Here is a 70,974-nt window from a genome sequence, read left to right as displayed (position 1 = left end):
GGGCTGATCCCCTACGACTCGGCGCGGCTTTCGGGGAAGGAATCCGAGCCGCAACCCCGGGAGGGTGAGCGCGTTCTTCTTGCCACCCACGTCGACCGTGGGTTTTCCTTGCCTCCTCATCCTTTCTTCCGAGGGTTTCTGAACTTCTTTGGGGCTCAACTCCACCATTTTACCCCCAACTCAATAGTTTATCTTGCCGCGTTCATTTCCTTGTGTGAGAACTTCTTGGGTTGTCGACCTCACTGGGGTCTTTTCAAGCATATTTTCACTTGTCGCTCCCAGACAGTGAAAAAGGCTAATCCGAGTGACGAGAGGACCCAAGTGATCTAGATGTGTAGGAGTCTTGGCATCCAGACGAGGGGAAAAAGCTCCTTTCCGGCCATGATTCTTCCCGATTCAGTTCGCGGATGGTAGTCGACCTGGTTCTACTGCAAAGACCAATCAACGCCAGGGCAATCGACTGGCCTCCCTCCCTTTACCATGGACTGAGTGGAAAAACCCTCCCCTTTGAAGGTGCTCCCAGAGGAGAAGGCGCACGTGAAGGTGTTGGTCAACCGAGTGGTCCAGCTCATTCGTGACGGGGTCACTGGTATGGATCTCTTGGAGGTCTTCCTTCAGCGGCGCATCCAGCCTCTCCAAGCCCGAGACCACCCGATGTGGATGTATTCGGGTCTAGAAGACACCACTCGGATCTACCCGGAGGAGGTCGATGACGACACGCTGGAGAAGTGGCTGTCGAGCATTACCGGGAACAAGGACAATCCCAGAGGAGCCAGGAGAGTTCTCCCATTCGACCAGTCGCATGCACCAGAGCAGGTCTGATTCTGAGTTTTTGCTTGTAATCCGAATTCACTCGCGCAGCTGTCTGTATTGCGTCGACTGACTTTGTTCTCCCTGCTTTCTTTCAGGCCATTACTGAAATGTATTCGATGCCCAACGGGGAGCAAGAGCAAGCTCAGGAAGGCGAGGCGAGTGGTGGCGAAAGTGGCGAGTGGACTTCTGATGGTGAAGGGGATGGTGGAAGTGACGACTCAAGTGATGGAGAAGAAGTCGAGTCGCCTCCTCGCATAGAGAGACGATCCAAGCTTGACCAAGAACGGCCGAGTGCCCGCGACAAGGCTGAAAGGGCATTTCCCTACTTTATGTTTTGGATGATGATGACAACCCTTTGCGGTCTAAACGTGTGCTATATGTTTCAGGTTCTCGATGCTTAGGCTTACATCGGATTGCTATTACCTCTCGAAGGAAAAGATCGAAGACGTGTCCTCTACGTTTTTATTTTCTTTGGTCGTAGAGTACCCATACTATCAAGAGGGATTACTCATTAGGAAGCTCTAGGGGAATCAGTTCACGTACATTTTTCTCACCCTCTCTTTGCCTTCCTCAGATGTGTGAGAGTGAGAGTTTTCCTTGTCTCTTCCCCTCTTTCCTGCTCATTGTTTCTGCCCAGCGGTTGTACCGCTCTCTGGAGCGGTTGTACCGCTGGGTCTTGTCGCTCACCAGCTTTTGCTCGAGCAATTGTACCGCTGCCTCCGGGCGGTGGTACCGCCACCATGCTCTGCAACAGCTAGGGCGGTGGTTCCGTCCATGTACCGCTCTCGCCTCTGGTTTGATGCTGTTCTTGGGCGGTAGTGGCCCGGTTGGTCCGGTCGTTCCTCGATGACCGGTACCACCGGTGGTCCGAGCGGTTCTTCCGCTCAGAACTTAGCCGCCCAAGAGCTCAAGGCCATGCGGTTGTTCTGGCCAGGCACCGCCCAAGTACCAGTCAAGCCCCTGTTTTGATGCGGTGGTTGTGCGGTAGCCAGGCGGTTAGTCCGGTTATCTTTCTTAGCCGGTACTACCGCCCGCCTGTCCGGTTGTACCGCTTGGTAGGGTTCTGTTGTTACACCGTGAGTCCCGGTTGTACCGGGACGAGGACCGGTTGTACCGCTGCAGTGCAAAAACGCAGTAACGGTTGGATTTGTGGGGAGACTACTTAAGGGGGCTTCTCCCACCTACCACTTCTACCTTTGACCTCTCTCACTCCACCATTGATGCCCTTCAAGCTCTCTTGCCCGATCTCTCTCTCTAGCCACTCAAACTTGTTGATTTGCTAGGGATTGAAGGAGGAGACCTAGATCTACACTTCCACCAAAGGATATTTGGTTCCCCCATACTTTCTTGTGTGGATTTTGTTACTCTTGGGTGTTTGAGCACCCTAGACGGTTGAGGTCACCTCGGAGCCATATTCCATTGTGGTGAAGCTTCGTGGTTTTGTTGGGAGCCTCCAATTAAGTTGTGGAGAGAGCCCCAACCTTGTTTGTAAAGGTTCGGTAGCCGCCTTCAAGGGCACCAATAGTGGAATCACGGCATCTCGCATTGTGTGAGGGCGTGAGGAGAATACGGTGGCCCTAGTGGCTTCTTGGGGAGCATTGTGCCTCCACACCGCTCCAACGGAGACGTACTTCCTCTCAAAGGGAAGGAACTTCGGCAACACATCCTCGTCTCCACCGTCTCCACTCTTGGTTATCTCGTGCCTTTATTTAAGCAAGCTTACTTGTTTTATATCTCTTGCTTGCTTGTGTACCTATCCTCGTTGCATCATATAGGTTGCTCACCTAGTTGCATTTCTAGACAACCTATTTTGATGCAAAGTTTAACTTGTTAAAGAAAAGCTAAAAATTGTTAGTTGCCTATTCACCCCCCCTCTAGTCAACCATATCTATCCTTTCAATTGGTATCAGAGCCTCATCTCTTTATTAAGGACTTTACCGTCCAAAGAGTATGGTTGATACCGTAGACGGTGTGGAGGAACACTCCGGTGTGAATCCGATCTCGTCTACGGGAGATGGGGGAACTTCGGTCTCTCTCGAGGAGTTCAATGTGGCCTTGGAGACATTGAAAACCTCCATGATGACCGAAGTCGAAAGCATGTTTACTAAATTTCTTGAGGGGCTTAAACTATCCACCGCACCGTTGAAAGTGGGTGATCCCGCCAACAAGGTGACGGATGCTATCCCCGACAAGGGGGAAGCTAGTAGTGAAAAGGCTCCTTATTCTAGTGGAAAGAATGGTACCGGCATCTTTGCCCATGTGGAACCACCACTTTTTTATGGTGGACCGGTTCCTTCCACTCATTTGAATCATGCCTGTCCCCCCCTAAGATTGTGAAAAATGAGGATTTTGATTCTTGGGTTTACCGCTTTAAACGTCATTTAAATCATGTGAACACTAACCTTTGGAGAATCATTGAAGAAGGTTTCTATCCACATGATCCAAGCAACTTCACTCCTCGAGAAGCCGCGGACAATCAATTCAATGAGAATGCTCTCTTCATCATTCAAGATGCTATTCCACCCGAAGACCTACCTCATCTTCGTCCTTTCGCCTTGGCCAAAGATGCATGGCATTGTGTCGTGTCTCTCTACCGGGGAAGCGCAAGCATTCAACGCTCCAACTATGAAGTGGTACAAGATGAGGCCGATGAGTTTGCAATGAAGGAAGATGAAGAACCTCGTGAGCTCTATCGAAGAGTAACCAAACTCGCGGTCTCACTACGAGATCACGGGAGCAAGGACACGGATGACAATTGGATCAAGCGCAAATTCCTCAAGGCAATGATGCCCTATCACAAGGCCATGTCCTCCGTCATTTGCCAAAGACCGGACTTCCACACTTTGACCTCAAGCGAAGTGTTGGATGAGTTTGTGGCCATGAACATTTTGGACAAGACCGCTGACAATGCGGTGCTCCGTTCTCAATGGGCAAAGAAGCCTAACCTTGCATTGAAGGCCAAGCTCAAAGTGGAAGACGAAGAAGAGGAAGAAGAGGAGAGCAACCCCGAAGATACGAAGTATGCATATCATGAACACATGGCACTTGCTTCAAGGCAATTTTGGAGCAAGAAAAACTCAAGGCCAAACTTTAGCAAAAACAACTCGAGTGGTACAAGGGGCAAGCAACGTGTAAGGACTTGCTACAATTGCGGCAATGTGAGTCATTTCGTTGCAGAATGCCCGTATGAGAAGAGGGAAGACAATGGTGGCAAACTCATCCGAAAGGACAAGGCCAAGTCGTTCCCCAACAAGAACAACTTCACCAAGAAGACTCATCCCAAGGCTTTGGTTGTGCAAGAAGAGTATAATGAGGACGATGACGATGATGAAGATGATGAGTCGGTTGCCATGGCCTCCGTTGCCATTGCAACAACGTCACGGGTGTCTCTCTTCGACTCACCCAACGAGAGCATCACCGCCAAGTGTCTCATGGCTAAAGCCACCAACAAGGTAACCTCCAACATCAAAACTACCATCATTAATCATCCTTCCCAAACGGATAGCATTAATGAATTTGAGGGAGCTAATGTGGAGGCTAACGAGTTTGAGGCCTTTATGGGCAAACTCAAGGGAAAATCCAAGAAGCACTTTATTGCTCTCTTGGAACAACTTGGTGAGGCCAATGACATGATCGAGGCTCACAAAGACACCATCTCTAAGATGGAAGGACATAGTCGTGACTATGCCGATGAGATTTCGGATCTTTCCAATGCTCTTGAGGAAGAGCGTGGTCTTCGTTTGGCTCTTGAGGAGTCACACAACGTAGATCATGCTAAGTTAGAGAAAGATTATGATCATGCCCTTGTTGTTTCTCGTGTGCTAAATTCCGAGAAGGCCAAACTCAGGGTTGATCTTGCTAGACTCAAAGAGGAGTTTGATATACTTGACAAGGCCCACAAGGCCTTGAAGGGTATTCACGCTAGTCTCAAGGAGTCTCATGATCAACTCCAAGTGAAGCTAACTAAGGAGAAAGCAACTTTTCCTCATATGGTTTTAATTGATAATGCAAATGCTACTAACCCGTGTTGTGAGCATATACATTTTGTTGAGGAAAATGCTAAGTTGAAGGAGCAACTTGAGAGAGGTCTTGCGACTTGCATACAAGGCAAGAAGAACCTCAACGATCTCTTGACCAACCAAAAGGGAGGTGTGGCCAAGGAAGGGGTTGGGTACGTCCCCGACTTCAAGAACAAGAAGAAGAATGACAAGACCAAACGGCCTCCTCCTCTCATGCAAACCTTTGTGAGGGAGGGAGAGAGTGCCCCCGAGGAGAAGAAGAAGAATAATGTCAAGAAGGGCAATGTCACCCCTCCCAACAAAGTCGGCGATTTTAATCCTTCTTATGTGTTATGCCGTGCTAGTGATGGGCATGTTTATGCCAAATTTGTTGGTTCTCTTCATGAATACATTGAATGGTCTATTTGGGTTCCTAAGACCCTTGTTACTAACATCAAAGGACCCATTACAAAATGGGTACCTAAAACCAAGCATTGATCTCTTGTAGGTGTTTGCTTCCGGTGGTGGATCATGGTTGCTTGATAGCGGAGCTACAAATCATATGACCGGAAGCAAGGACTTGGTGGTGGACGTGCACAAGGTTCCATCTATGCCCACCAATGTCGAGTGGGGTGACGCCTCATCTTCTAAGGTATTGGGACTTGGCAAGGTGGTCATCTCTCATGATCTCACGATCGAGAAGGTCATGCTTGTTGAGTCCCTTGCATACAATTTACTTTCCGTTCGTTAACTTTCAATCATGGGCTTTGCCACTTTCTTTGATATCGATACCGTGGCCCTCTTGTGGAGCAAGACTCTTAAAGTAGCCTTTGTTGGGCATGTCGAGAACGGTCTATATGTGATTAACTTTTCGGAGCGACCCACTAAGACCGCGACATGCCTAATGGCTAAAGTTGATGTGGGATGGCTTTGGCATCGCCGTTTAGCCCATGTCAATATGAGATCTTTGCAAAGTCTCCTCAAGGGGGACCATGTCCGTGGACTAACGAATGTTAGTTTTGCTAAAGATCGTGCTTGCAGTGCCTGTATCGAAGGAAAGCTACATGAGAAGGCTCACCCTCCCACGACTATCATTTATTCAAAGAGGCCTTTGGAGCTCCTTCACATGGATCTCTTTGGGCCTCCATCCTTCGATAGTCTTGGAGGTAGGAAGTATTGCTTGGTGATTGTGGATGACTACTCAAGGTACACGTGGGTGTATTTCTTCAAGAGGAAGAGCGAGACCCAACAAACCCGTCATTGACTTTGCAAATGAAGCACAACGTCAACACAATGCAAAGATCTTGACAATAAGAAGTGATAACGATACTGAGTTAAAGAACTACACCTTGGATGAATTTCTTAGTGATGAGGGAATCAAGCATCAATATTCCGCACCATACACCCCTCAACAAAACGGTGTTGCGGAAAGGAAGAACCGGACGTTGATGGATGCGGCAAGGACCATGATGGCGGAGTTCAAGTCTCCGTACAACTTTTGGGCCGAAGCCATCAACACCGCGTGTCATGCATCCAATCGGCTCTACCTCCGCAAGGGCTTGAACAAGACTCCATATGAGATACTCACCGGTAACAAGCCCAACCTCAAGTACTTCCGGGTGTTCGGGTGTAAGTGTTTCATTCTCAAGAAAGGTGTTCGGTTGTCTAAATTTGAGGCTAGAGCTCATGAGGGCATATTTGTTGGTTATGCTACAAACTCTCATGCTTACCATGTCCTCAATAAATCCACGGGACTTATTGAGGAGACGTGTAACGTGGAGTTTGATGAGAATAACGGCTCCCAAGTGGAGCAAAGTGGCACTTGTGATGTAGGTGATGAAATTCCTCCTCAAGCCATAAGAAGAATGGGTGTTGGTTTTATCCTACACATTGAGGAATCCCTTGTGGCCGAAGGAGAAGGACAATGCTCCACTCAAGTGGATCCATCACCAACCCAAGGCCCACACGCTTCCAAAGAACAAAGTGAAGGCCCTCAACCTCATGAACAAGACCAAGGGCAAGATCATACTCAAGACGGTGTTGACACACCAAGTGATGCCCAAGGTCAAGTTCTCTCCCCCGAGCAAGTTCAAGATCAAGACCAAGTTCATGATGGCGCTCAAGATGATCAAGTAACCGCTCCTCAACTCACCACCGAGGAGGAATTAGAGCGTCGTGCCGCCAAGATTGCATCCAAGCTCTCCACCAAGGATCATCTCATGACGAATGTGCTTGGAAGCTTAAGAAAGGGGGTAAGCACTCGTAGACAATTAGCAAATTATTGTGAGCATCACGCGTTTGTCTCTTGTGTGGAACCCCACAAGGTCTATGAGGCGCTAGAAGATCCGGATTGGCTCAATGCCATGCATGACGAACTCAACAACTTCGAGCGCAACAAAGTGTGGAGATTGGTGCCAAGGCCAACGGGGAACCACAATGTCATTGGAACCAAGTGGATATTCAAGAACAAGCAAGATGCCCATGGGATTATCATTCGCAACAAGGCTCGTTTGGTAGCACAAGGCTACTCCCAAGTTGAGGGTATCGGCTACGGTGAAACCTTTGCTCCCGTTGCTCGTCTTGAATCCATTCGCTTGTTAATTGCATATGCTTCTCATCATAATTTTAAGTTACAACAAATGGATGTGAAGAGTGCTTTTCTTAATGGTCCCATTAATGAATTGGTTTACGTCAAGCAACTCCCCGGGTTCGAGGATCCCTACTTTCCCGATCATGTGTATCAACTCGATAAGGCGCTCTATGGCCTTAAACAAGCCCCACGTGCATGGTATGACCACCTTACCGAGTTGTTACAAGACCGTGGTTTTGAAGTTGGGCTAATCGACCCCACTCTTTTTACTAAGAAGGTCAAAGGGGAGTTGTTTGTGTGCCAATTATATGTTGATGATATTATCTTTGGTTCTCCTAACAAAGCTTTCAATGAGGAATTTGCCGCTCTCATGACCTCAAAGTTCGAGATGTCCTCCATGGGAGAGTTGAAGTTCTTTCTAGGGTTCGAAGTGAAGCAAAGAAGAGAAGGAACCTTCATCAATCAATCCAAATACACTCAAGACATGCTCAAGAGATTCAAGCTAAGTGACGTCAAGCCGGCTTCCACTCCAATGCCCACCAAGTGCCAACTTGACTTAGATCCCAATGGTAAAGTGGTGGATCAAAAGGTATATCGTTCCATGATTGGATCCTTGCTTTACCTTTGTGCTCTAGACCGGACATCATGTTGAGTGTGGGAATTTGTGCACGGTTTCAAGCCGCACCTAAGGAAAGTCACTATGTGGCGGTCAAACGAATCTTTCGATACTTGGCTCATACCCCAAACTTTGGCCTATGGTACCCTAGAGGATAAAACTTCAAGCTTCTAGGGTACTCGGATTTCGATTGGGCGGGAGACAAAGTGGATAGGAAGTCCACTTCCGGAGGGTGCCAATTTCTTGGTTGCTCTTTGGTAAGTTGGTCTTCCAAAAAGCAAAGTTGTGTGTCTCTCTCGTCCACTGAGGCGGAGTATGTTGCCGCCGTTAGTTGTTGTGCTCAACTCCTATGGATGAGGCAAACTTTAAAGGATTACGGTGTCACTTGTGACAAAGTGCCTCTTTGGTGTGACAATGAAAGTGCCATCAAGATCTCTCTCAATCCGGTACAACATTTCAAGACGAAGCATATTGAGATCCGGTATCACTTCATCCGGGATCACATTAGACGAGGAGAGATCGAGCTCAACTATATCAACACTCATGACAACCTTGCAGATATTTTCACGAAGCCCTTAGATGAAGCAAGATTTCGCGAGTTAAGGCATGAGCTAAATATCATTGATTCGAGCAATGTGGCTTGAACCCTTGCACACCCTACCATGCTCAACTTGTTGTCTAGTTTAGGTGCAGGCATGGACATAGGGGGAGTGTTGTTCTCTCAATGAACTCTCCCTCCCCCCATTATGCATAAATTGATTGTGTCTTTCATATTAGCCATATTTGATGGTACTTGTGCTTCAAAGACGAGTTTTGGTCATGGACCCAAGGATAATTCTTCGCGGTGCCATACCAATTGACTCAAACATAGGTGGCCTCGGCCACCGTCCTCTCTTCGGGGAGTTGGAGTTAGCCTTGCTGCTCTCGTGTTGTTTTCTCTCTTTCTCTCTTTGCTCTTTGTGTTAGGTTCTCCTAGGGTGTTGTTTCTCTCCTGTTTTTGTGCCCCTTCTTCCTCCCTTCGGATTGCACTCATTTGATCTTGGCTTGGGCTTAGGTGGTCGGGCGGTACAACCGGTGCCACGAGCGGTTCTACCACTGGTACCGGGTTGTGTTGTCCCAAGGGTTTCCGTTCGGTGCCTGGGCGGTTCCACCGCACAATCCCACGGTAACCCACGTCCGGTACTACTGGTTGTTGCCGTGCGGTACTACCGCTGCCTTCCAGGCACCGGAAGTACCGCCTCCATCCACCGCTCTGTACCAGACGAGCGGTACAACCGCTCCCCTAAGCGGTTCTACCGGGGCGTGCGTACGGGCCTATATATACTCGACGGGGTTGAAGGGCTGTCTTTTTTCCCTTCGTCCTCGTTCCTCTTTTTCTTGCCCTAGCCGCCGGCCATCTCTACCCCTGCCCCGGAGTGCGTCTCGCGCTTCGGATCCTTGGCTCTCCGTGGATTCTCTCCGTGGAGGCCTTCCGATCTCTTCCCATGGATGGTGGTAATGCCTCGTGTTCTTTGCCTCTAGATTTGTGTTTAGGGTTATTCCTTGCCTAGGGCTTTACCCATCTTTCCGCGTTTAGTGTTCGATCTATGGCTTAGAAGAGTTCTTTGTTAGCCTCCTGTCTTGTTTGCAGCACTTAGAATTCGGAATATTACTTGTGTGATTCGTATGCCTCGGTTAGATCTATCTTCCCTGGTAGTGCCACTGTCAGCGGTTCTACCGCCCCTATGGGCGGTACTACCGCCCCTACGGGCGGTACAACCGCTGGAGCGGTACTACCGGCGGAAGATCTGGTACAACCGGAGTATATCAACCACTAAGCACTGTTCTATCTTCTCTGTTGTTGCAACTTGTTCCTTTTCTGCTAGTGGGTGCAATCCTCTTATCCTTGTTGGGTTTTGTGTGTGCTTTTCATGTGTGTGTTCAGGTGGCTCTAGTTCTCGCTCTGCTCCTCGCAAGGCCAAGAAGAGGGCACGAAGGACCTTGCGCCCGGTTGTGTCAGATGATGAAGAAGTTGTGATTCCCACCAAGCCCACTCGCCGTGAAAAGTCTGCAGCTGCTAAGCAACGTGTTGTCATGCCGTTGCATCGTTGGAAAGCCAAGGATTGGGAAGCCTACCGCTCAAAGAATCCGTATGAGGTTCCCATTGCTCCCCATTGGACCACTGTTCAGTTCCGGAATGAGATGCAAGTGCGGATTGTTCATGAACTCTTTGAGCACAACAAGAATAGATATGCCAAGCAGTGGACGATTGATTTTGATCATTGGAGGAACAACATGGAGTATTTTGGTGAGGCGTTAGCTCTCTGCGAGGAGTTTGATCTTGTCAAGATCATGTCAGTCAACTGTGACTTTGATGTTCAACTCATCCATCAGTTCTATGCCACGGTTCATTTTGGGGAAGATGATGCGCGCACTCTCACCTTCATGTGTCGCGATGAATTGTTTCACGTTCCCTGGAGGGCTTTCTGCAATGCTATTGGGTACGAGGATACCGGTCTGCAAGCAAGGGGTGGCATTCGCCCTCATGATTTTCCTGAGTCCATGCCTAAGGAGAAGCTTGCCCCTCTGTACATTCGGGGCCGTGGGATTATTGGAGAATCCAAGGATTTGGAGAAGGTCTATGACATCATGCACCGAGTGTTCTGCAATGTGCTCTTGCCCAAGGTGGGCAATCAAGATGAAATTCATGGCTATCTGGTTGATTTGATGGTTGCTATGAAGACCATGGTGGGGATAGGGGCAATGTTTGATGTGTCAAATTGGCTGTGGCATGAGATGTACAACATGGTCATCTACTGTAAAGTCCCAATCTACGCTCCGTTTTTCATGTGCTTTCTGAACTCTGTGTGGGCTGTTCGTCATCCTGGAGAGCTCCTCACTTCTCCAGACAACCTCACTGTTCATGAGGTCAAGCTCCTTAAGAAGAAGAAGCATGCCGAGTCTCGCTTCCCTGAACATGCTCCTGAGGATGTCTATGCTACTTCTGACGATGAGGACTTTGAGCTGGAGCCAGGGGCCAAGCCTTCGTGGGTGGCCAAACTTACTGCCAAGGTAAAGAAGACCTTTTGTCTCCAGGCTGACATCCAGAAGAAGATGTATGAGGCACATGTCAATGAGAAGCTCGCACGGCGTCGCCAAATTGCAATGATGAAGCACCTCAACATGCAGGTTCAGAGTGGCTCTGAGAAGAGCATCACCCCAGAGGAGCGTTGGATCTCTACCCATAGCACCTGGACTGATGATGAAGCCCCTCCCCAGCCATCATCCTCGTTTGCAGCAGCTGACAATGCCATGGGAGTATCTGATCACGACGACGATGATGACTCTGATGATGAAGATCCAGATGCGACTGAGGAGTCAGAGGAGGACGCCTGAGCTTTGGGTCGCTAGCTTCGCTCTTTTCCTTTTTGGTGTCTTGATGCCAAAGGGGGAGAGGGTTCTATAGGTCTCGGGGATTTGCTTGGGTTGTTTTCTCTTGTTCTCGTGTTTTTGTGTTTGTTCGTGGACTCCGTGCTGTGTGTGGGTCTTGCTAGACTTGCTACTCCGTTTATTCGTAGGTCTTTATCTTATTATTGCCTCTAAGTATTATATTGTCTATCCTTTTGAGCTCAGAGTGATGAGTCTATAAAATCTAGGGGGAGTCTAGTCCTGAAAGTATGCCCATGCTTTCTAAAAAAAGCTAGTACTTGTTGGGGCACACATTCAGGGGGAGTTCTGTCTAGATTTCATTGACTTATCTCTTGCAAATCGTGTTGTTTTCATCATCCACCAAAAAGGGGGAGATTGAAAGGGCATTTCCCTACTTTATGTTTTGGATGATGATGACAACCCTTTGTGGTCTAAACGTGTGCTATATGTTTCAGGTTCTCGATGCTTAGGCTTACATCGGATTGCTATTACCTCTCGAAGGAAAAGATCGAAGACGTGTCCTCTACGTTTTTATTTTCTTTGGTCGTAGAGTACCCGTACTATCAAGAGGGATTACTCATTAGGAAGCTCTGGGGGAATTAGTTCACGTACACTTTTCTCACCCTCTCTTTGCCTTCCTCAGATGTGTGAGAGTGAGAGTTTTCCTTGTCTCTTCCCCTCTTTCCTGCTCACTGTTTCTGCCCAGTGGTTGTACCGCTCTCTGGAGCGGTTGTACCGCTGGGTCTTGTCGCTCACCAGCTTTTTCTCGAGCGGTTGTACCGCTGCCTCCGGGCGGTGGTACCGCCACCATGCTCTGCAACAGCTAGGGCGGTGGTTCCGTCCATGTACCGCTCTCGCCTCTGGTTTGATGCTGTTCTTGGGCGGTAGTGGCCCGGTTGGTCCGGTCGTTCCTCGATGACCGGTACCACCGGTGGTCCGAGCGGTTCTTCCGCTCAGAACTTAGCCGCCCAAGAGCTCAAGGCCATGCGGTTGTTCCGGCCAGGCACCGCCCAAGTACCGGTCAAGCCCCTGTTTTGATGTGGTGGTTGTGCGGTAGCCAGGCGGTTAGTCCAGTTATCTTTCTTAGCCGGTACTACCACCCGCCTGTCCGTTTGTACCGCTTGGTAGGGTTCTGTTGTTACACCGTGAGTCACGGTTGTACCGGGACGAGGACCGGTTGTACCGCTGCAGTGCAAAAACGCAGTAACGGTTGGATTTGTGGGGAGACTACTTAAGGGGGCTTCTCCCACCTACCACTTCTACCTTTGACCTCTCTCACTCCACCATTGATGCCCTTCAAGCTCTCTTGCCCAATCTCTCTCTCTAGCCACTCAAACTTGTTGATTTGCTAGGGATTGAAGGAGGAGACCTAGATCTACACTTCCACCAAAGGATATTTGGTTCCCCCATACTTTCTTGTGTGGATTTTATTACTCTTGGGTGTTTGAGCACCCTAGACGGTTGAGGTCACCTCGGAGCCATATTCCATTGTGGTGAAGCTTCGTGGTTTTGTTGGGAGCCTCCAATTAAGTTGTGGAGAGAGCCCCAACCTTGTTTGTAAAGGTTCGGTAGCCGCCTTCAAGGGCACCAATAGTGGAATCACGGCATCTCGCATTGTGTGAGGGCGTGAGGAGAATACGGTGGCCCTAGTGGCTTCTTGGGGAGCATTGTGCCTCCACACCGCTCCAACGGAGACGTACTTCCTCTCAAAGGGAAGGAACTTCGGCAACACATCCTCGTCTCCACCGTCTCCACTCTTGGTTATCTCGTGCCTTTATTTAAGCAAGCTTACTTGTTTTATATCTCTTGCTTGCTTGTGTACCTATCCTCGTTGCATCATATAGGTTGCTCACCTAGTTGCATTTCTAGACAACCTATTTTGATGCAAAGTTTAACTTGTTAAAGAAAAGCTAAAAATTGTTAGTTGCCTATTCACCCCCCTCTAGTCAACCATATCGATCCTTTCAAAGGCAACTGCTCAGGCTGGCCAGTCTTCGAAGCGTCCTCGGGTCTCTTCACCAACCCCGACTGAGAAGGCGCCAAAGCACCCCAAAGTTGCAGAGCCGAAGACTCGGAAGGCGCTGCCAAAGATCAAGATCGATATCCCTGTCGCCTCCGCGTGAGTGCCTCTCCTTGTATTCACTCGACACTCCGCGCTGTTTGTTTTTCTTGTTTTAACTGGACGAACTTTGGAATTGTTAGCGCTGCCACTTCCAGGACCTCAGCTTACAGGGATGATGATGAGGTGATGGAGGATGCGGTCACTTCTAATCCAGGTATGATTTCCGCCATACTATCTTTCTTTGGTCGATTGAACTACATCGTGCACCACTGGGTGACGTGATTTTGGCAATTTGAACTTTGCACAGCTCCCAACATTATTGACCTCCCTGATGATGATGAAGAGCCCGAGAGGTCTTCGACGAGGAAGAGTAGGCGAGCTCCTGCAAGTGAGGCGCTACAATCGACGCTGAGGGCGGAACCAGTCGTTCAGGACACTGGTGACGTCAATCGGGGTTCTGTTACCTTCGCGGAGCCCCTGTCGAGTGCCTTGCCTTCTTCTTCGACTGCTCAGGCCCCTGTCGACCCGCCTTCAGTTTTTGCGACCCATCATGTCCCAGAGGACGAGGTGAATGCTGCTAGGGAAGCCATACGTCAGGCGGGCATTATGATGGAGAAGATGAAGATGGTGCGGGACGCCAGCCAAGCCGCCTATGATGCCAGCTCGGCTCTCCAGAGCAACATTCAGGTTAGTCGGCTATCTGAAGATTCTTTCCGAAAGTCTTTGCGTCTGTACACCCACTGGGTGCGTCGATTGAAGTTTTGGACTAGTGGAGACTACGGTGGACTGCTGGCAGTCGACTGTAGTCTTTGTATTTTGCCGAATGTATAAACCAAACTAGTAGTTCGTCTCTTCCACTCGACTCCGGCGGGCCGGTCGAGTGGGATCAGAACCGGTGGGGGCACGCTAAGTGCACCCACTGGGTGTAGTCCCCGAGACTATGGTGGACTGCTGGCAGTCGACTTTAGTCTGATTTCTACTTTCTTTCTCTCTCTTTTTTTTTGAACTCGACTTCGGCGGGCCGGTCGAGTGGGATCAGAACTAGTGGGGGCACGCTAAGTGCACCCACTGGGTGTAGTCCCCGAGACTATGGTGGACTGCTGGCAGTCGACCGCAGTCTTAGTATTTATTGCCTTTGTTGTTTTTTTTGCTGTAACGATAACTTCTCCCCTTTGATTTCAGAAATCTTGCGATCTTGGAGCTCGCTTTGCTGACTTGGAGAAGTAGCAGATTCAACTGAACCTTGATCTGGAGCTGGCCAGGACAGAGCCGCAAAAGGTCAGAGACGGCGCCGCAGGTAAGACGATTTTGTCGACTGGTTAGTTTTTAGGCTTGAGTACCCTTCTGCTATTTCCGAATCAATCATCATTTCTTTGCAGAAAAACTAAGAGAAGCTCTGGCGAAGAAGGATCAGGACTTGGCTGCTGCCCGTAAGGAGGCTGACGACAAGACCGCTCTGGCCGAACAGAAGCTGGCTTCGGTCGGCCAGTTAGAAGAAGAGAATACCAGGCTGAAGACCGCTCTGAATGAAGCCAATAGGGAGTGTACACGTTGGAAGAAGGATAACCTCAACCTAAACGAAAAGATGGAAGGCATCGCTCGCAGGAGGGACGATCTGGAGAGCTACTTGAGGAGCCTCGCCAAGAAGTTGTACATCAAGCTTGAAGGTGCACATTCAATTCCGACCGGTGTTTTTTTTGTGTCGACCCAGTGTATGAAAATTGACTTATCCTTGGATCGTGAATGCAGAGTTTTGCCAGAACTTTGAAGAGGAGACTGGGCGGATCGAATCAGGTTTGGATCCAATCAACTCTCCCGTGAAAGATGAAACTGCCATGAATCTGCTCCGACTGGAATCTCGCATCGATGGTGCCGTGGACTACTTGGCTCGACTGAAGGTCGCCATGTCACGGATCGACCCGGCACTTTGGCCAGAGGCTACGCTCCAAAACGATCTCGAGTCTCTGATGACTCGACTTAACGGAATCCCTGACCGAGTGCAGGAGTGGAAGAAGTCTTCTGCTCGGTGTGGCGCTGATGTGGCTCTGTCCTTGGTTCGTGTCCACTGCAAGGAGGTGCGACAAGACAAGCTGGCAGTAATCAAGGTCGCCAACACCCAGAAGCATGACTTCCGAACCTTTATGGAGACTTTCATCGCTGCAGCCACTCGGATAGCCGACGGCGTCGACCTGGATGAGTTCGTCGAGCCTGCCAGCCCTCCTCCCGCGGAGTGAACAAACTCTTGTGTCCCACCTTAAATTTGCCTCAGAATGCCGAGTGGTTTTTGTAACCGTTAAACTTTTTTAGGCTGCATGCCCGAGTACTTCGATCTGTTGTCTGGAACCTTTGGATCTTATCTGAACTTGATTTATCGTTGAATATCTTCATGAATTATCTGTCGAGTGGAACTTGTTCTTCACTCGAAATAACTTTGTATTTGTGGTGCAGCTCCGAAGGAGAAGGTAGCAGTCGATTTGCACCTCGTCGTCCTTGCGGGTTGGGATGTGTTCCGTACTTAGGCGAGCACTGGGCTGCAGCTAAGCCCCCGAGTGGAAGGTCTGCTCTCCACTCGGTAGGATTTTTAAAAACTTAGGTGAGTATTGGACTGCAGCTAAGCCCCCGAGTGGGAGGTCTGCTCTTCACTCGGTAGGATTTTTTCAAACTTAGGCGAGTACTGGACTGCAGTTAAGCCCCCGAGTGGGAGGTCTGCTCTCCGCTCGGTAGGATTTTTAAACACTTAGGCGAGCACTGGGCTGCAGCTAAGCCTCCGAGTGGGAGTCTGCTCTCCGCTCGGTAGGATTTTTAAACACTTAGGCGAGCACTGGGCTGCAGCTAAGCCTCCAAGCGGGAGTCTAGCTCACCCTTCGGTAGGATTTTTAAACACTTAGGCGAGCACTGGGCTGCAGCTAAGCCTCCGAGTGGGAGGTCTGCTCTCCACTCGGTAGGATTTTTAAATACTTGGGCGAGCACTGGGCTGCAGCTAAGCCTTCGAGTGGGAGTCTGGCTCACCACTCGGTAGGATTTTTAAACACTTAGGAGAGCACTGGGCTGCAGCTAAGCCTCCGAGTGGGAGTCTGGCTCGCCACTCGGTAGGATTTTTAAACACTTAGGCGAGCACTGGGCTGCAGCTAAGCCTCCGAGTGGGAGTCTGGCTCACCACTCGGTAGGATTTTTAAACACTTAGGCGAGCACTGGGCTGCAGCTAAGCCTCCGAGTGGGAGTCTGGCTCGCCACTCGGTAGGATTTTTAAACACTTAGGCGAGCACTGGGCTGCAGCTAAGCCTCCGAGTGGGAGTCTGGATCACCACTCAGTAGGATTTTTAAACACTTAGGCGAGCACTGGGCTGCAGCTAAGCCTCCGAGTGGGAGGTCTGCTCTTCACTCGGTAGGATTTTTTCAAACTTAGGCGAGTACTGGACTGCAGCTAAGCCCCCGAGTGGGAGGTCTGCTCACCACTCGGTAGGATTTTTAAACACTTATGCGAGCACTGGGCTGCGGCTAAGCCTCCGAGTGGGAGTCTGGCTCACCACTCGGTAGTATTTTTAAACACTTAGGCGAGCACTGGGCTGCAGCTAAGCCTCCGAGTGGGAGTCTGGCTCGCCACTCGGTAGGATTTTTACAAACTTAGGCGAAACGGATTCGCAGCTAAGCCACTCACTAGGGGATTTCACACGCAAACAAAAGCAACAACAATTATAGGAAAATTTGTAACACTCTTGTCTTTGATAAACAGACTACAGAAGTTTTTCTTATTACATCTCATCCGAGTGAGAATTCAAGTGTGAAAGGGGCGGAGCAGTTCTGCATTCCAAGCTCGTGGCTCATCGTTCTGGCGATCAACATTGTAAAGGTGATACGCTCCATTGTGGAGGACTGGTGACGATGAAGGGACCTTCCCAAGTAGGAGCGAGCTTGTGTGGTTTCTGTTGATCCACTCGGAGGACCAAATCTCCTTCTTGGAAGGCTCGACTCTTCACATTTCTGGCATGGAATCGACGCAAGTCTTGCTGATAAATGGTCGATCGGATCATAGCCATTTCTCTTTCTTCTTCCAGGAGGTCGACTGCGTCTTGCCGGGCTTGTTCTGCTTCATCTTCGGTATAAAGCTCGACTCGGGGTGCATTGTGAAGTAGATCACTCGGCAGGACTGCTTCCGCTCCATAAACCAGAAAGAATGGAGTTCTTCCAGTCGACCGATTCGGGGTAGTCCTCAATCCCCACAGAACCGACGGAAGCTCGTCGACCCAAGCGCCTGCCGCGTGCTTGAGATCACGCATCAGCCGAGGCTTTAGTCCTTTGAGAATCAGACCATTTGCCCTTTCTGCTTGTCCATTCGACTGGGGGTGGGCGACCGATGCGTAGTCGACTCGTGTGCCTTGAGAGGCGCAAAAAGCTCTGAACTTGTCTGAATCAAAGTTTGACCCATTGTCGGTGATGATGCTATGCGGGACTCCATATCTGAATGTTAACTCTCTGACGAAACTGATAGCAGTGCAAGCATCAAGATTCTTGATAGGCTTAGCTTCAATCCATGTGGTAAACTTGTCGACTGCCACAAGCACATGTGTGAAACCGCTCCTGCCTATTCTCAATGGGCCAACCATGTCCAGTCCCCAAACAGCGAAGGGCCAGACGAGTGGAATGGTCTTCAGGGCTGACGCAGGCTTGTGCGACATGTTGGAGTAGAACTGGCACCCTTCACACTTGTCAACTATCTCTTTTGCCATTTCATTCGCTCTTGGCCAGTAAAATCCCGCTCGGTATGCTTTAGCCACAATGGTCCGAGAGGACGCATGATGACCACAGGTCCCCGAGTGGATATCATCAAGGATCATCTGACCTTCTTCTGGTGTTATACACTTCTGACCGACTCCAGTCGCGCTTTCTCTATACAACTGTCCCTTTATGACTGTAAAGGCCTTGGATCGACGGACGATCTGTCGAGCCTCTTCTTCGTCCTCCGGGAGTTCCTTTCTCAGGATATACGCGATGTATGGTATCATCCAGTCATGGGTGATTGCCAAAACTTCCATGATTAGGTCGACCACTGCCAGAATTTCAACTTCAGTCAGATCTGTGGCACTCTTTGGCTGCGGGGCTTCATCTGTAAAAGGATCTTCTTGGACTGATGGCGAGTGGATGTGTTCCAAAAACACATTGCTGGGGATGGCTTCTCTCTTGGAGCCTATCTTTGCCAAATCATCAGCCGCTTGATTTTTCAGTCGGGGGATGTGATGAAGCTCTAACCCCTCGAATTTCTTCTCTAACTTTCTCACTACATTGCAATAACCAGTCATAGCTGGACTTCTGACGTCCCATTCTTTCATCACCTGATTAACCACCAAATCTGAGTCGCCATAGACCATGAGGCGACGGACGCCGAGTGAAATGGCCATGCGCAACCCATACAAAAGTGCTTCATATTCTGCTTCGTTATTGGAGGAATCGAAGTGAATCTGGAGAACATATCTGTGCTTATCTCCTCGGGGGGAAACCAATACTACCCCAGCACCAGAACCATTCAGCATCTTAGATCCATCGAAGAACATGGTCCAGTGCTCCGAGTGAACTTGAGTCGGAAGTTGCTGTTCGATCCACTCAGCGACGAAATCTGCAATTGCTTGGGACTTGATAGCTTTCTTTGCCTCAAACTTGATATCTAGGGGAAGAAGTTCAATCGCCCATTTGGCCACTCGACCAGTTGCATCTCTGTTGTGCAAAATCTCTGATAGTGGAGCGTCGCTGACGACTGTAATGGAATGATCAGAGAAGTAATGTGCAACCTTCTTCATGGTCATATAAATCCCATATACAAGCTTCTGGTAATGAGGATATCTTTGCTTTGAAGGAGTCAAAACTTCAGAAACATAATATACTGGGCGCTGAACTTTGAAGACCTTTCCTTCTTCTTCCCGCTCGACCGTAAGTACTGTACTGACAACTTGTCCTGTGGCTGCAATGTAAATCAGCAAAGGCTCCTTGCTGATTGGGGCAGCAAGCACCGGCTGTGTGGAGAGCAGAGCTTTGAGCTCTGTAAACGCTGCATCAGCTTCTGGAGTCCACTCAAACTTGTCAGACTTCTTCATCAGTCGGTAAAGAGGCAATGCCTTTTCACCGAGGCGAGAGATGAATCGATTTAAAGCGGCCAAGCATCCTGTAAGCTTCTGGACGTCATGCACACGCACAGGACGTTTCATCCGGAGTATAGTACCAATTTTTTCAGGATTGGCGTCGATTCCCCATTCGGAAACGAGAAAACCGAGTAACTTCCCACCTGGAACTCCGAACGTGCACTTTGACAGATTGAGCTTGATATCATACCTCCTGAGGTTGGCAAAGGTTCCGGCAAGGTCAGTCAGCAGGTCGGAACCCTTCCGTGACTTGACCACAATATCATCCATGTATGCCTCCACATTCCGACTGACTTGAGTGAGCAAACACTTCTGAATCATCCTCATGAACGTGGCTCCGGCATTCTTGAGGCCGAACGGCATGGTGACATAACAGAAGCACCCGAATGGAGTGATGAAAGCTGTTTTGATCTCGTCGGGCCCGTACAGACGGATCTGATGGTACCCGGAATAGGCGTCTAGGAAAGACAAACGCTCACATCCCGCAGTCGAGTCGACTATCTGGTCGATGCGGGGGAGAGGAAAATGATCTTTTGGGCAGGCCCGATTGATATGCTTGAAATTGATGCACATGCGAAGTGACTTGTCCTTCTTGGGTACCATGACAACATTGGCGAGCCACTCGGAGTGGTAAATTTCTCGGATGAACTCCGCTGCTAAGAGCCGAGCCACCTCCTTGCCAATGGCCTTCCTCTTCTGGACGGCGGACCGTCGAAGATGTTCTTTCACAGGTTTAAATTTTGGGTCGACTCGTAGGCGGTGCTCAGCCAGCCCCCTGGGAACTCCAGGCATGTCAGCAGGCTTCCATGCGAAGATGTCCCAGTTCTCACGGAGGAACTGGATGAGCGCTTCTTCCTATTTGGAGTCGACCGTCGTTGAGATGTGAGTCGGAGCAGCGTTTGGATCGGTCGGGTGAATGTGAACTGCCTTCATTTCACTGGATGACTGAAAAGCTGATTCTGAAGCAGGCTTCTTAGCTCGTAGCAACTCACTCGGATCTGCAGTCTTCTGATACTCTTGCAGCTCGACCACCGCCATCTGAGCGTCAGCAATCTTTGAGCCTTTCTGAAAACACTCTTCTGCTTTCTTCCGATTGCCTGTAATAGTGATCACACCTTTGGGACCAGGCATCTTCAATTTGAGATACACATAACATGGTCGAGCCATGAAGCGTGCATAAGCTGGCCTGCCCAAAATAGCGTGATAAGCACTTTGGAAATCCACAACTTCGAATGTCAACTTTTCCTTGCGGTAATTCTTGGAATCACCGAAAACCACATCAAGAGCAATTTGGCCGAGTGACTCGGCTTTCTTCCCAGGAATGACTCCATGGAAACTCATGTTACTGGTGCTGAGCCTGGACATCGGAATGCCCATCCCTTTCAATGTTTCTGCATACAGTATGTTCAAACCGCTGCCTCCATCCATCAGGACTTTGGTCAGTCGAGTGCCTTCGACAACTGGGTCGACCACCAGAGCTTGCCTCCCAGGGGTAGCAATGTGCGTAGGGTGATCAGACTGGTCGAATGTGATGGCAGTCTGGGACCACTTCAGATAATTGGGTGTTGCCGGAGCAACCATATTTACCTCATGGTTAATAACCTTCAGTCGACTTTTGCTCTCAACATCAGCAAAAATCATCAGGGTGGAATTGACCTGGGGGTACCCATCGTCACTATCTTCCTTGTCCTCAACTTTGTCCGACTCCTTTTCCTTATCTTTGGACTGCTTGCCCTGAAACTGTTGGATCAGAAGCCTACACTTTCGAGTGGTATGCTTTGGGTAAATGAGTTTACCCTCTTCATCTTTCTTGGTGTGGATCTGACACGGTAGATCCAAAACATCGTTTCCATCTTGGTCTTTAACTTTCTTGGGGTTCCAAGGTCCTTTGGGTTTTCCCTTAAATTTTCCCTGGGTTATGGCCAGGGCCTCCCCAGGAGCGGCTGGCTCGGCTTTCTGCTTCTGTTTCTGACTGGAATTTCCTCCGGTTTTCTGGGCGACTGCTTTATGCTTGCCACTCCGGAGTCGATCCTCATCTTCACCATTAGCGTATTTGGTGGCAATCTCCATCATCCGATTCAGAGACATCTCTCCGGTTCGACCGAACTTCAGATTCAATTCTCTGTACTTAACGCCTTCTTTAAAGGCACAAACTGCTTGATGATCTGGTACATTTTAACTGTGTGATGCAATGTGATCCACCTCTGGATGTAATCCCTCAGAGTTTCATTCGGTTTCTGCACGCAAGATCGCAATTCCGTAAGGCCTGCAGGTCGCTTGCATGTTCCTTCAAATGTGGTGACAAACACTTGGGAGAGATCCTCCCAAGTGTAAATGCTGCCGGATGCTAACTGATTCAGCCACGCTCTGGCCGAGCCTTCTAACATGAGAGGCAGGTGCTTCATGGCTACCTCATCGTTCCCACCGCCAATCTAGACAGCCACTCGGTAATCTTCGAGCCAAGTATCGGGCTTGGACTCACCGGTGAACTTACTAACTTCAGTCGCCAACCTGAAGTTGGGAGGAATTACAGCGGCTCTGATGGCTCGACTGAAACACTCCGACCCTGAAACATGTACTCTGCTACTGGTAAGCGCATCTCTGTCGTGGCCTTCTCGGTGAGCTCTATTCCTGTCGACCAAACCTTGAACGAGAATGGATCTCGCATCAAAGCCTGGTTCCCTGGGGTCGACTGGAATCCTCCGCCCAACACTATGAGGGCGTCTGTCCGCCTGTTGTCGAGGCACATATGATCCACTCCTCGGGGGAGGGGTTGGCACTCGACGTCGATCATCACGATCGAATCGGTGATCATACTGCTCATTCCTTCTGTACTGATCATGCCGGTCTCCACGTCCCTCACGCCTCGGAGGCGATCTTGGGCTGTGAGCCGACTGGACTGTATCTGCTGCAACGGATCGACTGTGGATCCTGTTCCGCGACTGAGAAACAGCGGAATTCTGGTCTCCCGCTGCCCGGAGCAACGCTCTGATTTGCAACAAGCCTCTGCCAGCCTCTGACTGGGAGGGCTGAATCGACTCTGCTATACGGGCCGCATCCGCCAAATTCTGAATCGGAGTACGATATACCTACGGGGGCGGAAAGAGTTGACATCGACTGGATTCTGGAGTCCGTTGACGCGCTCGCCCGTCGAGTATTCGCTGGAGATTCTCCAGTCGAGTGCGCTCGGCCAAGTTAGCCAAGCGCGCGTCCTCTAAGGCTCGGGCCTCGGGGGTTTCTCCAACGATAGGAGTGTGGAGTGCATCCATGTTCCGGCGGCAAAGTTCCTCCCGCTGCAACGACGCGAGAGGCTCGGGGAGATACTCCTCGTGAGGACGCGACGGGTCGCCCCCATCCGCGACTCCGTCAGCGCGGGGGAAACCGGGAGGACTGTGTGGCCCATCGATCACCAGAACCTCTGCAGCTGGGTCACTGCTGTCGCATTCAGATGCGGTCTCTGCAGAGCCAGTCGACAGGTCGAACAGGCCATAGAGGGATTCGTCGGGCTCGATTGTCGCGACTTGTGGGGTGGCCGACTGGCGGGCCACCGCATGCCTCACCCACCTCTGAAGCCTCGACCGACCGGAGCGCTTGCGCCGGCGAGAAACAGGGCGGGGAGATGCCATGGGAGCCGACCGATACTGGGTCGACGGCTGCCGCAGGAGGACACCACGGACGCATGCGCGAAAGTGTGTCGCCCCGCGAACGGGGAGCGCGTTGATGTCGAGTGGAGCCTCCTGAAGCCAAGCGGAGTCGTCGGTGATGAACGCGAGCGCGCCGAGACGGATCTCGCGGCCCTCCACCAAAGCTCCGCCTGAAACCATGATCAAGGAGATCGGAAAAAATCGCAACTTTCTCAAACTAGGCGCTAAGACTCCTAGCCCCACGGTGGGCGCCAACTGTCATGGTTCTAACTCTGACAGTGATGTAGGGGGGTAAGTATGGAGAGGTGAGGTCTTAGCTATGGAGAGGTTGTAAGGACGCAAGGTTTACGAGTTCAGGCCCTTCTCGGAGGAAGTAACAGCCCTACGTCTCGGTGCCCGGAGGCGGTCGACTGGATTATGTGTGTATGAGTTACAGAGGTGCGAACCCTTGTCTCGGAGGAGGGGGGTGGCTTATATAGAGTGCGCCAGGACCCTGGCCAGCCCAGGTTACGAAGGGTTCAATGTACATTAAGGTAGGGCGTTACTGATAACGCTAGTAATAAAGTGCTATGATGACCATAAAAACTACTTAATGACCGACCGTTAGCGTGCGGAGTGACTTTAGGTCTCCTGGCCGTCGAGTGGTTGGATCTTGGTCGAGTAATTGCTTCTTGGTCGAATGTCTTCGAGTCTGTCGAGTGGAACACCTCCAAGTCGATTGAAAGATGATTTATTCTAGAAGTGTCCTTGGGTAGGGCAGTTAGGACAGGTCCGTAATCCTACCCTAGATACATAGCTTCATCAGTGACCACGGTGACTATGTCTGCTACCTCTCTCCTCGTGGGCATGCGTAATGTTTTTGTTGTGTGTCATATCATCATGTTTGTTCGGGTTTTCGTCCAATTTTTCATAATTGACTGGCCAACTCTTTAATTAATGAATTGAGCCCCAAGAAACCGGCAAGAGTTTCGGTTTTAAAAGAAAAAAAAACTGAACCGGCAAGTTTGGCTAGCTATATAACCCTGGAAAGCATCATGATTAGGTGATCAGATTAAGTCATTGTTTCAAGTCCATCCGTGGATGCTCGCAACACTTTTGCTGTCCTCCTTTGGACATGGCGCTCCTCCAGGTACGTATGCAAGACAATTCTCGAAGCTTGGGTACAAAGTTTTGCGGCCTGGACGCAGTCGTTTCCTTCAGTCTCGTGGCGTCGCTTGATACGGCTACTGCTACACGCACCCAGTGAACCTGTAACGATCTTCCCACTTTTGTGGCGCTTGAATGAAAGTTTTTCAGGTGGCCTTTGCCGTTGCATCTAAACTTGATGAAAAAAGGGGGTTTTTCTGTTTTATATATAAAGCAATCATCACTTACATTCAAGCAACCGATACAAACGCACGCCACATACACACAAAATTAGATACAAGGATGCCGGACATCGACACACCACCACAACGACTACTAAGCACTTACAAGATGTGCAAAATAGAACCGCTTAGAGCCAACTGAGACTACCACCAAGATGACCGATCGTCTGAGCAGAAGTGCGACGGACCACGCCGGACCGAGGACTCGACGATGTCTCCAAGAAGGGCACGACTACTGAATGTCGCAAACATTCTATCTGAAGATCAAGTTTTCACGCGGAGCTAGATGGAAGGAGTGGGAGCACCAGGAACACGACGTCCGCGGACGCTATCACCGCCGGCTAGTGCACGGACTGGGCAAGTGATGTACCCCGGTGCTTCACCCCCTCTGTCACCACCCCGCTCCGCGAACCACCCGCAGCCATGTCGTCGGAGCGGCCATGGTTGCCTGCCTGCATCCGAGCCGCGCAATCCGCCCACGACCAACACGCCTCCCGCGGCCAGGACCGCCGCCCTGCCACCAAACCACCTTGAAAACTACCAAAGGACACGACTTTGACCAGATCCACACTCCCAACCGCCTCCAAAACCGTCGGCGGTCACCCAGCCTCGAGAAGAACCGCGACCCAACGCCGGCTGGGGGAAGAGGGAGGGGAAGGAGTGGCACATGGCCAAGCCCGGCACCCCTGTGCCGAAAACAAGGCGCACGGCGGTGCACCCGTCCCTCCTACAAGCCTTCCCCGAAACCACATGTTTCGCCCTCGAAGCCAAAGGTCCGGACTAGTCGGAGAGCACCGACCGTCGCCCAATGTTGAAGAGTAGGGATGGCAGATCCGCCACCGCCACAACCATGGGAGACCACCAGGGAGGTCCTCCCGGGCCGAGCGTTGCCGTCCAGTCGCAAGGGCCCGACTGGACGGGGCCGCCCACCTCCACCGCTGCCCCTCCCCCCTTCCCAGAGAGCCACGGGAAGAGATGCCGCCGGCGACCTGCAACGCCGGAAGCGGCTCCGAGGTGCTGCCGTGAAGCAGCCGCCACCGTCACCATCCGCCGGCCTGCACCACGCCATGCCGCCCATCGCCATGCCTCCGTCGCTGGCCCACGTCGGAGCGCCGCCATGCCCAACATCGAGCGTCGCATCCCGGCACGCAAGATATGGCCTGCGCCACACCCCCTCGCACGAGGAGAAGAAGGGGCCTCGCCGCCGCCGGCGACAACCGAAGCTGAAGTTGGACCTGCTACGCCTAATTTGTGGATAACGAGTCCAAGAACAGATGAATCAAACAAAGATTCAACGCAGTACAATGACATTACTTATTCAACCTGGCATCAAAATTCAAATGTATGATCAGCAAATAACGTGCATCATCTTGCAGGTCAAGTGGTAATCAAGCTAATAAAGAGTAGATGGCACCGGCGGTCAGAGAACTTGCATCATGGGTGCACTTCAGTCCCAGTACTTGCAAACCGGAAAAACCCATGGCAGAACTTGCGTTGCGGGTGCAGTTAAATCACATGGCCATTTGAACCGGCCAACCACCCGGTTTTCTCTGTTATGCGGTCACGCACGACGCACATGAGGTCGGTGGGGTTGGTAATTTTGTAGAAAAGACCTTACTGTTTTCCCCTGTTGCAAATTGACCTCTCAAGCCCTAGTTTGGCCTCCAGGCACCGGCTGGTTCCACAGTCATCTGTGGCGGCACAGAGACAGGAACAACATCACGAACTCGTCAAGGTCCGCGACTCGCCAACAATTTTCCTCCCATGCTGAAGACACCGGAGGAGCCCCCAGCGACGCACGCGTACGTCACGGAACCCAACTCACCGGTGGAGACGGGGGACCGTGACCAGGAACCCGAGCGAGAACAAGTTCAGGAGCAAACCGACCACCACAACAGGCTGCAATTCAGTGTAAGTTAGCGGATGATTTTGGTCTTGATCGACAGTTAAGGGATTTGTCGTAGATGGCATGTGTTTTCATTGCGGGGATAAGTATAGCAAGGAGTATCTATGTAAGAAGCTGATGCAATCACTCACAATTCAGGTGTGCGAATATGGTGAAGTGTTAACTGAAGATGCAGTGCAGGCTCTTGAATTATTAACTGAACCGGTTGCAGCAGAGTGTTTTCAGTTATCCTTACACATGCACTGGCTGGTGCTGAATCTGGTGAAACAATCAAACTGCAAACATTAGTTGGGGTCAGACCATGCTCACACTGATCGTCTCCGGTAGTAGTCAGTTCGAGCCGGTGTTCCAGTAACTCTGAAGGGCATTTGTGCACTTGAACAAGTGGCACTTCAGACCATATCCATGGAACAACTGAATCAGACTAATGGGCAATGCCATCGGGGTAATGACCATTGTCAATTTCACTACAGAGGCATCACCAACAACCTCACCAATTGCCATCCCAGAACTGACTCAACTTCTGACATACTCCAGTTCAGTGACGTATTTGAACAACCCAATAGTCTGCCTCCTGATTGGGCGTATGACTATGCCCATGCTAATAAACGAGGGATCTGTTATCTTTAAAAGAGAAAGTAGAAAACTTCACTGGCAATTCACTAATCAACACAAAAGCACTATGATATCACCATCAGTAGCGATTCATCAATCAACAACAAAAGCACTAGCATCAACATGAAAAGCATTACCAGTCTACCTCCGAGACAGGGAATTCGGCAACATGGCATCTCGATAAATGAAAGCATCCAAATTTAACAGCCATGAAGGGCCGGGTTCCACTATCATCATCACGATAACGAAATAAACTGCAACCACAAAGGCAGCATCCATAGGTGCAGAAAGGGAACTAAAAGCAGCTAAACCACAACTAGTGGAGTTCCAGGCCACGTGCACGGCTAGCCTGCTAAGAAAACAAAGAAAATACGGAGCAAGATCGAGCACCAGGGTAGTTTAAACTTTCTACTACAATGTAACCAAGGCCTTATGATCGATAGGATCGCTCGTTTTCCAGAGAGCGCAAAAACAGCAGCTACGCTTGGTTCAGAGTCTTCAGACACCAGACTTTTTCCTTGGGCAATCAGGCACCATCAAGGGCAACAACATCTTCTTCCATAGCTTCAGTTTTAACTCCATGCGCATGATGAGCAGGAGCCCCTCCCTGGAAAGCCGCTTCCTGGTCACTATCATTCTGGAGACCTGCCCGATAATTGGCATCGTTTGCACGGATGATGTAGACCTCCATGGTTCTACTCTGAATGCTCAACAGTTTAAAGAGGCAGATATCACCAATCTTCAGCTTGTGGTCTTCTACAAACTGTCTCCATCCCCTCCTGAGATTTTTACAGTCATTGTTTTCACTAAACCACACATCCCACTTCCGGCCCATCCGCTGAAGATACATGTGTGGCTCCTCTCCAAGATATTTCTTAGCATAGTATCTGGGGAAAGTCTGTTTACAGTGAACAAAAGAGTTAGTAGATAATGGCAAGAAAACCCTGTAAAGTAACATGTTAAATTTCTTCCTAAATTTGTATGATAGTAAAAAGCAACCTGAATTAAATTTAGAGATTGCTGGTTATGAATTTACATTATCAGACAGTGTTTTCATTAATATTCCATAAGCAGCACTTTACAGTTTACACGGGCACCTACATGATTGATGCAGAACACACATTAAAAGAATGGAACTCACCAGCAAGAATTCTACAACAACATTGTACTTGCAAATCGCAGCAACAAATATGGGGATCTCTGTGTATATGGATTGGACCTTCTGCTTCACCACTTCCTTTTGAGTTGAAGTTAGTTTGGTCTTGTGGGCGGTAATGTAATGATCCTTCAACTGCCCCTGCTTAAATGAAGATAGTGTGGTCACTCCATTGGCATCCTTCAACTGCCCGGCCTTCCTCTTCCTGACATAATCGGAACGAGGCACTTTATGTACTACATATTCTTCTTCAGAGGAAGATTCTCCTGTGCAAAGAAAAGAAACAACTAAATATTAGCTATAAAACTATGAGAATCATTTGCAAGGGAAGGTATATCTATAATCGTAAACTGAGACCTGATGACTCGCAGGAGGAAATACTTATCACGGTGTTGTTGTCTTGACATGACTTGTCCATTTCCATTTTGAAGCATGGTGACCCCATCGGCATCCCTTCCACTATGCTAAATGACTCTGTTTGAATTGCCTGAGTATGAACATGAGAACTTTTCACAGTATCAGTAGCACTTCTGTGCCTTTCTTGCACAGGAGGCGGAGAAGGATCCGAAAAAACTGATGATGCCTTCTCACAGCCATCGTCATCAAAAATTATGTCATTAAACTGAGAGTTCCCGTTGTATCTGAATAATATGGTGTCATCCATCTTTAGACCAAAGGTTTCAACGAATTTCCCCCATCCCACTGTGAAGACAAGCTTTCCATTGTTCTTGGCAACTCCAATTTTGCAACTGCGACGATTTTGTGTTTCAAGTATCATCTCTCCTGGGAATTCGCCCTTGAAACGCTGAACAAATTCTTTTGGGACGATCTGGAGAGAAACAACCAATATTATTGTTTGAAAAATGGACCGTAAACAGGATAAAAAGATGCTCTCTATTATTAAAGCAAATTTGTACGTTCAATCTGACTACATAACATACCAAGGGAAATACAGAGAACATGGTATCTTTACTTTGAACTATGAGGAAACCTTTTGCAAACAAACATCTCTGAATGTGCTACCATGCTGGATTCGATCCGCGCATCAAATTAACATGAGACACCATCAAAAGTGGCAAAACTACATATAGTTTGTGTATGTCTCTAAAACTATATATATATATTGCATCAGAATTTAAACTAGAAAGTAGAAATTCATTGGTCTTCAGGAAAATAAAAAAGTAACCAATTAAAGGGAGTGTACTGTATTTGAATATGAATTTACCATATCATCTTGAAAATCATCCATCATAAGCACCAAGAAATATTTCTTCTCATCATCCAAGTTTGCGTAGTGATATTCAGTCCGCTTTTTTCTTCTTTCCCGAGGCACATCCATCTTTTGAGAATACCTGCAGCATAAAAGCCATTTGAAGTGAAATTTGGTACCTGGAAATAAAGCCATGAATAATAAAGTTTAATATTTCACCCGATTTCATGTGCCTCATTGCGCCTGTCTTGGACCTGAGGCAAAAAAGGAGCCGGAACAACCGATAATGCTTTTTCACGACCAAGCTTATCAAAGATCATGACACTAAGCTGAGAGTTCCCTTTGTATCTGAATATTAAGGAATCATCCATTTGTAGATCATAGTTTTCAACAAATTGCCGCCAACCCACTGTAAGGACAAGCTTTTCTTGGTACTTGGCAACCACAATGGTGTGACTGTAACCATTTCGGGTTTCCAGCTTGATCTCTCCTGGGATCTCGCCTTTGAAACGCCGCACAACTTCTTCTGGAATTATCTGTAGAAAGAAATCTTGATATTAATAGATTAATTTTATCAAATAAAATAAAATCTGCAGACAGATATAAGACATTTTTACGGACAGTTTATGCGCAAGATCCAAATGACAATAGTTATAATCAAGGTGTATCGTCTTTGCCTTTCTCATATCTGACTGCTAGTATTCTTAATCTTTAAGAAACGAGCAATTTTAACATGGTCTCTCTTACCTTCTTTTTTCACATGAGAGGTAAGAAGGTAAGAGTTACTCTCACCTCTCATGTGAAAAGAGCAGGTAAGAGGGAACATGTTAAAACGAAAATGGCTTTGGACCTTACTTGTAATTGCCCAAAGAAAACTATGTGGAATTTTTTGTAAAGTAACTGAATAGTCTGCCCGTCAAGAAATTGACTGAATTAATAACAGAACTAAAGTACTAGATACTTGTACAAACATCATTTGTCTTAAAAAAGCAGAGAGGGGTAATAGGGTTACCATCGCATCTTGGAAATCACCCAACATAAGCACCAAGAAATACTTCTTTTCATCATCCAAGTTCTTGTAGTACTGGTATTGCTCATCCTGCAGCTTGCAGCTTCCAAAAGACGTGCCCATCTAGCAGCCCCTCTGCAGTGCAAAATTAATTTACAGTGGCAGGTGGTAAGATGGCATGAAGTCATGAACAATAAGAAGGCTTGTACTTAACCCAATTTCATGTATCCTCAGTGTGAATTTGGATTTTTAATTCTTTCTTTTATTTATTTTTCGAAGGTCGCAAGTTATATACTACTCCCATAATATATGACGTTTTCGCAGTTTAAATTGAACTGCAAAAACGTCTTACATTATGGGACAGATTAGTATTAAGCAAGTCCATGCTTTAAAAAGAACGCCCCTTGATGAAGATTATGAAGATTCATGGTCTCCCCTGCCTCCTGTCAACTGAAACCGGCCATGGGGGAGAAGGAGACAGACTGAATCCGCCAGCGAGAAGGAGATCTGTGTGGTGGCTAGGGTTGATTCTTTCTTAAGTTGAAAATAAAAAGGCTTGATCCTTGATGGTTGAAGAGAAAAGGAAGATTTCTCCACGAACTCAGTTTCTTCTGGCCGAGCTGAGATAGTCCAAGCTCGCCAACCTCACGCCGCCTCCTATCCTTGTCCCCATGGTCCATCGGACCCCCCCTCTGCCAACTGGCTGCTGGACGTGGTGACCTGCAAAAAACCCCCGATCCTCCGGCACCAACCTCCACGCCGGCGGCTGATTCTTCGGCGTGTTGGAGTGCTCCCCCATCGAGAGCGCGTGCAGTGCAGACACGGCGTGGCCACCGGCATGCATCGGAACGTCGCCGTCACCCTCCCCAATCTCATCTCTCCACGCACAAATGTACTTGCGTCGATCACGTTACTAATAAAGGGAAATTCGATGTTGGATTCAGAATCACGCAAAGACCCAAGGAAAGAACGGTGAAAATCATCTGGGAAATTCAGCACTAGTAGAGGAACAGAAGAAAGAGGGTTTTCAGAAAGAATCACCAACCCCATCGACAACTAAATCGAAAGAAGCCACTTCGAAGAGTTATTCTGGGACTGGGAACTGGGAATGCAATGCTTAGGGCATCTCCAGCCGTTTGGCCTCCCAGAGCACCTAAATAGAGCGGCCTGGGGACGTGCCGGCGCTAGTTCGGCCCCTGGGGGCGACCTAGCTCCCAGTCACGCCCCCAAGCGCCGGCCCCCGGATGCGGGAAATTTGAACTAGGTCGTTCCCGCTCACAAAAAACGCCACAAATCCGGCGATCGGACGTAGTCTGGCGTTACAAAAAACAGAGCACCGCACGCCGCAAGTTCGCGTGCGCAACGAATCACTCGGCGGGGGCGGCTCCAGGCGTTGGCGGAGTCGGTGTGCGCGGGCTCGGCGGTGTCGGAGCTGCTTCGGTGCTGGGCTGTGTCGGCGCGGCTTCGGTACTGCTGGGCGGCGATGTAGAGGCGTCATTCGGGCTTGGCGTCCGTGCGGCCGTGGGCGCAGGAGCTGGCATCGTCGGCGTCGTCGGCGTTGCCGTCTGCATCTGGTTCAGGATGAGGCCGCGCTCCGCCATGTACCACACCCTGAGCTGCTCGTCGTTGCTCTGGAGTATGCCCGCCCCGCCCATCAGAAAAGCCATGTCGGTGTTCCTCTTCTTCGCGGCGACGTTCGTCCGGAGCAGGTCGACGTTGGTCCGGAGCAGGTCGAGCTTGATGGCGATGTTCGTCATCAGCGACGACCACCGCGCCTCGGTCTTCTCTTCACGTAGGACGGCACGGGCCTGGGCGTCGGCGAGGCAATGCTCGATGGACTCCTGCACTCACGCGGTTGCCGCGTCGGCGTTTTTCCCCTTCTTTGCCAACTTGTGGCCGTCCGGCCGCCCCTCTGACGCGCCCGGAGTCATCGCGTCCGGCTTGTATGTCTCCTTGGCCTTGTCGAGGGTACGTCGGACTTCCTCCCACTTCTCGCACTTGTCAATGCGCTTGTAGACGTGGAGGAACTTGAAGTCGGCGTCGAGGTTGTCGTGTCGATACATGGTGAACATGCGCAGCAACTGCACGGAGGAACAAACAGTTGGCGGGCGGCGGGCGTAGACGACGAAGAGATGCGGGTGAACGGCGTGCGTACCTGATCCTCAACGCTGGCGCCGCTCTCCGGGCGAGCCGCGACCTCCTCGACGATTCCATGCCATTTGTTGCACGCGCCCTGGATATGCCCCCAATGGTTCGCCATCGCCTCTGAGCCGCGCTGCATGTAGACGCCTTTGAAGTAGGGGTCGACGAGCTTCCACTCGTCGAACTCGGCCTTGATGCGGTCTCAGTACGTCTCGAAGCTCTAGTTCGTGCCGGTGGTCGGGTCGAGGCAGACGACTTTCCATGCTTCGGCGAGGCATTCCTCCTCTTTGGACGTCCACTTGATGCGCGCTTCGCCTGTCCTAGCCGTTCGCTTCTTCTTCTGGCGCCCCTTCGTCGGATCAGGAGCTGGCTCCTCCTCCTCCTCCTCCTCGGGTTCCTGCACTTCGTGCGCGTCCTCGCCGTAGACGTAGCTGAGCTCGGCCTCCATGTCGCCGCTGAGATCCACTACCTCGTCCTGGGTGGCGAACCCGGGAGACGCGGCGGCCGCGGTCGATCCTGTCGCGATGATGTCGTCCATGTCGGCTCCTGTGTCGTCGGCGTCGCCGAGGTGCGAGAAGGGCAGCGGTCCACGGCGGAGATGGGGCGTCGGTGTGGACGCGTAGGCGGGCGGCGAGTAGTTGTATGAAGGGTACTGCACGCCGACGAAGGCGGGCGAGGGTGTGCGCGTCGCGGGGTGACCATGGGGGAAGGTCACGTTTGGGTTGGACCCACCGTGCGCGTCGCCGTCGGCGTAGCCGGGCGACGACGATCCCCATGGAGATCCGACGCCTTGCTGTCCCCAGGGCGCGTACTGGGCGTGGCTGACGACGGGTGGATTCATCATCCCCGCGTGGTCGACCGATGAGGAGGACGCCGCCGCGCGCGCCGCGTTGTCGCGGGCCTTCTTGGCGATGGCCCTGTTCCGCCGGTCGGCGGCGACTGCGTCGCGTCGCTGAACTTCCACCCTCCACTCGGCGTTCGACATGCCCGGTGGCTTCAATGGCGGCGCCCTCGGCTTCCTCTGCTTCGGCTGGGCTACGGTGCCAGTCGTGGTTGCCGCCACGCGCGGCATGGCGTACTTCTTCGGCGGCATGACGGCGACTGGAAGGCGAGCGGGAGGGGGTTTGGCGGGAGAAATGGAAGGAATGACGGGAGGAAGGCGAGCGAGCGGGAGGGATGCGAGGGAAAAGCGTCAAGAAACGGTGGGAAAAGGCACTCGGGACGCCGCCAGGGCGGACCCATGCGCCTTTTTCGCTTGTGCCGGCTCACCAAGCGCCCCCAGGGCACCGGGTTTGGTCTGGGTCCGTCGGCACCAGTTTTGGCCCGAGCCGGCGGAAAACGGATTTCTGAAGGCGCGACTGGACCGTTTTTTTGGCGCCGGCGCGACAAAAACGCCTGGAAAGGGCCTGTTGGGGGCGTGGCCGGAGATGCCCTTAGATTTTACGGGCTGTTTGGATCCTACCCATGATTGCCCTGCCAACGATGGCACGCCAATAATTTGGCGCAGGATTCCGCCGCCAACAGTTTGCCAAAAAATTGGCTACGTATTGAACGGGAGGAGCTACAGGGCTGAGGGTGAGCCAAATAATCGGAAGCCAACCAAACACACGCCCACGCTGTGGTCAAGGCCAAATATTTGGCAGGGCAAACCGGGGCTGCAATCCAAACAGCCTCTACATCTAGCGATTCTTACCTTGCTTATCATGCCACTTTTTTTTTCCTTCTCGCTGCCTTCCGCTTCCGCTGGCCTCTGCTACTATGCCAGTAGGTGGTGAGTGGTGACGCTCACCGGAGAGAGCTCCTCCAGCAGTACTAATAGTCCACCTCCTCCTCCTCAACACCTCAGCATTTGTTGTTTCAACTCCCAATGGGTTGCTTTTTATTGAAATTAATGATGACTAGTACTCCATCCCTTCCGTTTTACTACCCAATCCTGGTTAACTAGCCTTCTCGTACGTCGTGTCATATTTTGAATATGATTTTAACTTATAAAGTATAAATTATACTGTACGTTGCAGAAATTATATAAAAAACTACATTCAAATATGAATCCAAAACTACAATTTTTGGAGGCATTCATTAATATTTTCAGTCAAATATGTGGTCAAACTTTGACCCAAAATATGACGAGGACTAATAAACCAACACAGAGGTAGTAAGGGTCTTTTTTTTAGAATCCAGTACAATCGAAGTCACTCACATACACAAGCATACACTTCCCCTATGAACACACACACACATGAACACCCTACCCCTATGAGCATCTCCCAAAGAATAAGTCGACATAGTATCTTAAGGTTGATAAGGTCACCACAAGCGTCTCGTACTCAACGGAAACATCTTCTCCCACTGAACGAACATCGCCAAAAAGACTCAAATAAATCCAGAAAAATGTGAGTATAAATGTCAAGTCTAAGACTTGAACCCTGATAGGCTAGGAATACCACTGTCGTCCTAACCATCCAACCAAAAGTTGGTTCGCAAGGTAGTAAGGGTCTACTCCCTCCGTCCGTAAAATAGTGTACTTCCAACTTTGTTGGAAAGTTAAACTTTTCTACGTTTGACGGTATTTAACAAATAATACACCAACATTTATGCCATTAAATTAGTAGCATTAGATTCACGATAAAAATATATTTTCATCATATACCTATTTGGTTTCACAAACACTCGTATATTTTTGCACAAACTTGATCAAACTTTGAGATAGTTTGAACTCTTTCAAGGACGGAGGGAGTATCTCATTTTGTTTTCCATTTTGTTAGTCTTATTTTTATTATTCACCATCATATGTTCATATTTCGAGACTTTTTCTAGTCCCTACACAAAAAAGTCCCTGGAAACTCACTCATGCATGTAAAAGTCTTTGGTCATTTAATGGTCGCACATGCATGTGTTGTAATTAGTGCATTGTTGAAAATAATATTTTGAGAAAAACGAGCACACTAATTAAGTGCTTTTGTAAACAGAAAAATTTATGTCCTTGACTGGGAAGATTTTTGAATTGGACCCTTTCAACCAGAAGGAAGGGAGTATTACTGGTGCTTACCTTACTGGAATCGGTGTCAATTAAACTTAAGAGCATAGTCAGACTTTAGGTGACGAAGTAGAGCACATACAATCCGGATCAGTTCTACTGTATAAATAAACGACTCCGGCTATACATACGATACTTCACATATACTCTCTCCGTTCCTAAATACTCGTCTTTCTAGGCATTTCAATAAGTGACTACATACGGAGCAAAATAAGTGAATCTACACTTTAAAATATGTCTATATACATCCATATGCAGTAGTCATCGGAAATGTCTAGAAAGACAAATATTTAGGAACGGAGGGAGTACCGTTCTTACCTGACACACCTAATCAGCCGTCCATGGAATGGAACTAAAGTATAAAGTATAGTACACCGTAGAATCTTGAATTGTACATGGATCGGACAAGTACATCTTGTGATAAATACACCATGAGGCAGCACAAAAAAAATAGTCAGACACGGATATGCTCAACGCAACATCCATGAACTGAAGGCAATGGTTTGTATGCACGCGAAGGTGACTAGACTGACTCTGACGTGATGGCAGGCGCACCTATGTGCCGCCCGCAGCGATTCCTTTCACAGGGTCGTCGGAGCCGCCGCTGAGCCGGCCGGTAACCATATGGCCGCGTCATGCTGATATTTGTGATCTAATTCATATTTGTGTTTTCTTTTTTATTTATTTATTTACTATTGTTGTTTATATTTCGAAATATAATAAATATGTATACTAAAGAAACACTTTACATAAAATTTTGAAAACATGTTAATCATGTATTTAGAAAATGTTTAATGTGTATAGAAAAATGTTAATCAGGTGTAAAACAATTCTTTGTGATATTTAAAAAATGTCACACATTTAAAACAAATGTACGTGACAATTAAAAAATGTTTGTCAAATGTTAAAAAAATGTTTGCGTAATACAAAAAATTGTTTCATACATTCACAACATGTATGTGACAATTAAAAAAAATGTTCATGAGCGTCAAAATATGCTTGTAGAAATTCTAGAAAAAAAGTGTATACATTATAAAACAATGTTTGCGTCCAATGCAGAAATGTATCCTACCATTAAAAAAGGTACGTGACATTTTAAAGAAAATTTCCCATGATAAAAAAATGTTTGTGACCTTTTATAAAATTATTTATACAAATGTAAAAATATGTTTATTTCTAATTAAAAAATGCAGGTGACATTTTAAAGAAATATTCATGTGTTTCCAAAATAATGTTCTTGGAGATTTTAAAATTTTATACATATAAAAAATGTTTGTGCTGTTTAAAAAATATTTATTTCCAATAAATTTATGTACAAGATGTATTCCAAGAATGTTACTATGTATTAAAAAACTGTTTCAAACATTTATTTTAAGAAAAGAATGTACATTATGTATTTGAAATGTCCAAAGTGTATCAAAAAATGTTCCACTTGTGTGCTAAAAGATGAATATTGTGCACTCACAAAAAATAGACATGTGTCAAAAAAGGAAACTGATTAAAACTAAGAAAGAAACAAAAAAGTAAATAAAATCAAGGAATACGAAGGAAACCAAGAAAGAAAGAAAAAATAACCAAAAGTATAATGAAGAAAGGAAAAAAAAAACCAAAGAAAATCAATGAAAACCAAAGATATCACAGTATAATGAAGGAAAATTGAAAAACCAATGACAAAATTAATGAAAACGCAGAGGTTTATCAAAGAAAATGAAAAAAAAGGATCGAGCGAGCGAACTATAGCGACGTAAGAACGGCGGTGAACGAATGTGTTGATGGGTTAGCTCGGTTTGCTCGGCCGTAGGCGATTCCTAATAGGAATCGGTACGGCCAAGACATAGTCCGAGCACGTGATGCCCGAGATGCATCTAGTGGCCTCAGTGGGCTTTACCGCCAATTTAGTACCTCTATGTGCAATCATGCCCTAGGATATAAGCGTTGATTGTTTAATCCCGTTAACAAATATCGTTTGTCCTACTTTTTGTGATGGTCTCATCCTATAAATTTCTAAGAAGTTGTATAAAAAAATGATATTTTTGAATCATGGTAGAATGATCAAGAAGGCAGAGCGACGACAATTCCGTATGTTGTTCCAAAGAAAAAGCAGTTTTTTTGTTGGAGTGGAAACTTTAAACAAAACGGTACGAGTTGGTGGTATCTTTCTTGGCCTGTGTATCGACTGGGAAGTTGTGCCGCATACCTTCCCTTTGCCGTCAACCCTCAGCACCAAATGAGGATGCTCGTAGCTCTGCAGTCCCAGAAAGTCGTGAAGAAGAAACCTGTCAACAAAAATAATCGACTGTTGGCCATCAGAGAATGAGAAAGAATACAGAGATGATTGGCATCTTTGCTTGCTTGGTTGCAATCTAGGCACACCTTTGGGGAACGGTGCAAAGGATTTTCCAGAAGCGTTCTGCACAATTTCATCATCGTCGGAAACTACAATGTGACCCTCCGAATCAACTCCGCAGTAGAATGGACGCCACCATCAGCATCCTGTAGGAAAATGGACAGGCAATATAAGTTTAATTTCTTTACAGTACTAAGTCAATTAATTTCTTTACAGTTATAGGTTAAGGATAAATGAATGAACATGACATAGTTTTGTTTGTCGCATTGATGTGAAATGCAGACATGCAGAATGCCAGATACACAGCAATGCAGACATGCAGAATGCCAGATACACATCAAAAAAGAAACGCCCCCACTACCAATGGAGAACTAAATCGAAAGAAGCCGTTAGGAGATTTATTCTGGGATTGGACTACGATTAAGATGCTTAGATTTTACTATCTCGTGATTCTTACCTTGCTTATCCTGTCACCTTTGTCCTCCTTCTGGCCTCCTTCCGCCTGGCCCTGCTACTCTGCTAGTGCTAGTAGGATGTGACCACGCGCTGAGCGGAGAGAGCTCGTCCAGCACTTTGTTTCTTACAGTAAAAATAAACGACCTTAGCATTTGTTGTTTCACTGTCTTCGTGACAACCGAGGCCCCGTGAGCTGCTTTTTATTTGAGTTAACGTGTTGTCTCTCAGCACGGTCATTTAGGATACGGTAGATACTTAAGCTGGAACCTGCGAATGTAAAGACATGAGAAATTTTAAGGGTTTAGGGTTTAGACATGCTTTAGCCCCCAGTTCAAAAGAAAGAATGAAAGGCATAAAGACTTTGAAGGATAATATTTCTATAAAAAAATCTTTGGTATTGTTCTGGTATTGTTTGGAACAAAGAAATTGCTATTCTACATTTTTTTAGCCTGCATGCCTCGATTCATTTCTTGTTCCTTCCATTTTATTTTTTGCTGTGGGACTGTCAATATTGGATGCTGGTTTACCGGTAACTGTATTTTGTTGGTGGGGGGCTGTCAATGCTGGATGCTGGTTTGCCGGTAACTGTGTGCGTGGTGGTCTGGCATTGGGCACGTGTAAATGCATGGTGGTGTACGTGGTGCTTGCATGCTGCCATGCGTCCTGGCGTGGCCATCTGGCAGCTGCATGCTGTCTGTCTCCTGTTGCTGGACGGTGGCGCTCTAGCGCTGCCTGCCTGTAATCAACAACAAAAACAGTGCCACCAACAAGAAAGCATTAGCAGCCCACTGATGCCAGGGAATCCCGCAGCATCAGCGGCATGGCATATCCATCAATTTGAATTTGGCCTCCATTGTTTTCCAAACGGCCAACGAAGGACTGGGTTCCACTATCACCACGATAACTATCGAAAATAAACCGCGACCACAGAAGCAGCATCCAGAGGTGCAACAGGAAACTAAAAGGCAGCTATAACTACAGCCGGAGGAGTTCCAGGCCTGCCAAGATAACGAACAAAAAAATACAGAGGTAGATCGAGCACCACAACAGTTTCAAGTTTCTACCATACAGTGTAACCGAGGCCTTATGATCGATATATAGGATCGCTCGTTTAACCCCAGAGCGCAAAAACAGCAGTATGCATGCTTGGTTTAGACACCACGCTAGACTTTTCCTTGGGCGATCAGGCACCATCAGGGGCAACAGCATCATCTTCCATAGCTTCAGTTTTAGTGATGCGAAGCAACCTTGTGTCAGGATCACACGCTCCATCCGTATGATGAGTAGGAGCCCCTCCCCGGAACGCCGCTTCCCGGTCAGCACCATTCTGGAGACCTGCCCGATAATTGTCATCGTTTGCGGCGGGGATGATATGTACCTCCATGGTCCTCTCATCTCTCAGCAGTTCAAAGAGGCACATATCACCCATCTTCAGCTTGTTGTCTTCTACAAACCGTTTCCATCCATTTCCAAGCCTTTTATCGCAACTGTTTTCACGAAACCACACCGGCCACTCCTTGCCCATCACCTGAAGAGACAAGTGTCGCTTCTCTTTAAGATATGCCTTAGCATAGCGTTTTGGGAAAACCTGATTACAGTGGACAAAAGAGTTAGCAGATAATGGCAATAAAACTCTGTAAAATAGCATGTTCAATTGCTTCCTAAATTTGTACGATATTAGGAAGCAATCTCCAATCTGTATTCAAATTCAGAGATGGTGACTGATTATGAATTTACATTATTAGATAGCGTTTTCATTAGTACTCCCTCTGTAAACTAATATAAGAGTGTTTAGATAACTAAAATAGTGATCTAAATGCTCTTATATTAGTTTACGGAGGGAGTATTCCACAAGCAGTACTTTACAGTTTAAACAGACACCTACATGATCGAAAGAAAATGGAACTCACCAGAAAGAATTCTAAAACAACGTTGCACTTGCGCATCACAGCAACAAAGAATGGGATCTCTGGTTGTATGGATTGGACCTTCTGCTTCACCACTTCCTTCTGAGCTGAAGTTAGTCTACTCTTGTGGGCGGTAATATAACGATCCTTCAACTGCTCCTTCTGAAATGAAGATCGTACCTTCTTCCAAACAATGCATTCGGAACCAGTCACTTCACGTACTTCTTCAGAGGAGACATCATCTTCTGTGCAAAGAAAACAGAACAATTAAATATTAGCTACACAAATATGATAATGATTTGCAAGGGAAGGCATAGCTATAATCGTAAACTGAGACCTGATGACCCGCCGGAGGAAATACTTATCACAGTGCTGTTATCTTGACATGACTTGTCCCTTTCCATTTGGAGGCGTGGTGACTCCATTGGCATCCCTTTCACTGTGCTAAATGGCTGCGTTTGTATGGCATCCCTTTTCGTTGGTGGTGACTCTGGCAGTACCATTTGTATGGGCTGAGGATAGAAATCAGAAATTTTCACAGTATCAGTAGCACTTGTGCGCCTTTCTTGCACGGGAGGCGGAGATGATGCCTTCTCACAACCAGATTCATCGAAGATTATGACATTAAACTGAGAGTTCCCATTGTATCTGAATAACATGGCGTCACCCATCTCTAGACCAAAGGTTTCAACGAAATTATCCCATCCCACTATAAGGACAAGGTTTTCATTGTTCTTGGCAACTCCAATTTCATAACTGCAACGATTTTGTGTTTCAAGTATCATCTCTCCTGGGAATTCGCCCTTGAAACACTGAACAAATTCTTTTGGGATGATCTGGAGAGGAACAATCAATAATTTTGTTTGAAAAATGGTTTGTAAACAGGATAAAAAAGATACTCTCTAATCAAAGCAAATTTGTCTGAGATGCCAAGGGAAATAAAGAAGAGTAGTATCATAGGAACAATGTGAATGCCAAAAGCCTATTATCCTTACTTTAAACTGTGAGGAATTGCAAACAAACATATCTGAATGTGCTACCATGCTGGATTCAATGTTTTTGCAAAAACTACATATAGTTTGTGTCTCTAAAAGAATATATATTGCTATAGAATTTAAACAAGAAAGTAGAAATTTATTGGTCTTCAGGAAAACAACAAAATAACTGATAAAAGGAAGTGGTGCTGTATTTGAATATGAATTTACCATCTCATGTTGAAAATTGTCCATCATAAGCACCAAGAAATATTTCTTCTCATCATCCAAGTTTGCGTAGTGATATTCAATCCGGCTTTTTCTTCTTTTCCGAGGCACTTCCATCTTTTGAGAATACCTGCAGTGTGAAAGCCATTTGAAGTGAAATTTGGTGCCAAGAAATAAAGACATGAATAATAAAGTATAGTATTTCACCCGTTTTCATGTGCCTCGTTGCACCTGTCTTGGACCTGAGGCCAAAAAGGATCCAGAACAACCGATAATGCTTTTTCAGGACCAAGCTTATCAAAGATCATGACACTAAACTGAGAGTTCCCTTTGTATCTGAATATTAAGGAATCATCCTCCTGTAGATCATAGCTTTCAACAAATTGCCGCCAACCCACTGTAAGGACATGCTTTTCTTGGTTCTTGGCAACCACAATAGTGTGACAGTAACCATTTCGAGTTTCTAGCTTGATCTCTCCTGGGATCTCGCCTTTGAAATACGGCACAACATCTTTTGGGATTATCTGCAGACAGAAATCTTGATATCAATATATTACCTTTATAAAAAAAATCTACAGAAAAAATAGATTTTTTTGGATAGACGGTTTATGCGCAGATACAAACGACACACTTGACCAGTATCTTAATGAAGGTGTGTCGTTTTTGCCTTTCTCATACTTCACCAGTATCTTAATCTTAAGAAAAACAAGGGAAATGGCTCTGGATCTTACTTGTGGTCCAATTTTTGTAAACTAACTGAATTGATTATGTGATCTTACTTTAGATTTAGTGATCTTACTTGCGGTCCAATTTTTGTGATTCACAGAAAAACAGGGAATTGACTGCAATTCACAGAATCTAAAGTACTGTACTAGATATCATTGTTCTTAAAAAAAAGCACAGATAGATAATAGGGTTACCATCGCATCTTGGAAATCACCCAATATAAGCACCAAGAAATACTGCTTTTCATCATCCAAATTCTTGTAGTGTTGCTCATCCCGCAGCTTGCAGCTTTCAAAAGACGTGCCCATCCTTTTAGCAGCCCCTCTGCAGTGCAAAATTAATTAACAGTGATAGGTGGTAAGAGGACATGATGTCATGAACAACAAGAAGACTTGGCACTAAAGTACAAAAAAGAAGACTTGTACTTGACCGGATTTCATGTACACCCTAAATGTGGATTTACTTCACAGAGGGAGCACTCCTCGATGTAGATTTGGTACTTTGATCCTTTCTTCTTTTTTTTCAAGGTCACAAGCTATATATCAACCAAGTCCAAGCTTTAAAAGAGCACCTCTTGATGGGAAATACACTTTGGTTTATGGTTGTATATACCCCCTATATGGGGATTTCTTTTTAATAATTAAACAAAAAGTCAAAATAGTTAAGAACTATTTTTAGAATAAACTTGACTTACGTTTGCACAAAAAAAAACGTTAACTTCATAGTGAAGAATACAAAATTTATTTGCTATTATAGGTCACTATTCACACTATTTTGGCTAAAATTTTGTTTTTTTAAAAGAAGTCAAAGGGGAATTTTCTTTTTGTGGAATTTTTCTCACGAGTATAATGGAAGGTTAAGTTTATTTCATTTTTTTTATTTTTTATTGAATTACTAAAAAAATCCATATAGGGTGTAGATGTCCCATAGACTCTTGAGGAAGAATAATAAGAGTACAAACGGCCCGAGGGGAATTTTCCATCCTCTCCCGACATGCACAAATTTGGTGTCTTGCATTGAGCCTAGCTCGAAACAGCACCTGCTCCGAATCAGCATAGCCATGGAGTCATTGTAGCTGCAGCTGGGAGGTAATTAAACCGGACGTTGCCAGGGGCCTCCATTGCTTGTATCTGAACAAGAAAGAAAAAATCATAACTAATCGATCAGAAGTTCAGAACAGGATTTGCGATGGATTGGACAAGAAGAAGAAAAATCTCCATGAGACCACCCAATTTCTCCGGTCTGGCCGAGCTGAGATCATCCAGCTCTCCAACCTCACGCCGCCTCCTACCCTCGTCGTCGCTCCCATGGCCCATGGGGCCTCCCGACTGCGAACCGACGGCTCGACGTGGTAACCAGAACCCCCGATGCTCCCTCGACTGACGGCTCGTTACGCCGGCGGCCGATTTCCCGGCGTGTCGGAGAGCTCCCTCGACTCCACTGAGAGCGCGTGCAGTGCAGACACCGCGTGGCCATCATGGCCGCCGCATAAATGTACTTTGTATTTACAGTACTACTAATGGAGAAAGGGTTATGCGAATGCGATGTTGGATCCAGTATCACGGCAAGACCCAAGGAAAGGATGGTGAAAATCGTCTGGGTTATTTACCACTGGCAGAGAAACAGAGGAAACAGGACTTTCACAAAAAGAATCTTCTCCTGCATTTTGAGATAATAAAAACGTCCTTTATCGAAAACAAAGAATCTTCTCATCTAATAGATGAGGCAAATCTTATACCTCCATTTTGAGAAAAAACATGAAATCAGCCTCACCCCCAACCCTCATCGACAACTGTAAATCGAAATAAAGAAGCCACCCCGGGGAATGGGAATACAATGCTTAGATTTTGTCTCCCGATTCTTACCTTGCTTATCTTGTCACCTTGGTTCTCCTTCTTGGCCTTGCTTCTCTGCTTGTAGGATACGACGACGCTGAGCGGAGAGAGCTCGCCCGGCAGTACTGATCCAACTCCTCAAGACCTCAGCACTCATGTAAAAGGATAAAAGACCTCGGCATTTGTTGTTTCACTGTCTTCACAACAACCGAAGCGTGGCCTTTTTACAACACGGTAGATACTTGACGCGGTGTTTTATGGCATCATGTACAGTACGAGTATATAACTGTAAATCTGTAATAGGTGTCAATTGAAAGTATAGTACTCCGTCCGTATAACCGACTTCTGTTATACTCGTATAAAGACACCGATGCACGACACAAGATTACAAAGGGGCGACCGGATCTGTACCTGAATACTACTGCAGGTATGGGCAGAGCGGCGCGCCCGATTACAGGAAGAGTGTCTCTGTTTGACTGTTTCGTTGGCAGTTTTAGGTGGGTCGGATCTCTGTAGACTGTAGCGTCGTTGTTGACTGATGAGCTGAGCCTGCCTGCCTCCTTTCCTGCAGGCTTGCTGGTAACTGCATACGTGGCGGTCTGGTATCGGGGACGTGTAAATGCATGGTGGTGTACGTGGTGCTTGCATGCTGTCGTGTGTCCTGTATGTTGGCCATATGGCGCAGCTGAATGCTGTTTGTCTGTCTCCTGTTGCTGGACGGTGGCGCTCCAGTGCTCAGCATGGCATATCGATCAATTTGGATTTGGCATCCATTGTCTTCCAAACGGCCAGCGAAGGACCGGGTTCCACCATCACCACGATAACTAACGAAATAAACAGCGACCACAAAAGCAGCCTCCATACGTGCAACAGGAAACTAAAAGGCAGCTAAAACTACAGCCTCCATACGTGCAATGGATTAAAAGGCAGCTAAAACTACAGCCAACAGAAATAACGAACAAAATACAGAGGTAGGTCGAGCATCAGAACAGTTTCAAGTTTCTACTACAAATCTACTCCCTCCATTCCGAAATATAAGTCTTTTTAGACATTTCAAATGGATTACAACATACAGATGTATGTAGACATATTTTAGACTGTAGATTCACTCATTTTGCTCCGTGTGTAATCACCTATTGAAATCTCTAGAAAGACTTATATTTTGGAACGGAGGGAGTACAATGTAACTGAGGCCTCATGATCGATATATAGGATCGCTCGTTTAACCCACACCATGCCAGATTTTTGCTTCAGCGATCAGGCACTCAGGGGCAACAACATCATCCTCCATAGCTTCAGTTTTAGCGATGTGAAGCAACCTTGAGACAGGAGCACGCGCCCCATCAGCCTGATGAGCAAGAGCCCCTCTCTGGAACGCCGCTTCACGGTCAGCATCACTGAGACGTGCCCAGTAATTGACAAATTTCGCGCGGATGATAAAGACCGTCATGGTTCCCCTCTCATCGGTCAACAGTTTAAAGAGGCAGATATCGCCCATCTTCAGCTTGTTGCCTTCTACAAACTGCTTCCATCCGATCCTGAGCTTATTACCACCATTGTTTTCACCGAACCGCACCCCCCACTTCCTTTCCCGCCGCCGAAGACACATGCTTGGCTCCTCTCTGAGATATTTCTTAGCATAGTGTCTGGGAAAAGTCTGTTTAAAGTGACCAAAAGAGTTAGCAGATAATGGCAAAAAAACTCTGTAAAATAACATGTTGAATTGCTTCCTAAATTTGTACGATATTAGGAAGCAATCTTCAATCTGTATTTAAATTCAGACATGACTGGTTATGAATTTGCATTATAAGATAATGTTTCATTAATATTCCATAAGCAGCACTTAACAGTTTACACAGGCAGCTAGATGATCGATGCAGGACACACATTAAAAAAATGGAACTCACCAGATTGAATCTTGAATTGAGGTTAGACTTGCGCATCACAGCAGCAAACATGGGGATCTCTGAGTCTATGGAATGGACCTTATGCTTCACAACTTCCTTCTGAGCTGGAGTTAGTTTGGTCTTGTTCACGGTAATGTAACCATCCTTCAACTGCTCCTTCTGAATTAAAGATAGCCTGACCTTCTTCTTCCTGACGGTGAAATTGGAACCAGGCACTTCACGTACTCCATATTCTTCTTCATCTTCACGTACTCCATATTCTTCTTCAGAGGAGAAACAATCTCCTGTGCCAAGAAATAGGGCTAAATATTAGCTACAAAAATATGAGAATGATTTGCAAGGGAAGATATATCTACAATAGTAAACTGAGACCTGATGACTCGCAGGAGGAAGTACTTATCACGGTGTTCTTGTCTTGACATGACTTGTCCGTTTCCATTTGGAGGCGTGGTGACTCCATTGGCATCTCTTTCCCTATGCTAAATGGCTGCGTTTGTATGGCCTGAGGACGAAAATGAGAACTTTTCACAGTATCAGTAGCACTTGTTCGCCTTTCTTGCGCAGGAGGTGGAGAAGGATCCACAAAAACTGATGATACCTTCTCACAGCCAAGTTCATCAAAGATTATGACATTAAATCGAGAGTTCCCAATGTATCTAAATACTATGGTGTCACCCATCTCTAGACCAAAGGTCCCAACAAATTTCCCCCATCCCACTGTAAGGACAAGATTTCCATTGTTCTTGGCAACTCCAATTACGTAACTGTGGCAATTTTGTGTTTCAAGTATCATCTCTCTTGGGAATTCGCCCTTGAAGCGCTGAACAAATACTTCTGGGATGATCTGGAGAGAAACAAGCAATATTTTTGTTTGAAAAATGGACCGTAAACAAGATGAAAAAGATACTCTCTGTAATCAAAGCATATTTTGTCTGTTCAATATATCTGACATACCAAGGGAAATGAATAAGACTAGTATCTTAGTAACAATGTGAATGCCTAAAGCATATCTTTACTTTAAACGATGAGGACGCTTTTTGTGAACAAACATCACTAAACGTGCTACCATGCTGGATTCAATCCAAGCATCAAATTAACATGAGACATAACAAAAAGTTGCAAAGACTATATATAGTTTGTGTACACCTCTAAAGCAATATATATCTCCATATAATTTAAATTAGAAAGTACACAAATCATTGGAATCATTGGAATCCAGAAAAACAACAAAGTAACTGATAAAAGGGTGTTACTGTATTTGAATATGAATTTACCATCTCATGTTGAAAATCGCCCATCATATGCACCAAGAAATATTTCTTCTCATCATCCAAGTTTGCGTAGTGATATTCAGTCCGGCTCTTGCATCTTTCCGAAGGCACATCCATCTTTTTAGAAGACCTGCCGTGCAAAATATATTTCAAGTGAAATTTGGTACCAGGAAATGAAGCAGTGAATAATAAAGTTTAATATTTAACCCGATTTCATGTGCCTCGTTGCGCCTGTCTTGGACCCGATGCAAAAAAGGATCCAGAACAACTGATAATGCTTTTTCACGACCAAGCTTATCAAAGGTCATGACATTAAACTGAGAGTTCCCTTTGTATCTGAACATTAAGGAATCACCAATCTGTAGATCATAGTTTTCGATGAATTGCCGCCAACCCACTGTAAGGACAAGCTTTTCTTGGTTCTTGGCAACCACAATAGTGTGACTGTAACCATTTCGGGTTTCTAGCTTGATCTCTCCTGGGATCTCACCTTTCAAGCGCCGCACAACTTCTTCCGGGATTATCTGCAGAAAGATAAATCTTGATAAAGAAATAATTTTTTGATGGAAAGTCTATGCGCAAGATCCAAATGACACTAGTTATAATCGAGGTATGTCCTCTTTGCCTTTTTCTTACCTGACCGGTATCTTAATCTTAGAAAAAACAAGGATAATGACTTTCTTACTTGTAATTGCCCAAAAAAAAACTATGTGGAAATTTGGTGTGAACTAACTGAGTAGTCTGCCTGTCAAAGGAATTGACTGCAACACAGAATCTAAAGTGGTACGTAGATAGTAGAAACATCATTGGTCTTAGAAAACACATATAGGTAAGAGGGTTACCATCGAATCTTGGAAATCACCCAACATAAGCACCAAGAAATACTTCTTTTCATCATCCAAATGCTTGTAGTATTGCTCATCCGGCAGCTTGCAGCTTCCAAAAGATATGCCCATCCTTTTAGCTGCCCCTGTGCAGTGCAAAATTAATTTACAGTGATAGGTGGTAAGAGGATATTATGTCATGAACAATAAGAAGATTTGTACTTGACCCGATATTCATGTACTCCTCAATATGAATTTGGAACTTTGATTCTTAAAAAAAAAGGGCACGTCTATATATAACCAAGTCCAACCTTTACAAGAACACCCTTTGATGAAGATAATAGAGTTACAAACGGCCCGAGGGGAATTTGTCATCCTATCCCAACCTGCATTGATGGCTTGCCTTGAGCCTGGCTAGATACATCACCTGCTCTGAATCACCATAGTCCATAGCTCATTCTGTCATTGTAACTGCAGCCGGGAAGTAACCAGACGTTGCCAGGGGACAACAACGACAACGACAATCCGAGGCACAGGCACGAGCTATCGACCTGAAGACGAAGGCGAAGACAGGACAAGGAGACCCAATCCCACATAAACGCCGAAAGCACCGCTTCAGGATCTTATTGACGAGACCTCCGAAGCGACCGTGAACCAAGGCATAACCGCATAAGCATTGTTGTTTGACAACTCTTCCCCACAACCCGACAGACCGGATCTGTAAACACCAATACTCGCGTCCTGCGGCGACGCTAGAACCATCGTCGCCGCAACGTGGAAGGGCCGGAGTTACTTATTCCACCGCGCCAACGCCTCCACTGCCCAAACAATCGACACGAGGACACTAAAACCTAAAAAAGTAGACAGAGGCCACACGAGCGTGAAGATTCAAGGTCTCCTCCGCCTCCTGTCAACCGAAACAGGCAACGGGGGCGAGGGAGACCGACTGAATCCGCCAGCGAGGAGGAGATCTGTGTGGTGGGCTGGTGGCTAGGGTTTGTTTAGGGAGAGGTCTATTCTTTATTTTTATTTTTTAGTTTGATTTGAAGAAAGGGACTTTGATTCAAGCCACAACTAATGGATGAGAAGAGGATTCGCCATGGATTGGACAAGAGATTTCTCCAGGAACCCAAGTTCTCTCATCTGGCCGAGCTGAGCTCGTCCCCAGCTCGCCAACCTCACGCCGCCTCCTATCCTTTTCCCCATGGCCCATGGGGCCTCCCCTCTGCCAACTGACGCCCCGACGTGGTGACCTGCAAGAAAGAAAAAAAAACGATTCTCCAGCACAAACCACCTCGCCGGCGGCCGATTCTCCGGCGTGTTGGGAGCTCCCTCGGCCCCACCGAGAGCACGCCAGGGCCACCACGGCCGTCGCGCTGTGCACCGGCATGTATCACAACGTCGCCGTCACACCCTCCCCCATCTCTCCACGCACAAATGTACTTGTATTGACCATGTTACTAACAAAGGGAAATGCGATGTCGCATTCAGAATCACGCCACCAAGGCCAAGGAAAGGATGGTCAAAATCATCCGAGTTACTACTAGTCTACTACTACCACTATTTAGCACTAGTAAAGGAACAGAAGAAAGAGGATTTTCAGAATGAATCACCCCCGTCCCCAACCGCATCGACAACTGAATCGAAAGAAGCCACCCGGAGAGTCATTCTGGGACTGGAAATACGATGCTTAAGATTTTTATCTTGCGATTCCTACCTTGCTTATCCTGCCGCCTTTACTTCTCCTTCTCGCCGCCTTCGGCTGGTCTCTGCCAGTAGTAGTATGTGGAGTGACAACGCTGAGCGGAGGGAGCTCGTCCAGCTCCAGCAGTACCAGTCCAGCTTCTGAAGACCTCAGCATTCATTTTCATTCATGTAAAAAGAAAAAAGACCTCAGCATTTGCTGTTTCACTGTCTTCACGGCAACCGAGGCCCTTTCGTCTGAAATAACTCACTCTCAGTACTCAGCATGCTTTCCTACGAGCCTGTGTACTGCTAGCTGGGTTCAGGCCTGTGGCATGGGCAGACTAGCAGGGTAAAGGTGTGTTGTCAAATCGTGGCATGGCCTCTCTCTCTAAGAAAAGAAATTTCCAGGTATGGCATACGTGGTGGGAGTCTCCGCCAAACTTTTTCCGGAGGAAGCGGTCCGTGGGGCTCCGGTCAGCCTTCACCCTTCGGTCAACTATGAGGCTGCAGCAACTTCAATGCACGATCTCCGACAGACGTTTTGTTCGTTCATTTTTTGTTCGTTTGAGGCAGGAAAATGGACAGAACCGTTCGCTTGCGGTTACGTGGCCATCGATGCGCTTAATCGGCATTTCTCGTCCTAAACCGTCCGAGTTTATAGACTTCGATTTATTTAAAAAAACTTGCAAATAATATGAAAACATAAATATAAACATAAACGTCCATACGTCCATAGTACCCAAGTTCAAGATCGGTCTTAATTAAACTAAAACTTAATAAAAGACATAAAAAACTAGATAAAAGCCTGTCGCCAGTGGCCGCCGTCATCTTCAGGAGCCGTCCTCCTACTCATCGTCGTCGCTGGTGAGATCGACGTAGAGAGGTGGCTGCAAAAGGTGGGCTGGCGGCCCCTGCCAAACGGGAGGCGCCGGCAGCGTCTGCACCACCTCCTCACGTGGCTCCTGCTCCTGCTCTGGTTACCGCGGCAGCGTGGTTGACCATGGGCCGACACCCACTGAGTCAGCCATCTCTGGAGTCATGCACGACCAGCTCACCACTGGCCCACAAGACGAGGGTTCCACGCGGCGATGGGCGGCTCCTCCACCACCTCCTCCGGCACCTTCTGTCGTGGTTCTAAGTCTAACAGTAGAATGGGGGATAGGGATGTAGAGGCAAGATCCTAGCTATGGAAGAGTTGTACACGTGAGTTTTACGAGTTCAGGCCCTTCTCGGAGGAAGTAACAGCCCTACGTCTCGGAGTCCGGAGGCGGTCGACTGGATTATATCCGTGTGTGTTACAGGGGGTGCGAACCCTTTTCTCTGAGGAGGGGGGTGGCTTATATAGAGTTCGCCAAACCCCTCCCGCCCTCGATTACAAAGGGTTTAAGGTACATAAAGATGGAGACGTGATACGTCTCCAACGTATCTATAATTTTTGATTGCTCCATGCTATATTATCTACTGTTTTGAATGTTTATGGGCTTTATTGTACACTTTTATATCATTTTTGGGGACTAACCTATTAACCTAGAGCGCAGTGCCAGTTTCTATTTTTACCTTGTTTTACGGTTTCGAAGAAAAAGGAAAACCAAACGGAGTCCAATTGACCTGAAACTTTACGGAACTCATTTTTGAAAGGAAAGAAGCCCAGAAGATTTGGAGTGCACGTCTGGGGATCTGTGAGGAGGTCACGAGGCAGGGAGGCGCGCCTTCCACCCTCGTGAGCCCCTCGTGGCCCCCCTGACGTACTTCTTCTGCCTATATATCTTCATATACCCTAAAAACATCCGAGGACATAATAGATCGGGAGTTCCGCCGCCAGAAGCCTCCGTAGCCACCGAAAGCCAATCTAGACCCGTTCCGGCACCCTGCCGGAGGGGGCAATCCTTCTCCGGTGGCCATCTTCATCATCCCGGCGCTCTCCATGACGAGGAGGGAGTAGTTCTCCCTCGGGGCTGAGGGTATGTACCAGTAGCTATGTGTTTGATCTCTCTCTCTCGTGTTCTTGAGATGATACGATCTTGATGTATCGCGAGCTTTGCTATTATAGTTGGATCTTATGTTTCTCCTCCCCCTCTTCTCTCTTGTAATGAATTGAGTTTCCCCTTTGAAGTAATCTTATCGGATTGAGTCTTTAAAGATTTGAGAACACTTGATGTATGTCTTGCGTGGGATAACCGTGGTGACAATGGGTTATTCTATTGATCCACTTGATATGTGTTTTGGTGATCAACTTGCGGGTTTCGTGACATTGGGAACCTATGCATAGGGGTTGGCACACATTTTCGTCGTGATTCTCCGGTAGAAACTTTGGGGCACTCTTTAAGGTCCTTTGTGTTGGCTGAATAGATGAATCTGAGATTATGTGATGCATATCATATAATCATACCCACGGATACTTGAGGTGACAATGGAGTATCTAGATGACATTAGGATTTTGGTTGATTTGTGTCTTAAGGTGTTATTCTAGTACGAACTCTAGGGCTGTTTGTGACACTTATAGGAATAGCCCAATGGATTGATTGGAAAGAATAACTTTGAGGTGGTTTCGTACCCTACCATAATCTCTTCGTTCGTTCTCCGCTATTAATGACTTTGGAGTGACTCTTTGTTGCATGTTGAGGGATAGTTTTATGATCCAATTATGTTAGTATTGTTGAGGGAACTTACACTAGCGAAAGTATGAACCCTAGGCCTTATTCCCTATCATTGCAATACCGTTTACGCTCACTTTTATCACTTGTTACCTTGCTGTTTTTACAATTTCAGATTACAAATACCTTTATCTACCATCCATATACCACTTGTTTCACCATCTCTTCGCCGAACTAGTGCGCCTATACAATTTACCATTGTATTGGGTGTGTTGGGGACACAAGAGACTCTTTGTTATTTGGTTGCAGGGTTGCTTGAGAGAGACCATCTTCATCCTATGCCTCCTACGGATTGATAAACCTTAGGTCATCCACTTGAGGGAAATTTGCTACTGTCCTACAAACCTCTGCACTTGGAGGCCCAACAACGTCTACAAGAAGAAGGTCGTGTAGTAGACATCAAGCTCTTTTCTGGCGCCGTTGCCGGGGAGGTTAGTGCTTGAAGGTATATCTTTAGATCTTGCAATCGAGTCTTTTAATTTCTTGTTTTATCACTACTTTAGTTTATAAAAGAAAACTATAAAAATGGAATTGAGTTTGTCTCATACCCTTCACCTTTTTAATATCTTTCATGAGTATGATGGAAAGGATAATTATGCTCAAGTGCTAGAAGAATAAATCTATAAAATGTTTGGCACTAAATATTTGAATGATGAGCATGATTGCAATGTTGTTAGTATGAATTCCTTGAATATCCATGATGCTAATGATATGCAAAGCCACAAGCTTGGGGAAGCTATGTTTGATGAAGATGATATTTTTTCCCCAAGTTTTGATGAGCAAATTTATTATGATGAAAGCATGCCTCCTATTTATGATGATTATAGTGATTAAAGTGGATTTGGAGAGGTCATGACTTTATTTTGTGATGAATCCACTATTCCGGAAGAGGTTCCAATTGATTATGAGAACAAAGTTGCTATCTATGATGATTATTGTGATGACTTGTATGCTATAAAGAATAATGATATCCATGAAACTTGTCATCATGATTTTAGTTTTCAATTGGATTATGCCTCACATGATAATTATTTTGTTGAGTTTGCTCCCACTATTATTCATTAGAAGAAATTTGCTTATGTGGAGAGTAGTAAATTTTTTATGCTTGTAGATCATGAAAAGAATGATTTAGGTGATGGTTATATTGTTGAATTCATTCATGATGCTACTGAAAATTATTATGAGAGAGGAACATATGCTTGTAGGAATTGCAATAATATCAAGTTTCCTCTCTATGTGCTTAAAGTTTTGAAGTTATGCTTGTTTTACCTTCCTATGCAAGTTGATTCCTATTCCCATAAGTTGTTTGCTCACAAAATCCCTATGCATAGGAAGTGGGTTAGACTTAAATGTGCTAGTCATATTCTTCATGATGCTCTCTTTATGTTACAATTCTTATCTTTTATGTGAGCATCATTGTCATTATCATGCCTAGCTAGGGGCGTTAAACGATAGCGCTTGTTGGGAGACAACCCAATTTTATTTTTGTTCCTTGCTTTTTGCTCCTGCTTAGTAATAAATAATTCATCTAACCTCTATTTAGATGTGGTTTTATGTTTTAATTAGTGTTTGTGCCAAGTAAAACCTTTGGGAAGACTTGGGGAAAGTCTTGTTGATCATGCTGTCAAAAACAGAAACTTTAGCGCTCACGAGAATTACTGTCATTTTTATTTGGAGAGTGCTATTTAGTTAATTATTTTTGCAGATGATTAATAGATAAATTCCTCAGGTCTAGCAATTTATTTTAGAATTTTATGAGTTCCATAAGTATACGTTTGATCCAGATTACTACAGACTGTTCTGTTTTTGACAGATTCTGTTTTCTATGTGTTGTTTGCTTATTTTGATGAATCTATGGCTAGTAAAATAGTTTATAAACCATAGAGAAGTTGGAATACAGTAGGTTTAACACCAATATAAATAAAGAATGAGTTCATTACAGTACCTTGAAGTGGTGTTTTGTTTTCTTTCACTAACGGAGCTTACGAGTTTTCTGTTAAGTTTTGTGTTGTGAAGTTTTCAAGTTTTTGGGTAAGGATTCGATGGACTATGAAATAAGGAGTGGCAAGAGCCTAAGCTTGGATATTCCCAAGGCACCCCAAGGTAATATCCAAGGACACCAAAAAGCCTAAGCTTGGGGATGCCCCGGAAGGCATCCCCTCTTTCGTCTTCATTCATCGGTAACTTTACTTGGAGCTATATTTTTATTCACCACATGATATGTGTTTTGCTTGGAGCGTCATTATTTTGTTAGGATTTTCTTGCTGTTATTTAGAACAATGTTTTGCATCTTTTATTTCAATAAAAGTGGCATTGATAGCCTTTACTATGCCTATGTTACAGGTATACATGTTGCTGTTTGAAAACAGAAAGTTTACTGCTGTTGTAATAATTTCCCTAGAAAAGTCAGAATGTGATAAAATGTTGAAACCTTTTGCATATTAAGCTCTGATAAATTTACTACAGTGGGAATTTTCTTTCATAATTTTTGGAGCTAGGGAAGTATGGATGTTGCTGCATTCTTTACAGACTATCCTGTTTGGGAGCGACTACAATAGAATCACAGCTTGTGGTGCAAAAATAGAAAAATGAATCTGGGCCGTCTGATCCAGTGTGGATGGTACAGATTCAAGTGGAGGGATCCTAGGGTACTTAATGTGCATTTTATGAAAACCCCCTTGCTAGTAGTTAGATGTAAAATAGACTTTTGCAGTAACTACCTCTACTTTTTCATGTCCAAACATTCTGTTCTTACTGGTAAGAATGCCATATCTTCTGACAAAAACAAATGCCATATCTTCATAGCGTTCATTCATGCTCCTTCCCTTTGCACCTCTATTAAGTACAATAGTGGGTTTTACCATATAAACTAATTATGCAAGAAACTAGAACATGGCGGTCACTCAAGAGTATGTCAACATTTTTCAAAGATATTCGAGTACATGACAAAAATTAAGCCACCCTCATAGGCACAGGCACTTTATGTTAAAATGGACCATTCCAGGCACAAATACTAATTTGTTTAGTACATGTCAAAGTGGAACATCCCAGACATAACAAAATACATTCATATCAAGTTATAAATAACATGACAGGATCAACAAGCCTTGCTAGTGAAAATTGCATCAGCTTTGGTACATAACGGGCAAGGCTAAGTCTGAAGGAGTATAATAATCATTGCTCAACAAGAATTGCCATTAAAAATTGCATCAACATTGATATCTTGATGGCACACGACAGTTGCCTCTAGATGCAATGCTTCTTGTTCATCGAGCTTCTTGTCTTGTGAGAGATGGGACGGAGCAAATATGATTCAGTTAGTGCAAGTCCGTGTATGTGTTGTACATTCATACTTAAAACTTTTTAATCATGAGCTGATCAAATGCATTAACAACAGCATCTGGCTGTGTTTCATGCACATATATACCACACTGAAGGAAAAATGGAGAAGAAATCGCATTCATCACAAATACAAAAGTATGTTTCTATGCTGGAATTCACAGACAAGCCAACTATTTTGTGGATAATCCTAACTTACCAATAATGAACAAATTATATAAACATTATTTATCTTGTATAGGAAAAACCACTCTAGTGCATTCTAGAGATTCGCCACAACCGGCAGAATTAGGCAATACAATTATTTAACTGTGCTATTAGAAATCCATCCTTTATAAAACCTTGGCATTTTCAAATAGCCTATTGTATGTACAAATAAGAAAAGAGCATATTGTACGATAAAATGGTGTGTTGAACCCTCAAAGCCATTGGTCATTTTAATCACTCAAAACTGGTCATGAGTTTGACAAGAACAATATTAGCAGAGACTCTTCCTAATATAACCAGTGAACCATGTACCAAGTATAATAATAGACACATCACAATGTCTATTCCTGACATTGTGAAGCATTAACAAATATGTATGTTTTTCTACACTTAACATAACATCATCACTATAGTACTTTTTACTGAAAAGAACTCGATACTTTTTATTTGGTTACTCCACTAGGTCATCTTGTATGAAAAATATCTTGCAAGATTATTTGCAAGCACACTAGCTTGCAAAAGAATTGATCTGGTGCCTTGACAAAATTTTAACATGGCTTACAGATCCACATGGAATGACTGCCTGAACATCCACGTATAGAGCTAAGATCAGCAGACAGGGCTGTACATTCACATGTGCAACCTGTGGAGCTGCACAGGGCCCCCATTTTTTCTACGTACAGCTTTAGGAATTAAAGACTAATGGACCAGTAGACATCAAAGTAAAAATGGACTAAGCGGCTGGCTGCTAGACTCCAAATCAACCACAGAACCACTCCAGGCCCAACTCCCGCCTCCTGCACCTTCTCAAGAATAAAAAACATTCACTGGATCTCCTTATGGCCTGCCTAAGACTAACTCTAAGAAAATTGTACAACTGTACCAGTGATTACCTTTATTTCATGAATATACTAGGGTTATATCTTAATAAAAAATGTTATAGGCTTTGTACACATGGGTCTAAATTTTGACTTCGCACTGGGCCCCGTGTTTAGGAGGTACGGCCCTGTTAGCAGATTACAGGTTTCAACGATTATCTAAAAAGCATAACTTCATAAGTAGCAACGACGACAAACAAGAAAGGGGGTTTTATGACTATCCTACTGATGCAGATTACTGATGACATGCATTATATTATACCTTGTAATAACAAGAAAACTACAACATCTTGAGAGATATAAGTGAACAGGAAAAGAGAAAGGCATGTGTCATGGAAGAAGAATTAATCCTAAATCATGAACATGCATACTTGCTCTAGTGATAACAAATAGGTCAGTCAAATTGCAAGGCCAATGGTTTGGCATGGACATGGCACATGATAGGGGTGTATACTTTCCTACGAAACATGAATGAAGTCATGGAATTTAACATTGACAGACATAAGAAACTAAAGTACATAAATTTTGAAAGTGTGTGTACCTCTTGAGAGAATGATTGTTTCTTTTTCGGTATACTGGAATCATCAATGAGAAGCATTGAGGAATTAATGTTGATTTTGAGCACTGTTGACAAATTCCATGGCTGCAAACAATTTTTTAGCAAACAACATCGCACATAGGATTAACAGAATGTCAGGTGCATCAACATATTCTTTACTTTCTTAGACCGATGTTCTCACCTGATAGTGCTGGTGCACATGCTGAGATAATTGGAACTATCAGCTTTACTAAAGGCAACGTCGCACTGCTCCCCTCCATCACTGGATCTTGACGTGAAAGTTACAAAGTCAGGAGTGAGATCATTGCTTCTAGGCCAGACGTTAGGGAGAAATTATGTAGTTTAAACTTTAGTTCCTACTCTACTCTGATGCCTACCATCGGAGGAATACATCAGCGTGAGAACATATATTTCCGTAAGCATAACGCCCGAGGAACAATGTGGACCCAAAGAACACAGGAAATCAAATGTCTTCCCTGTGTGACAGTCACAATCTCTATAAATCCACTATCCAAAAATACAGCAGCCTCACACATGCTTCAGAATCAAAGTACGGAGTAACCAGGCTTACATATGCTTCAGAATCAAGACACACAAAAGAGAGGTATTCAGTAATAAAGAAGATGCGTCCAAAATATGCTGAAACAATGGTACAAAATCAGCAGCACATACAACGATTTTTTTCCCATGACACCAGAATGATGCTCATTACCTCAAACTTGATCTGGTTTGGCATCTAAATTTCTTCTACAGCTTTGTCGCAAAAAAATGGCTACAGCTCCAAAGTGATCTGCAATATATATAGGGAAAATGAGACCAGATTTCTTGCATCCAGGAAGGGGATTGGAGCTTGAGAGGTGGCTCGGTTTGCGGGAATTTCATGAGAGAACAAGCAAGGGGGTAGAAGAGGGGCCATCCGAGGGGGAACAGATGCACCACACAAGAAAGAGAATAGCGAGGGGCAAGGGGAGTGAGGAATTTCTGCAAGGAAGTCAGCCGTGTGGTGGCTCTGCACTCTGTGAAGGAGGGAGGGGGAAGAAAGCTTGAGGACTGGTGGAACTCACCACCGTGGTCATGGATACGTCGCCGTTGCAAGGGGGTTCGCGGTCGGGCGGGCGGCGTGCTGTATCAGCGGCTACTGTCTAAGGAAGTAAGGAGTAGATCCTCTAGGAGCTCGCCAATCATCATCGGCGGGCGGCGGCATCGGCCTGGTGCGGCGGAGGGATAGGGTTGGAGGGGGCTTGCGCTGCCGCTGAGGGACTCGAAGAAGAAGGGTGTCAGGAGGAAAATAGTTAGGAGCGGGGGACTCGAATGGCAATTGTGCGCACAGATTCCACTCAGTACAATCTGTACCATGCATGATCCATCTGACGGCCCAGAGTCGATTTTTCTATTTTTTCACCTAGACCTCTTCTTCTATTCTAGTCGTTCCCATCCTGTTTAGGCAGATTGCTGTTATGTTTGCATTGTTTGCATATGTTTGCTTCTTTAATGATTCTATTTGAGGATAGGACTATTAAATATGCAGAGGCATTTAGTATGCAATGTTGAATAATAATTTTAGTGATTTGCTACAGTAGAGTATGATAAGGTTTTGGCAATGGTTTATACTAACTTATCTCACGAGTCCTTGTTGAGTTTTGTGTGGATGAAGCTTTTGAGATTTAGGGAGACCGTGATATGAGAGGAATTAAGGAGACACAAAAGCTCAAGCTTGGGGATTCCCAAGGCACCCCAAGATAATATTTCAAGAATTCTCAAGCGTCTAAGCTTGGGGATGCCCCAGTTGGCATCCCACCTTTCTTCTTCAACAATTATCGGTTAGTTTCGGTTGATCCTAAGTTTTTGCTTCTTCACATGATCTTGCCATTCTTAGAATGTCATTTTGTTTTGCTTTTATTGCTGTTTGAATAAAATACCAAGATCTGAAATTATTAAATGTTAGAGAGTCTTCACATAGTGGCATAATTATTCAACTACTCATTGATCTTCACTTATATCTTTCGGAGTAGTTTGTCATTTGCTCTAGTACTTCACTTATATCTTTTAGAGCATGGTGGTATTTTTATTTTGAAGAAATAGATGAACTCTCATGCTTCACTTATATTATTTTGAGAGTCTTAAATAGCATGGTAATTTGCTTAAAATCCTAATATGCTAGGTATTCAAGATTAGTAAATTTTTCTTATGAGTGTTTTGAATACTAAGAGAAGTTTGATGCTTGATGATTGTTTTGAGATATGGAGGTAATAATATCAAAGTCGTGCTAGTTGAGTAGTTGCAAAATTGAGAAATGCTTGTGTTGAAGTTTGCAAATCCCGTAGCATGCACGTATGGTAAATGTTGTGTAACAAATTTGAAACATGAGGTGTTATTTGATTGTCCTCCTTATGAGTGGCGGTCGGGGACGAGCGATGGTCTTTTCCTACCAATCTATCCCCCTAGGAGCATGCATATAGTACCGAGGTTTTTGATGACTTGTAGATTTTTGCAATAAGTATATGAGTTCTTTATGACTAATGTTGAGTCCATGGATTATACGCACTCTCACCCTTCCATCCTTGCTAACCTCTTCGGTACCATGCATTGCCCTTTCTCACATTGAGAGTTGGCGCAAACTTCGCCGGTGCATCCAAACCCCATGATATGATACGCTCTATCACACATAAACCTCCTTATATCTTCCTCAAAACAGCCACCATACCTACCTATTATGGCATTTCCATAGCCATTCCGAGATATATTGTCATGCAACTTTCCACCGTTCCGTTTATTATGACACACATCATCATTGTCATATTGCTTTGCATGATCATGTAGTTGACATCGTATTTTTGGTAAAGCCACCGTTCATAATTCTTTCATACATGTCACTCTTGATTCATTGCATATCCCGGTACCGCCGGAGGCATTCATATAGAGTCATACTTTGTTCTACTATCGAGTTGTAATCATTGAGCTGTAAATAAATAAAAGTGTGATGATCATCATTATTAGAGCATTGTCCCAAGTGAGGAATAAATAAACAAAATAAAAAAGAGAAAGGCCATAAAAAGAGAAAGGCCATAAAAAAGATAAGGCCCAAAAAAAGAGAAGGCCCCAAAAAAGGAGAAGACCCAAAAAAAAGAGAAAGGCCATAAAAAAGAAAAGGCCCAAAAAATAAGAGAAAAAGAGAGAAGGGACAATGTTACTATCCTTTTACCACACTTGTGCTTCAAAGTAGCACCATGATCTTCATAGTAGAGAGTCTCTCATGTTATCACTTTCATATACTAGTGGGAATTTTTCACTATAGAACTTGGCTTGTATATTCCAACAATGGGCCTCCTCAAGTGCCCTAGGTCTTCGTGAGCAAGCAAGTTGGATGCACACCCACTAGTTTCTTTTGTTGAGCTTTCATACATTTATAGCTCTAGTGCATCCGTTGCATGGTAATCCCTACTCCTTGCATTGACATCAATTTATGGGCATCTCCATAGCCCATTGATTAGCCTCGTTGATGTGAGACTTTCTCCTTTTTTGTCTTCTCCACATAATCCCCTCATTATTCTATTTCACCCAAAGTGCTATGTCCATGGCTCGCGCTCATATATTGCGTGAAAGTTTATAGGTTTGAGATTACTAAAGTATGAAACAATTGCTTGGCTTGTCATCGGGGTTGTGCATGATGAGAGCATTCTTGTGTGACGAAAATGGAGCATGACTATATGATTTTGTAGGGATGAACTTTCTTTGGCCATGTTATTTTGAGAAGACATAATTGCTTAGTTAGTATGCTTGAAGTATTATTGTTTTCATGTCAATATGAACTTTTGTCTTGAATCTTTCGGATCTGAATATTCATATCACAAGTAAGAAGAATTACATTGAAATTATTCCAAGTAGCACTCCACATCAAAAATTCTGTTTTTATCATTTACCTACTCGAGGACGAGCAGGAATTAAGCTTGGGGATGCTGATACGTCTCCAACGTATCTATAATTTTTTATTGCTCCATGCTATATTATCTACTGTTTTGAATGCTTATGGGCTTTATTATACACTTTTATATCATTTTTTGGGACTAACCTATTAACCCAGAGCCCATTGCCAGTTTCTGTTTTTACCCTGTTTTAGGGTTTCGAAGAAAAGGAAAACCAAACGGAGTCCAATTGACCTGAAACTTCACGGAACTCATTTTTGGAAGGAAAGAAGCCCAGAAAACTTGGAGCGCATGTCGGGGGATCTGCGAGGAGGTCACGAGGCAGGGGGCGTGCCCACCCCCTGGGCGCGCCCTCCACCCTCGTGAGCCCCTCGTGCCCCCCCTGACGTACTTCTTCCGCCTATATATCTCCATATACCCTAAAAACATCCGAGGACATAATAGATCGGGAGTTCCACCGCCAGAAGCCTCTGTAGCCACCGAAAGCCAATCTAGACCCATTCCGGCACCCTGCCAAAGGGGGCAATCCTTCTCCCGTGGCAAACTTCATCATCTCGGTGCTCTCCATGACGAGGAGGGAGTAGTTCTCCCTCGGGGCTGAGGGTTTGTACGAGTAGCTATGTGTTTGATCTCTCTTTCTCTCTCGTGTTCTTGAGATGATACGATCTTGATGTATCGCGAGCTTTGCTATTATAGTTGGATCTTATGTTTCTCCTCCCCCTCTTCTCTCTTGTAATGAATTGAGTTTCCCCTTTGAAGTAATCTTATAGGATTGAGTCTTTAAAGATTTGAGAACACTTGATGTATGTCTTGCGTGGGATAACCGTGGTGACAATGGGTTATTCTATTGATCCACTTGATGTATGTTTTGGTGATCAACTTGCGGGTTTCATGACATTGGGAACCTATGCATAGGGGTTGGCACACGTTTTCGTCGTGATTCTCGGTAGAAACTTTGGGGCACTCTTTGAGGTCCTTTGTGTTGGCTGAATAGATGAATCTGAGATTGTGTGATGCATATCGTATAATCATACCCACGGATACTTGAGGTGACAATGGAGTATCTAGGTGACATTAGGGTTTTGGTTGATTTGTGTCTTAAGGTGTTATTCTAGTACGAACTCTAGGGCTGTTTGTGACACTTATAGGAATAGCCCAACGGATTGATTGGAAAGAATAACTTTGAGGTGGTTTCGTACCCTACCATAATCTCTTCGTTCGTTCTCCGCTATTAGTGACTTTGGAGTGACTCTTTGTTGCATGTTGAGGGATATTTTTATGATCCAATTATGTTAGTATTGTTGAGGGAACTTACACTAGCGAAAGTATGAACCCTAGGCCTTATTTCCTATCATTGCAATACCGTTTACGCTCACTTTTATCACTTGTTACCTTGCTGTTTTTACAATTTCAGATTACAAATACCTTTATCTACCATCCATATACCACTTGTTTCACCATCTCTTCGCCGAACTAGTGCGCCTATACAATTTACCATTGTATTGGGTGTGTTGGGGACACAAGAGACTCTTTGTTATTTGGTTGCAGGGTTGCTTGAGAGAGACCATCTTCATCCTACGCCTCCTACAGATTGATAAACCTTAGGTCATCCACTTGAGGGAAATTTTCTACTGTCCTACAAACCTCTGCACTTGGAGGCCCAACAACGTCTACAAGAAGAAGGTTGTGTAGTAGACATCAAGATGTTACTGATAATGCCTGTAATAAAGATACATAATGACCATTAAAGCTATGACTTAATTCCTGACCGTTGCAGAGTGGAGTGGTTCTAGATCCTCTGGTAGTCGAGTGCTTATCTATACGGTCGAGTGTCTTCGAGACTGTCGAGTGGAACATAGCTTCATGGTCGAGTGGATGGTGATTTTTCTTCGAATGCTTCTGGTTCCTTTAGAGATGCCCTTGGGGAGGGTATCTTGGACAGATCCATGACCCTACCCTAGGTACATAGCTTCATCATTAGCCCCCGAATGGATCAAGGTTTGAGTGAGGAAGGAGTTGAGAACACTTCCGACTCATTTTTCGTGCTATGAGTATATCTTGTTCTGGATCAATGAACTGAGGGGACAATACCAACTTCTTTTTTAGTCGCCTTGATCCATTCTTAGCTTTTGTCGAGTGAATTTTTACCGAAGAGTTTCGAGTGATGATGTGGGGGATGTCTTCCGTCTGATAAGTTGTTCTGCTGTCCGCGGATTTCGCGGGATTCGAATTTTGGGAAACGCGCCAGACGGGCAAGGCCGTGGTAATCGGGACGGATTAGGCAGGTCACCTCAATTCCTGTGCCACCTTTTTTGCCACGTATCGCGCATGCGACTGTTGCAGGATTTGATAAGATCGTCCGGGCCTACAAGTCAGTCACTCGAAAGTGTCCTTATAAAAGGCACCAGACCGGGCTTTTGAACAGTGCGCCCTCATTCTCCTTCTTCTTCCTCAGATTTCTCCACTGCGCTTGCTTCTGCTCTCGGCGTCGTAGCCCCGCTCGGACTTGATCCGCTGCCATGGGAAAGGAGAAGACGGTGGCGTTGGAGCGCGCAAAGAAGGCGACGGCGAAGGTGAAAGGAAAGAGGACCAGCCGGGGTGGATCCTCGTCAAGGTCCGGCCTGCCGCCGGGCTGGATCCAGGGCGACTGGATCCGCTCAACGATCAACCAAGACGACCTCGACGATCTGGTTGAGGGGGGACTGATCCCCCATGAATCGGCGCGGCTCCCGGGGAACGAGACCGAGCCGCGGCCGCAGAAGGGTGAGTGCGTTCTCCTCACCACTCATGTCGACTGCGGGTTTTCTTTGCCTCCCCACCCTTTCTTTTGTGGTTTTTTGAACTTCTTCGGGGCTCAACTCCACCACTTTACTCCAAACACCATTGTGTACCTTGCTGCCTTCGTGTCAATGTGCGAAAATTTCTTGGGTTGCCGACCGCACTGGGGTCTCTTCAAGCACATATTCACATGTCGCTCCCAGTCGGTCAAGAAGGCCAAACCGAGTGACGAGAGGACGCACGTGATACAGATGTGCGGGGGCCTTGGAATCCAAATGAGGAATAAGAGCACCTTCCCAACTATGATCCTTCCTGACTCGGTCCAGGGCTGGCAGTCGACCTGGTTTTACTGCAAGGACCAGCTGACCCTGGGTCAGTCGACCGGACTTCCCCCCTTTTCCTTGGCTTGAGTGGAGAAGCTCTCCTCCTTGAGGGTGATCCCGGAAGAGAAGGCGCAGGTGAAGGTGTTGGTCGAGCGGGTCATCCAACTTGTCCGTGACGGAGTGACTGGTATGGACCCGCTGGAGGTCTTTCTCAGTCGACGCATCCAACCACTCCAAGCCCGTGACCATCCGATGTGGATGTACTCGGGACTCGAAGACTCCACTCGGATCCACCCGGAGGACGTCTGTAACGCCCCGAGACCGACGCTTCAGTTGCCCTTCCATTTATTTTAGTTGTTGACGTGTGTTTACTAGGTTTGTTGCATTATCATAATTGTTTTGCATATTTCATTCATATATGTTTATGCCAAGATCATGTTGAGTGCCTTGTCATTTTTGCTTCTTGCATCATGTTCATCTTTTATTATATTGCATTGTGCCATCCTTGTTTGTTTGCCATGGTCATCTCGATTGCTTTGATTCATGCTTCATGATGTGATATGGCCTTTGTCGTTTTTGTTGCATTTGCATCATGATCATCATTGTAGTGTACATATTTCTCATGTGCTTGTTATCTTTGTGAACTCCTTCTCCTTCATCTTGTTTGTTGTTCCATCTTGCCCTTCCATCTAAACCATCATCTAGTGCAACACCCCATGACTAGCTTCTTCTTTTCAATTGTCACACATTTATTGCAAGTGGCATTTTCCTGTCCCAGTAAAATGTTCACTTCTTTCCTGTAAATCTTGCTACATGCCTTTTACCTCTCTGTCAAATTTCATTTATTTTGGAGTTATTTTGGTTGGGTTCAAAAATGACTCAAGTTTGAATTTAATTCAAACTTGGATTATTTTTCTACCTCTAAAAATTGCCAAGTCAATTCATTCAAATCATGTATAAATCCAGAACTCCATATATATTTCTGTCTCTGAGCCTTTCCTTCCCAAAACTCCTGCCCTTTTCAATCTTGGAGGTGTCTATTTGTTTTTAGGCAGAATATAAGAAAGGAAGGAAGGCCTCAATCCCAGCCGAAGCCCACCTGGGACTTTCTTTCCCCGGCCCAGCCGAGCCGAACGGCCACCTGCACCCTCCCTCACGGCGTCTCCTTCCTCCAGAGTATAGCAGCAGCAGCGCCGTGAGCAGGAGGCTCACGGACGTCGAGGTCTCGCCGTTCGCACCCCTCCTAGCCACCTATAAGAAGTCCCGCTTGGCGTCCGTGCCCCTAGGGTTTCCCTCTCGCCGCCGCCACCCTTTTCCTCCCCTCTGTTTCTCCTTCTTCCTAAGGAAACAGAGGAGCAGAGAACCACCGAGCGCGTTCCGCCGTCGTTTGTGAGGCCTCCTCGTCGTCTTCTTCAACTTCAAGCAAGTCCAGGAGCAAGAAGGGTCCAAGGGCGCCGCGATCTTCTTCCTCTACTTCGTCTGCTTCCTCTGCGTCGCCAAGTCCCGCGCCTGGCGTCCTCCCCTGCTTCCTTCTTCCTTGGACAGGAACCGCGTCGGGTTCAGAGGTCGTCCGCGTCGCTGCTGGTTCGTCTCCGTGGACGTCTGCGTGTCCTAGGGTGAGCTAGGTATACCTGCTTCCCTCCCTTTTCTTCCTGTCATGTTTAGGTCACCGGAGTCACTACTAGATCCATGCCATAGTCGTGCCCTCGCTGCTCCGGTGAATCTCTAAAACTTTTAGAGAAACGCTGCCGTGCCCCATCGGATCTTGTCCCCGCTCGCCTCGCTCGGTCCCCTGCTTCGCTTCACCTCATCGCCTCGCTGCAGCCTTGCCTCAAGTGCCGCACGCACGCCCCACTGCATGCCTGCACGCCCCGCCGTGGCCATGGCCGTGGCCGAGCGCCTCGACCTGCAAGCCCGACCCTATCTCTCTGTCTTGCTCCACTTGGTTGAGACCCAATGCATGCATCTTCAGCGAGTCCACACACTTCACCAACACTCATAGAAGCCCCGCATGCACGCGAGCATCTTGCACTGCACCCTCCTCCTTTGTCCGCACCCGCGCCATGCTCGCCTCCTTGCGAGTTTTTCTTCACTCACACCCAGCAGCTGCCGCATGGTCGCACGTCGTGCCTCGGCCGGGACGAGCTTCTGCTCGAGGCTTATGCTCTGGCCCCTCTCGCAGCTCTTCGTAAGCACGCGTGCACCGTCTTCTGTTTCCGCACGCCCGCCGCAGGTTCATAACCCCAACGGCCATCGCTTTTGCCTGCCTTCGCCGTCGGTTGTCGCCGTGCAGCCATGGCCAAGCTTGACCCGTTCCTGTATAGCTCAAAATAGCCTGGGAGCTCGTTTTATCACGAACGCATAGCTAGCCCAGTGGCTAGCGCAGCTAGTATCCAACTAGGAGGTCTGCAGTTCGAATCTCAGGCGCCTCTATTTCTTTTTATTGCCCTGCTTTCTCTCTCATACGCTTTGGGTCCGATCTGCTACCGGGCTTGCACAGTGCATTGAATCGGGCCCGTGCATATTTTTTTCAGTATGTGCATTTTACCATTTCCCAGTGCATTCTTATTTACAGTAATGCCATCAATTTAAAACGCTCATAACTAAATATCCATACATCCAAATGAAACATGTCATATGTGCATCTTGCTCAGTTTTTCATGTTCTTTAACAATATGAAACTTTCATCCCTGTTAAAAAACTGATTAAAATTGTTGTTTGCATTGTTTTGCACAATGACATGTAAAAATAGTTTATTTCATAACTTAATAACCGTAGCTCGGTTTTAAATAATCTTTATATGTAAATGGGGGTAGAAAAATGCCTAGTTTAACATGGTGGCATCACTTTGCATGTTTAACAATTATAAAATATGGTTTAGGCAGAACAGTACCAAATTTGAAATATGCATATGGGGGATTTTTCGGAATTGTTGTTTGTGTGCTTCTTTCCGGTGTTGCTTCTTCGGGTTGGTTCCGATAACGTCACGTTTGTGAGGAACCGTTCGACTACGTCCGTTTGTGTTCTTCATGGACTCGTTCTTCTTCCTTGCGGGATTTCAGGCAAGATGACCATACCCTTGAAATCACTTCTATCTTTGCTTGCTAGTTCCACGATCTTTTGCTATGCCTATGCTGCGATACCTACCGCTTGCTTATCATGCCTCCCATATTGCTAAGCCAAGCCTCTAACCACCTTATCCTAGCAAACCGTTGTTTGGCTATGTTACCGCTTTGCTCAGCCCCTCTTATAGCGTTGTTAGTTGTAGGTGAAGATTGGAGTTTGTTCCTTGTTGGAACATGGATATTTTGTTGGGATATCACAATATCTCTTATTTAATTAATGCATTTATATACTTGATAAAGGGTGGAAGGCTCGGCCTTATGCCTGGTGTTTTGTTCCACTCTTGCCGCCCTAGTTTCCTTCATATCGGTGTTATGTTCCCGGATTTTGCGTTCCTTACACGGTTGGGTTATAATGGGAACCCCTTGACAGTTCACCTTGAATGAAGCTCCTCCAGCAAGGCCCAACATTGGTTTTACCATTTGCCACCTAGCCTTTTCTTTCCCTTGGGTAGGCCTGCCCAAGGGTCATCTTTATTTTAACCCCCCCGGGCCAGTGCTCCTCTGAGTGTTGGTCCGAAATGGGCAGCCTGCGGGGCCACCTCGGGGCAACTCGAGGGCTGGTTTTACTCGTAGCTTGACCTATCCGGTGTGCCCTGAGAACGAGATATGTGCAGCTCCTATCGGGATTTGTCGGCACATCTGGGTGGCTTTGCTGGTCTTGTTTTACCTTGTCGAAATGTCTTGTAACCGGGATTCCGAGTCTGATCGGGTCTTCCCGCTAGAAGGAATATCCTTCGTTGACCATGAGAGCTTGTGATGGGCTAAGTTGGGACACCCTTGCAGGGATTTGAACTTTCGAAAGCCGTGCCCGCGGTTATGGGCAGATGGGAATTTGTTAATGTCCGGTTGTAGAAAACCCGAAGTTGATCTTAATTAAAATACATCAACCGTGTGTGTAGCCGTGATGGTCTCTTTTCGGCGGTGTCCGGGAAGTGAACACGGTGTCGGTGTAATGTTTGACGTAGGTTGTTCTAGGATCACTTCTTGATCATAGATGTTTGACTGTGCTTTTGCCTTCTCTTCTCGCTCTCATTTGCGTATGTTAGCCACCATATATGCTAGTCGCTTGCTGCACCTCCACATCATACCTTTACCCTTCATATAAGCTTAAATAGTCTTGATCGCGAGGGTGTGAGATTGCTGAGTCCCCGTGACTCATAGTTTACTTCCAAAACCAGCTTGCAGGTGCCGATGATACGGTACAGATGACGCAACCGAGCTCAAGGAGGAGCTCGATGAAGATCGTGTTCGTTATGTTGTTCCGTTTCTAGTTGATCAGTAGTGGAGCCTAGTTGGGACGATCGGGGATCTGTGTAGAATTTGGGGTAGTCTTCTTTTATTTTGGTTCCGTAGTCGGACCTTGATTGTATCTGGATGATGTAATGCTTTATTCATGTATTGTGTGAAGTGGCGATTGTAAGCCAACTATGTACCTTTCCCTTTATTGTATTACATGGGTTGTTTGTGAAGATTACCTCACTTGTGACATTGCTTTCAATGCGGTTATGCCTCTAAGTCGTGCTTCAACACGGGGGAGATATAGCCGCATCGAGGGCGTTTCAAGTTGGTATCAGAGCCTTCCCCGACTTTAGGAGCCCCCCTGCTTGATCGAATCGCTGGTGTTGTTGAGTCTAGAAAAAAATTTAAGTCATTTAGGATTATATATATATATATCGGAGAGTAGGATTCTTTTTACTCCTCAGTCCCTTCGTCGCTCCGGTGAGGCCTCCTGACATAGAGTTTTGACTCTTCTCTTCTCATTTCACTAAAAAAATTTAGGATCACGCGGGTATCTTGGAATCTTTCCGATGGTTTTGTGACGAGAACATTGTTCTTGGTGCCTCTTGACATTTAGGGGTTGTGGCAGTGTCCCGGGGAGTTGAGCTCCGAGGTGTTGTCGTCACAATTTTATCATTGAGATTCTGGAATACCTGAGTTTCACCGACATCGAAAATCTCTTTTATGCAGTTGTTGGTTAGATAACCTCGACGCCACCCAGTACTGGGGCGGGAGTTCGGGAGTATTGCCATAACTCGTATAACGGATGCTTTTCGAAGGTTGAGGTAAACGATTTCCGAAGGTTTCTTGGTTATGTGTTGAAGGATGGATACAGCTGGATGTAGGATTTGCTAGTTTTGGGTGAGATATTATGCTTCCCCTGTATCCCCAACACCTGATTGCATAACCGGAAAATTTCGGGAGTTTATAAGTGGGAATTCAAGTAGCTCCTAGGATATCTTTCTGACAGATGTATGATACGAAATTGGGGTTCGACGTCTAGTGGTCCGCCTATCCACGGTTGGTTTTACAGTGGTCTCGTTGTGTCTTAAAGAGTCCTTGGCTATTCCGACTCGGGGACGCTTCGTATGTCATGTGAACTGCCTTGTACATGATGGTGTTGTACGATCGAGCCCGTGTAGGCCCCACCACAAAAACTTCGGATGAAATCTCTATCATATGTTTGTTCCGGCTTATTCTGCAAGCCAATCCTTTGTTTTGTTTTCAGTTGTGGTATTCGAGTTGCTTCGAAGTCAAATGTTGATTCCATACCTTGCCTAAGTGGTGTTCTCATACTCCGAGGTGAATACCAATCCTTCTCGTTATCGAGATTGTCATGTCAATTCTTTTCAACCGGTGTGCTCCTCTTTAAGTGGATTCGATCATTTCAACATCAGCAAGATCAATTATCAGTCTTCTCAACGGTGTTGCTTAATTCGTCCCAAATTGCCTTTGTTTTTTCCCACCCTCCCACCCTTGTCTCTTCAAGGACTCAGATTTCTTTATCAAGTATCCATCTTATGGATGTGAAGTCTCTCCATTCTTTTCAATCAACGTTCTTACCCGGTGATTCTCATGAAGATGCTCCACAAGTTCATCATTCTTCATTCTTTTCATCTCCGATGGATTCAAGTCAAGATTTGTTGATTATATCCTTTTATCGTTTAAAATACCTTCTCATGTCGGTGCACCTCTTAATCATCCACTCCTTGCTATTCATTTGTTATGAAGTGCTGAAGGTATCTCAGAAGATTCGTGTTTCCACTCTGCTTTCGTTCAAGCTCTTTCGAGATTGTTATCTCATTCAAGCCATTTAATTCAACCGGTGCTTCTCTCTTTTCAAGTAATCATCTCAATGGTGTATCTTTTGAGTGGGCCCTAACCCACAGGTCTTTTCCCAGGATCTTACCTGACTCTTCTTATATTCCCGGAGCTATTCTCAAATTCTTTTCGAAGTTTGACGTAAGAATGAGTTATCATCAGTCAATTGCCTTTCTCCAAGATCTTTCAAATTCTTTTCATCGTTGCTTCAACCTTTCTAATTT

At 46.2% G+C, this 70,974-nt stretch overlaps 3 protein-coding genes and 1 long non-coding RNA gene across 4 annotated transcripts; all 4 read right to left on the bottom strand.

The window, feature by feature from the left end:
- Positions 1-27,317: 27,317 nt before the first annotated feature.
- LOC125506141 (putative B3 domain-containing protein Os08g0325100) lies at positions 27,318-29,731 on the bottom strand. The gene is made up of 4 exons (XM_048671005.1): positions 29,532-29,731; positions 28,664-29,135; positions 28,292-28,572; positions 27,318-28,048 (listed from the first exon to the last, which is right to left on the bottom strand). The coding sequence occupies exons 1-4, from the start codon at positions 29,709-29,711 to the stop codon at positions 27,677-27,679; spliced, it is 1,305 nt and encodes a 434-aa protein (XP_048526962.1). The 5' UTR covers positions 29,712-29,731; the 3' UTR covers positions 27,318-27,676.
- A 9,959-nt stretch (positions 29,732-39,690) lies between these two features.
- On the bottom strand, positions 39,691-42,112 carry LOC125507462 (putative B3 domain-containing protein Os03g0621600). The gene is made up of 4 exons (XM_048672036.1): positions 41,620-42,112; positions 40,752-41,250; positions 40,418-40,659; positions 39,691-40,095 (listed from the first exon to the last, which is right to left on the bottom strand). Exons 1-4 carry the CDS (start codon positions 41,797-41,799, stop codon positions 39,691-39,693), a joined length of 1,326 nt encoding a protein of 441 aa, XP_048527993.1. The 5' UTR covers positions 41,800-42,112.
- A 2,960-nt stretch (positions 42,113-45,072) lies between these two features.
- Positions 45,073-49,626, bottom strand: LOC125510951 (putative B3 domain-containing protein Os03g0621600). The gene is made up of 7 exons (XM_048676236.1): positions 49,474-49,626; positions 48,198-48,325; positions 47,563-47,879; positions 47,359-47,485; positions 46,457-46,928; positions 46,085-46,368; positions 45,073-45,834 (listed from the first exon to the last, which is right to left on the bottom strand). Exons 2-7 carry the CDS (start codon positions 48,309-48,311, stop codon positions 45,400-45,402), a joined length of 1,749 nt encoding a protein of 582 aa, XP_048532193.1. The 5' UTR covers positions 48,312-48,325; positions 49,474-49,626; the 3' UTR covers positions 45,073-45,399.
- Positions 49,627-55,383: 5,757 nt separating this feature from the next.
- On the bottom strand, positions 55,384-58,909 carry LOC125506140. Its single transcript, XR_007282592.1, has 3 exons — positions 58,567-58,909; positions 57,684-58,292; positions 55,384-57,586 (listed from the first exon to the last, which is right to left on the bottom strand). It is a non-coding gene; the product is annotated as an uncharacterized LOC125506140 (long non-coding RNA).
- Between the last annotated feature and the right edge of the window lie 12,065 nt (positions 58,910-70,974).

This window comes from Triticum urartu, chromosome 5 (genome assembly GCF_003073215.2).
Source record: "Triticum urartu cultivar G1812 chromosome 5, Tu2.1, whole genome shotgun sequence".
Taxonomy (NCBI): domain Eukaryota; kingdom Viridiplantae; phylum Streptophyta; class Magnoliopsida; order Poales; family Poaceae; genus Triticum; species Triticum urartu.
The sequence above is the reverse complement of the archived record's forward strand: the minus strand, read 5'-3'. Positions and strand labels throughout refer to the sequence as shown.

Excerpts from the sequence above, each read along its gene's own strand:
- LOC125506141 (XM_048671005.1), bottom strand. The coding sequence starts at position 29,711 with ATGGCTTTATTTCCAGGTACCAAATTTCACTTCAAATGGCTTTTATGC. Across the intron at positions 29,136-29,531 it reads ATGATTTTCAAGATGATATG|ATCGTCCCAAAAGAATTTGT; the intron begins GTAAATTCATAT and ends GTTTCTCTCCAG. Across the intron at positions 28,049-28,291 it reads TTGTTGTAGAATTCTTGCTG|ACTTTCCCCAGATACTATGC; the intron begins GTGAGTTCCATT and ends CACTGTAAACAG.
- LOC125507462 (XM_048672036.1), bottom strand. The coding sequence starts at position 41,799 with ATGTCTTTATTTCTTGGCACCAAATTTCACTTCAAATGGCTTTCACAC. Across the intron at positions 41,251-41,619 it reads ACAATTTTCAACATGAGATG|ATCATCCCAAAAGAATTTGT; the intron begins GTAAATTCATAT and ends GTTCCTCTCCAG. Across the intron at positions 40,660-40,751 it reads TTCCTCCGGCGGGTCATCAG|AAGATGATGTCTCCTCTGAA; the intron begins GTCTCAGTTTAC and ends TTCTTTGCACAG.
- LOC125510951 (XM_048676236.1), bottom strand. The coding sequence starts at position 48,311 with ATGGGCATATCTTTTGGAAGCTGCAAGCTGCCGGATGAGCAATACTAC. Across the intron at positions 47,880-48,197 it reads GTGATTTCCAAGATTCGATG|ATAATCCCGGAAGAAGTTGT; the intron begins GTAACCCTCTTA and ends ATCTTTCTGCAG. Across the intron at positions 46,369-46,456 it reads TTCCTCCTGCGAGTCATCAG|GAGATTGTTTCTCCTCTGAA; the intron begins GTCTCAGTTTAC and ends TTCTTGGCACAG.